This window comes from Tenrec ecaudatus, chromosome X, assembly GCF_050624435.1.
Source record: "Tenrec ecaudatus isolate mTenEca1 chromosome X, mTenEca1.hap1, whole genome shotgun sequence".
NCBI lineage: Eukaryota > Metazoa > Chordata > Mammalia > Afrosoricida > Tenrecidae > Tenrec > Tenrec ecaudatus.
This window is the reverse complement of record NC_134548.1, coordinates 167,359,435-167,428,724: the sequence shown is the minus strand read 5'-3', so window position 1 is coordinate 167,428,724 and position 69,290 is coordinate 167,359,435. Positions and strand designations below refer to the sequence as shown.

Below are 69,290 nucleotides of genomic sequence, written 5' to 3'. Positions count from 1 at the left end.
GGTGGGCTGGCAGGGGAGATCCCGGGCAAACGATCCCCTGACCCGGTCCCCTGCCCATCAGATGTAGAATCGACGTATACTGACTCCGATAAGTATGATATGCCCAAGAAAGAAGACGCGTTACTGTATCAGAGACGGGGTAAGGTGGCCCGAGGGGGCGGGTTGAGCCCCACGGGGGAAGTGGTGGAGAGAGCCCCTGGAGGCTCCTGACTCAGGGAGGGTGCCAGCCCCACCACCGCTGCCCCCTTCCCCAAGGCTATAATACTGAGGAGGACGATGATGAAGACAACGACTACGAGGACGTCGTCCAGGTGGCGGACTACTACGAGGAGAGCTGTGTGAGCAGCAGGACCTGCGAGGAACCGGAGTCAGTGGGCACCACAAGTTTTCTCCAGTCCCCATCCTCGCTCCTGGTGACTGACCGTGAAGGGGACTAGACCTGGGTGGAAGTGGTGGCTGCCAGACAGGGGTGCCCAGGGGCCCTACTCTGGGGGAACCTTAGAGCTGTTGGACTGGAACTGACTCTTGCCCAGAATGTCGGACACTGCTCTCAGGGTCCCTGGGGAGGAGGGGGTGATGGGACAGTCACAGAGCCCAAAGCGCAGAGTGTAGACTGTGGAGTGACAGGGTCTTACCCTCTCTAGGTGCGAGAAGATTTGATGTTCACTTCTTCTGAAGAGGAAGGAAAAGATGGGTAAGTCATGGGGTGGGCCAGGGCTGGGGGCTGCGGGGAGACGCTCTTGACCTACCTGTCTGCACCCTCTTCTGCTCCAGGAACTGTCCATGTATGCGGGATTGCGCCTACCAGGACGTACTGCACTACCGCCTGGGCTCCAGAGGCTCCCTGAGTCCATCCTATTATCCTACTAGCACTTCTACCTCTTCAACCTCCTCCACCTCATCGTCCTCCTCCTCTGCACCTTTGTGGCTCACCCGCCCAGCCATCCGTCCAGAACAGCAGGCCGCGGGCGCAACCTTCCAGGTCCCGCTCTGGGGCCAGTTCTTTTTTGTTGCCTTAGCCTTTGCTGCCTTTATGGCTTTCCTGTACCGTTCTATGCAGAAGGAGGACTGCAGCCGTTTCCTGGCCAACCCCTGAGGGGTTGGAGGCCAGCCCTCCTTGGAAGGCTGACTGCTTTAGTGGGGGGTGGGATGGGGGACTTAAGTGTTCTAGCTGGCCTGGTGGCCTGGCTCTGGAGGGGGCGGACACTACCGTCCTCACTACGTATGCCTACTGCTAGTCACCTTTGAGGCAGGGGATTAACCAAAAACACTTGGTTTTCATGAACACAATTAAAAGACTTCATTTTCAACGTGTTGGCTCTTTCTGTATAGTAGCAGGCTGGTACAACTTCCAGTCACTCTGGTGCAGGGCTCGAGTGCTGCCCCCAGGGATGTGTATGTTGTCTGGTGGATTCCGTCCCTGGCTCATACCCTCATGTCACCAGGCACCCAACCACCCGGCCTGACAGCACACAGAGCATGCACCTGGCAGCACAAGGTCAGCACCAGGCTGGTTCGGGGTGGTTGTCTCCTCACATGGGTGCCTTGTGGGAGGATTTGCCCAGAAACAGGAAATGGCCTTGGGGAAGTGCTACCTCCTCCCTGGACACCAGGTGTCACTCCTCCAGGGTTTCTCATCTTCTCTACTCTAGGAAACCCTGTCTGGAAGGTTGCTCAGTATGTGAACCCAGGCCAGGTGGTCCATTCCTACATAGGGACTCTGATCCCCTAGGCCAGCAGACAAGACACCTGGTGGTGCCCCCTGCCCAGGCCTTCCCTGAAGAGGTGTGGCCCCAGCATTAGTTCCTCCTAGCCTCGAATTAGTGCCTTGTAAACAGTTGCCCTCGGCTGACCCAGGTTGTCTTACCTGGCACAGCCCCTGTGCAGTGCCCACGGGCACATCCTCGACCTTCGTCATTTCAGGTCTGTGGGGTTGAGCTGTGAGTCTGTGTGTGGTGAGTGGGGGATGAACCAAGGTGGGGTAGGGCTGCACTTAGGAGGCACTGAGAACACAACCCCCACTAGCCCCTAAGCCAGTATCAGGAAAGCAGGGACAAGGAAGCAGCCCCGCCCAGTTCCCCCCTCATGGCCGGCTGGAGCCTGGCAGTGGGAAGTGGCTAGGCCGGGTAGGAGTCTACTGGACCCTGGAGGCATTTGGTGAGGGTGACACTGAACCTCTGCAGCGGTTGTGTGGAGGAGGGGCATGAAAGCGAGAGGAGCAGGGGCCTGTAGTCCTTACAGGGCAGGGGACAGACCCCCTCAGGGGAGCCTGGTCTGGCTCATAACTAGTGTTCATCCCTGTGCACTGTGCCTTTCCCACAGCTGCTGCCCTACCTGAGAGCTCCTGAGTGCTCTGGGCCTCTAGAACATTCCAGCTTTCTTTCCTTGGACGTACAGCAGCTCCAACCTTTTTTTCCAAGGCTCTTCAAGGGCCCGGCCCCATTTCTCCTAGGGGCTCAGGGCTCCCAGGGCCCCACCAGCTTGCTGCTGGTCTCAGCCTCTTGGGCCCCTCAATTCTAGAGGTCAGTGGTTTTCCCCCGCCCTATAGTGCCCTTGAGGCCAGGACACAGGCTCAGGGCCCAGACAAAGCCAGGACTGCAGTTCCCACCTGCCACAAGGGCTGCAGCAGGCTCCCCAGAGGGCTGCCACCAGAGGGCCCCTACAAGTACCGCTTTGCCCTTCCCAGGAAACCTGCTCCCCTCCGCTGGAGCACAGGGCAACTGGGCCAGTGCCCGGAGGGCCACCACTGGCCGGCAGCCTGCCTGGGTCCCATGGCAAAGCTGAGTACAGCAGCTGAGGACGAGCACCAACAGGAGTTCCCCTTAGCTCCCAGTACAGGACGACTGGCAGATGCCATACCATCTCCACAGACACAGTGTCCCCCCTTGCCACCAGTGGGGCAGGGGCAAAGGGCAAATGGAAAAATCCCAGTCCTGCTGGACCTCCAGCCCTCATCCCCAGGGATGGACACTGTCAGGTGTGGTTTGAGTTGGTGGTGCCAGCCCCCACCACTAATCACAGGTTCAGTAAGCACAATTGTACAGTTGAGATATATAAATATTATATATCTAGCACTGAGACAGCAGTCTCTGGCATTGCTACGGGGTTGGGCAGAGGGGCTGTGAGGCTGCAGCGAAGTGGTGGCAGGTGTGCATCATAGGGTTGGGTCACTGGTGTAGTGGGAGGCTGGGGGGCTGAGGATGGTGGTGCCTGGGCCCTGGAAGAGCACACTTGTCCACAGGGGGTGTTGTCACCACATCACCATATCACACCACCTAGCTGAGTGAGGAGGGCAGTGACAAGATGTGACCTGTACCCAGGACCCATCTCCCCCTTTGTGCCCAGCCCAGAGGTCAGAAGCAACACTGCTATGGGGAGATTGGGTTCACTCCTGAAGCAGACCCCAGGGAAGCAGCCTTTGCCCAGCCAACGTCTTCACCCAAATTGGGGTCCATCAAAGTAGCTTGGAAGACAGTGTCTCTGCTGAGTGCCAGCCAAAGTGTCAGGACGGGCGGGCCCTGAGCCCTCGTGGCTCCATCCGTCCCCACCACCAAGGCCAAGGAGGTGCTGGAGGGAGTCTCATACTGCAAAAACACCCTGCCTCTGTGGCCTCTCATCTAGCCTTGTTGCCCAAGGGTGCCCTGGGAAGATGGGGGGCCCAGAGTGGAAGATTGCAGCAGAAGCTACGGGGCACTGTTTTGGGCACACAGCTGTCTGTTGTGGGGAAGAAGTGGCCAGGCTCTGGGGCAGCATGGGATTCTGGGTGACTATCTATCTATCTATTTATTTATTTAAAGTTCCAACTTTGAAACCCTCCAGGTTTTATTTTTTTTTAAAAAAACATTCTATTGAGGGCTCTTACAGCTCTTGTAACAAATGTAACCATCCATACATCAGCTCTTATAACAATCTGTACATCAATTGTATCAAGCATGTTTGTACATATGTTGCCATCATTGTTTGCTAAATATTTACATTTTGTTTGAGCCCTTGGTATCCGCTCTTTTTACCTCCCTCTCCCTCCCACCCTCATGACTCCTTGATACATTATAAATTATTATTGTCATATCTTACACCTACTGTCTTCCTTCCACCATGGTTTCTTCCACCCTCCTCTCCCCACCTTCCCCCTACCCTCCTGGTTCTGTTCCTGAGAAGTTTATCTGACCTGTATTCCATGCATCGAGCTCTTATCTGTACCTGTGTCTAGCCTGAAGTGGAAGGCAGGACTGCGGTCATCATAGTGGTGGGTGAGGAAACCTCAAGGAACCAGAGGAATATGGTGTGTTTCATCTGTGCTATTGACACATCTCTTCCAACCCTTCTGTGAGAGGATGTCCCATTGTCTACAGATGGGTTTGGGGGCTCTGCTTCACCCACTGTCCCTCGTTCTCAACATATGCTTTGTGTTTGCTTTGGGTCTTCTGATGCCTGTTAACCTGATCCCGTGGACACCTCATAATCACACTTGTGATGTGATTCTTCCATGTGGGCTTGGTTGCTTCTCTGCTAGGTGGCCGATTGTTTAACTTCAAGCCTTTAAGACCCCAGACGCTATATCTTTTGATAGCCAGGCACCATCAACTTTCTTCACCACATTTGCTGGTGCACCCATTTTGTCTTCAGCAATCTTGTCTGGAGGGTGAGCATCACAGAATGAATGCCAGGTTGTTAGAACAAAGTGCTCTTGCATTGAGGGAGGGCTTGAGCAGAGGCCCAAAGTCCGTCCACTTCCTCAATGCATTGCCATATAAATATATGTACGTATGCCAATACTTCTATCTTTATGAATTAATATATTTACATAAGTGCAAACCTATGTTTACACCTCTATCCATAGCTTTGCTTCCTAGACTATTCCTCTGTTTCCTTTGACCTTCCTCCTTTCTGGTGGGTGATTTTTAGATGGCTTTTCTTGCTATGGTCTTGTATCCCCCTCCCAGTGATTAGGTGGGGCCATGCAAATAAGGTGCCTGTGGACAGATTGCTAATAAGGCATATAAGGTGCCTGGCACAATTGTGTGGGTGGGACCATGCAAATAAGGTATGTTACAACTTAAAATATTGTCCAGTTTTGCTAGGATATTTGGTTGGGCTTATCTTGCAGTGATAGGAAAGGAGCCCTACCTCAGCCCCAGACCTCATGTCTATGGGCACTGGCTAGGTGGCCTGGCACTGTTGCCTGCTGGCCCTGCTCAGGGCAAGAATTGCACATTTGCATCCTCAAGGGCTAGCGTGTGGTCCAGTCAGACCTCAGAAGGTGGCAGCCATGTGGGAGACCCTGAGCCCAGAGATCCCCAGACCACCTGAGACAAGTAGCGTGTGCATGCGTGTTAGTCATCAGGTATGTGGGAATGAGTCATGTAGCTCCCAATAGCCAATGCATGGTGTGAAATGGGACTGGAAACCCACTGATGAGAAAGCGCAGGAGCCAAGCCTAACCAGTCTGCCTGACCAAGCAGGAACTCTACAGTCAGGAGCTAATGCCAAAGTGGGGAGGGTACAGCAAAGTGCCCCGACTCTTGAGCATGAAGCAGCCACCACCACCCCAGAGAAAGCCCAGGGCCAAGGAGCAGGGGCCCCCCGAGGAAGGAAGGCAGTGGTCTCCTTCCACCAGGAAGGGGGTTCTCCTAGAGACCATGTTCCCATAGCCACAACATGGGCAGGGGGGGGGGCTCGATGTCTCCAGAGGCGCTGCTGGTTCTGGTGACAAATGTCTGGAGGCTGGCATTTCAGCCTCGATGGCACCACCCAAGACTGGCCAAAGCCATAACGCCATCTGCGCAGGGAGGGGACCACCAGCCACCAGCCAGCCAAGGAAGTGTGGTGGGAAAGGGCCTTCTTCCAGCCACCTTGGGGACAGCCACGCCCACAGCCCAGCAGGCTGTGGGCAGGGCTGCTTCAGTGCAGGCATGCCCTTCCAGGCTGCTGGTTCAGCCCAAGCCCCGGGTCAGCGACCCTGTGTCCTCCTCCTCCCGTCCACACACCCCCGCCCCTTCCTATGGTCGCTGCGGAGTGCTTCCAATGCCTGGCTCGCTGCCTCCCTCCTGGCAGCCCTACAGGCAGTTGGTAGGGGGTTGCTGAGCCCTGGCCACCCCATCCCCACCTGGCCTGCAGTTGGCACCCCTCAGCTGCGACCCCAGGCAGGGAAGTGAGGCTCAGTCCCGTCCCTGTCTTTCTCAGCCCCCATACTGGGGGCAGGGACACCTCCCCCAGCAGCAGTTCTGCCCCAGCGCCCCCATCCCCACTTGGCCAAGCCTTGGCTCCTGGGTGGGGGGGGGAGAAAGATGGCTGGCTCATTGCTGCTGCCCGGGCCCAGAAGCGTGTATGGACCCCTCGGGTCACCAGCTGCACCAGGGCTCTCCTGGGGTACCCCTCTGGCGCGCGCGCGTGTGTAGTGGGGGCGTGGAGCCCCGGGCCCTCGCCGTCAGCCCTGCCGGAACCCCGCTCGGGAGCCTGGGCCTCGGCTGCAGGGGCCGGAGGGTGGGGGGCGCCCGCGCGGGCCTGCAAGGTCAGAGCTCGCAGCCAGGCGGCGCAAGGGAGCGGTCACTGCCGGCCGGGCTGCCACCCTCTTCCCGCCGTGCGTGCGCGGTTCCCTCCCCGGCCGGTCCCACGGGAGGAAGGCCACGGTGGGGACAGGGGTCCCGGCTGCCCGCGACGCGGGAACTGTCCGGTGGGCAGGACCCGCCAGCTCTAGGCTGTGTCCACAGGCTGCCCTGGCTGAGCTTGAACTACTGGCGTGACGCCTCTTCCCGGGAAATCCGCCAATCAGCACGCGCGTCTCATGGGCAAACCCCGCCCCAAGCCAGCCTGGAAACTCCGCCCTTCGGCCTTGAGTGACACTCTTTTTGTCCAATCGGGACAATCTTCTCGTAGGGGCCTGGCCGCGCATTACTAGTCTCTTCTGATCCTTATACTCATAAAATTCTTATTTTGAAATGTTTACAAATTCCAGGGTGTTGTAATAAGTATATAGGGAGGGGCGGGACACCCTTCCCTGAGGGCATACCAAGGGTCACCTCTGGCATCACCTGGCCAGTAGTTGGATAAGGGGGACGATTGGTGCATGTGCGTGTACGCTTGCAGGAGCTCTGAGCATGTGGCAGGGCCAAGTTGCATCCACGCTTTTTACACTACCCCCCACCCACACCACCTCAGCAGTTGGCAACCAGGAATATGCCCTCTATAGCTACAGTTTTATCATTTCAAGAATGGCAATACCTGAATACCAGGGGCTCAAATAGAAAGTAAACTTCTAGAAAATAATGATGGCAACATATGTACAAATATGCTTGATACAATTGATGTATGGAGTGTTATAAGAGCCCCCAATAAAATGATCTTTTAATATTGATTTAAAAAGAAGGCATACAAAATGTGTAACCTTTTTGCGTTGGCTTTATTTCACTCAGTTACCTGGAAATCCATTCCAGTTGGGTATCTGTCAGTGACTCTTCCTTTTCACACCTTAAGAGTACTCCATGGCGGTGGGCCTAGATGGCAGTTTGTTTCTAGGTCTACTCACTAGAGGACACTCCAATGTGAGTCGATTACAAATAGTACAGCAATGAGCACTTGTGTGCCAGATTTTGTGTGATAGTAATCTTTCATTTGCTGTAACATTATACATGATCACTTTGCATGTTTTAAAGCTAACAGTTGAATTAAAAAGAAAAACAAAATATTAATTTAAGCAAAATCATTACCTACTTTGTTCCTTTTCTCTATATTTTCCTGTGCACATACCAACATACTCGCTGACACCGTTTTAAAAAATATAAAGTACATAGGAGGGGGTATCGCCCACCCACCACAAAAACCCTGAAAAAAGCTCCACTGAGCAAAGCTTTCCTAGTGCACATCTTCACCCCCCCCACCTCCCAGGCAAGCATTGAGTAATTTGCTGCGTTAGTGCACCCATTGGCATCACCTGGGGAGGTTCTCTCTGATCACAGTGAATTTTTTCATAAAAGCCATTTCGTTTGAACTTCATTTGTGTGTGTGTGTGTGTGTGTGTGTGTGATGGCTAATTTAAGAGAACAACATACTGCTGTGAAATTTTGCTGCCTGCTCAGGAAAAATGCCACAGAAACGGTTGTGATGTTGAACACAGCTTACAAGAACAGCTCTGTGGGAAAAACTCAAGTACCAATGGTTTTCGGTTTTCTTGTTTCAAAAATGGTGAAATGTCCATAGATAACAAACCCTGTTCTGGACATCCATCAACTTCCTGAAAGGACAAAAATGTCAACTCAGTGTATGTGGAGTTTGTTCCACTAGGTCAGACTATCGATCAACTTTTCTATCTAGGGTTTCTCAAAAGGTTGCATAATAGTGTGTGACAAAAAGACCTCATCTGTGGCCAAAGGGGGACTGGTTTGGCCACCATGACAATGCACCTGCTTCACGCAGCCATCTCAGTGTTCCCGTTTTTGACAAAAAAATAGTATGCCTCTCTTGTTCCACGTACCTGACCTTGCTCTATGTGACTTCTTTTTGTTTCCTTGAATACAGAGGGACATGAAAGGACAGCAATTTAACAGAGTAAAAGAGTTGAAGAAAAAAAAGGGATGTGCTGTCAACCATCCAAAGAGATGAGTTTGAAAAATGTTTCCAAAAATGGAATCTCTGATTTGACAAATACAGCGAGTGTAATGGAGAATACATTGAAGGTGATAGAGTTGTTTTGTAAAAAAAATTAAATACATAGCTTGGGGGGAATGTCCATTTTTTTGGGGGGGTACCCCCTTGTATACCTCAGGGTGGTGATTGGCAATGCTGTACTTCTTTGTTTTAATGGGGTTTTGCTTTCCTGCTTGTATCTATTTCTTTTATTCCTTTTTGGATGTGTGTTTCTGTTTGTTTGGTAGCTGATTGGGTTATGGCTGCTATTTAGGCAGTTGATCTTCCAGTAGCAGTTCTCAACCTGTGGGTCATGACCCCTTTGGGGATGACCCTTTCACAGGGGTCGCCTGATTCATTACAGTAGTAAAATTACAGTGATGAAGTAGCAACGAAAATAATTTTATGATTGGGTGGTCACCACAACATGAGAACTGTATTAAAGGGTGGCAGCAATGAGGAAGGTTGAGAACCACTAACTTGTAGGGTTCTGATTTCATCAAATTACAACTTCCAAAGTAAACCTGAGATGTACAAAACCCATGGACAAGCAGCTGGAGTCTGGGCTCCTACTTAACTCTTGCCCCAAATCAAGAACAGTTAGTTCTGATAACATGGCCCTGCTCTATACTCATCTTCATAAAAGGACCACTGAAGATAAGGGTGCCCGGCTATCAATCAGAACAGTGTCCGTGGTCTGAAAGACGGGGGGGGGGGTGTTCCAGGGGACATGGAGAGGGGGAGGTGGGGAGTAAGGAAGTGGTGTTAACAAACCCAGGGACAGGGGAACAACAGATGATCCAAATCGGTGGAGGAGGATATAGGAAGCCTAGTATGGCGTGATCAAGGGTAATGTAATCGAGAGGAATTACTGAAACCCAAATGAAGACTGAGCATGATAGTGGGACAAGAGGAAAGTCAAAGCAAATAGAGGAAAGAGCTAGGAGGCAAAGGGCATTTATAGAGGTCTAAATAAGATGGGGAAACAGATTTATGTGCCTATATTTATAGGTTTAGTATTAAGGTGGCAAAAGGACATTGGGCCTCCACTCAAGCACTCCCTCAATGCAAGAATACTTTCTTCTATTAAATTGGCATTCTATGATGCTCACCTTCCCAACACAACCGCTAAAGACAAAGTGGGTGAATAAGCAAATGTGGTGAACAAAGCTGATGGTGCCCGGCTATCAAAAGAGATAGCGTCTGGGGTCTTAAAGGCTTGAAGGTAAACAAGCAGCCATCTAGCTGAGAAACCACAAAGTCCACATGGAAGAAGCACATCAGCCTGTGTGACCACGAGATGTAGAAGGAATCAGGTATCAGGCATCACAGACCAAAAAAAACCATAGTATTGTGAATGAGGGGGAATGGGGAGTGGGGACCTAGGGCCCATCTGCGCAATTGGACATTCCTTTGCAGAAGGGCTGGGGGGAGGAGATGAGCCAGTCAGGGTGCAGTGTAGCAACCATGAAACATACAAATTTCCTCTAGCTCTTGAATACTTACCCCCCCCCCCAACTATCATGATTTCAATTCTACCTTACAAATCCAGCTGGACTGGAGGATGTACACTGGTACAGATAGGAGCTGGAAACACGGGGAAACTAGAACAGATGAACCCCTCAGGACCAGTGGTGAGAGTGGCAATACCAGGAGGGTGGAGGTAAGGTGAAGGAGAAAGGGGGAAAAGATTACAAGGATCTACATATAGTAAGGTGACCAGACGTCCTGCTTTTGGCGCGACAGTCCCGATTTTTAACAATTTTTCCTGCATCCCGCGGCATTTTTAAAAAGTCCCAATTTTTGGAAAGAATGCTCAACAAGCTAGGGTATACGGGTTTTGGCTGCCATGTGGCTATTTCATCAGGATGTGAGTTTTATCAATGGTGTCTTGCTTTATCAATGTTAATATGGTCACCTTAACATATAACCTCCTCCCTGGGGGATGGACAACAGAAAAGAGGGTGAAGGGAGACATCAATGTAAGACATGACAAAACAATAATAGTTTATAAATTATCAAGGGTTCATGAGGAAGGGGGAACCAGGGAGGGGCGGGGAAAGGAGGAGCTGCTACCAAGGGCTCAAGTAGAAAGCAAATGGTTTGAGAATTATAAGGGAAACAAAGGTACAAAAATGCTCGACACAATGGATGTATGTGTGGATTGTGATAAGAGTTGTACAAGGCCCCAATAATATGAGAAAAAGAACAGGCAATGAAAAAAATTCAAATATGATGAGGGGAAAACTATCAGAGCTAAAATGATGAACAGCCAATCTGCAGGAGGCTATGGAGGACAGTGGGAGCCCCAAACCCACCTGCAGAGCATCTAGTCAGATGAAACCACTGGCAGCTCTGCTCCAGCCACAGGCAAGAGCCTCAAGCAGCTTTACCATCAAGCAGAGACCCTCGCGATCCTGATTATGCTGGATCAAAGTCAGTACCTGGCCTGTGGACCTTCCAGTAGACATGATTGAATGTGTTCTGGGTGCGAATATCTCTTACTGGATCCATGACAGAAATTTCTTCCCTGGTTTTTGAATATTGTTGGGGTCTTTTCCTTCTTACGCATCATTAGTATTCTTGTCTGTATACTATTATGTCATCACCACCTCAGAGCGATTTTGTTTTTATTGATTTCTGTTGGGTCTCCCAGCTGGGAAGCACAGGAGGAGTGGATGGCAGTGGCTATAAGGAGTACAAGGGTGGAGGGTGGGTGATAAGGAGGGAAGGGGATTGGGGAGTAAGTAATGAAGGTGGGAGTGAAGGAGCACTAGAGGTGCTTGTGATTTTGCACAACTCATTTTAAAGGCAATGTAACCATGGGGGTGGGTAGAATGCTCTAAACTTTGATGTGGTGATGATTGTACAATTGTCCTTGATATGATTGAACAATTGAACTGTTGAATTGTATTTTATGTAAATTATGTGCCAATAAAACTGTTTGGGGGAATGAGGACAGCTACTCCCTCCCCCAGAAGAATTCACTTCAGAGGACGGCACTGAAGCTGCAGCTCAGGGAGAGGGACATATCTGATCAGAGCACACGGGAGCCAATGAAGGGGGAGGAAGAGAGAGTGGAGCATATCCTGGCCCACCAAGCCCTGAGGACAATATCCCTGCTCAGAGCAGCCAATGCACAGAGAGGACCATATGGCAGACCCCACTATGAGACACAACATCCCTCACTGACCCATAGATCTACTGGGGACAACACCGGAGACACCATGTGGGAATTGCACCTGATGTGACCCCACCACATTGTGGCAAAACACCAAGGGCATCCAACAGAACAGCAAGGGGAGCAGAGCAAGGAAGAGGAGTACCAAAAATATAGACTATGGAGGCAGGGCGTGGCACCCCATCAGACTCCACTGGAAAACACTCCTAAAGGTCAACAAACAGACCTTGAACTATTTGTAGGCTTATCTTTTTCTGTTGTTTTGCTCTGTCTTGTTTTTCCACTTATTAATTATTGTCTCTGCCTGTCTCTCTAGATAAGATAGGCAGGATAAACAATCCAGAGGAGAAAACAATGAGGCTGGCAGTTTTTTGGGGGGTGGGGCACAGGAGAGGGTGAGGTGGGGCAAAGGAAGTGGGTGTTAACAAATCCAGGGACAAGGGAACAACAAATGATGTAAAATCGGTGGTGAGGAGGGTATAGCATGCCTGGTAGGGCTTGAGCAAGGGTAATGTAACCAAGAGGGCTTACTGAAACCCAAATGAAGGCGGAACATGATAGTGGTACAAGAGGAAAGTAAAAGGAAATAGAGGAAAGAACTAGGAGGCAAAGGGCATTTATAGAGGTCTAAATACAGGCATGTACATATGCAAAAATATTTATATATAATGATAGGGAAATAGATCTATGTACATATATTTATAGGTTTAGTATTAGGTAGCAGATGGACATTGGACCTCTACTCGAGTACTCCTTTAACACGAGGACACTTTGTTCTAATAACCTGGCATTCCGTGATGCTCACTTTACTGACACGATCGCTGAAGACAAAATGGGTACATAAGCAAATGTGGTGAAGAAAGCTGATGGTGCCAAGCTATAAAAAAATGTAGCACCTGGGGTCTTAAAGACTTGAAGATAAACAAAGGACCATGAAGCTGAGAAGCAACCAAGCCCACATGGAAGAAGCACACCAGCCTGTGTGATCATGAGGTGTCGATGGGATCAGGTGTCAGGCATTAAAGACACAGAATAAAAAATCATATCAATGTGAATGAGGGGGAATGCAGAGTGGAGTCTGTAAACAATTGGACATTCCTTTACAAAAGGGTCACAAGGAAAATATGAGCCAGTCAGGGTGCAGTATAGCAATGATGAAACATACACCTTTCCTCTAGTTCTTTAATGCTCCCCACTCCACTATCATGACCCCAATTCTACCTCGTAAATCCAGCTAGACCAGAGAATGTACACGGATACAACTAAGAGCTGGAAACACAGGGAACCCAGGACCGATAAACCCCTCAGGACCCACATTGAGAGCAACAATACCAGGGGAGTCAGGGGAAGGTGGAAGGAGAAAGGGGGAATGGATCACAGTGATCTATATATAACCCTCTCCCAGGGGAATGGGCAACAGAAAAGTGGGTGAAGGGAGACATCGAACAGTGTAAGACATGAAAGAGTAGTAATTTATAAATTATCAAGGGTTCATGAGGGAGGGAGGTTGGGGTAGGAGAGGAAGAGGATAAAATGAGGAGCTGATACCAAGGGCTCAAGTAGAAAGAAAATGTTTTGAAAAGGATGATGGCAACAAATGTACAAATGTGCTTGACACAATGTGCATGGATTGTGATGCGTTGAATGAGCCCCCAATAAAATGATTTTTAAAAGAATGGAATAATAAAAAATAAATGATTGCCTATATTTATAATTTAAAAAACTGCGGGGGGGGGGGGAACAGAAGAAAAAAATATTTAAATTCTAAGGTATCCAAAGAGACAGTTGTGCTCTGCCCTAGAGCATCACACTGATGCCAGTGGGTTTAGTTTGTATTTGGTTTTGGATTGTGTTCTGCGAGTAATATAGACTCAAAGCAGACAGAACAAGTCATTGGTTGGAGAGAGCGTTGTCATACTGGAGCCAGCAAGAAGCAGCGGAAGGGAAAAAAGGACAAGAGCTGGTGCCTGGAGCACAAGAGTGGAGGGCATCTGGTTAGGCTTGCTGGTGGCGCAGGGCGTCTCCAGGCACTTGTGGGCAGAGCAAAAGATCTGTGTGGCAATTGCTCGAGCAGGATAGAGGTCAGGCCGAGCCAGTCAGTTGAAGAGGCCAAGGGTTTTAGGGGGTAGGAAGAAGGCAGCCTGTGTGGGCCAAGCAGCCGGAAGAACTCTCTGTACTCATTTCAGATCCCGAGCTGTACCCTGTTCTTCTCTCATCAACTCCATAGCTGTCATTAGATCATGTGACTCTGCGCATGACGACTGCTGTATGATCAGGCACAGGGCCGGGCCACCGAGGCCTGGCTTTCCTCATCTTTTGTCGAGGAACGGCCCAAGGTGGTGTGCTCCCAGGCTCACCTGTAACTTCTCCCAGAGCACACAGCCCAGGGCACCTCAGAGGGCAGGGGCAGAGGAGTATTGCAGGTAAGGAGGGCGCACTCTGGCAGAGATGTCAAAGGAGGCTTGGTAGACTTTGACCACCATTTATACGTGGTTTGTAGCAACTCAAAGCCTTACAATGACTCACTTCCTTGTTTTTCTTCTCCACCTGACTTGGGACTCCAGAGAGCAGGCACTCGGTGTCTGGGGTCTGCCTTATCAGAGAGTTGCTCCCATCGCTCTCTGCATGTGCCCTTGACACTGTCCCCCTTTCCAGGCCACAGCTGATGGAGCCCACAGGGCAGCCCAACCCCAGCCTGGCTCAGTCCGGAGTTGGCACGGGTACATAGAATTTTGGACTCTAGTCTCACTGGTCACTTGCAGACTTGATCTAGCCAACTGCAGTTTCAATAAGACAGCAGGGCTACCACCGACACCCAACAGCCAAACTAAAACCAAGCCTCCTGCTGCCATCACCTCGTTCCAACTCCTCGTGACCCTATAGGTCAGGCTAGGAATGCTCTTGTGAGTTTTGCAGACGGTAGCTCTTTCATGGTGTAGAAAACCTCATCTTTCTCCCAAGGAGCACCTGGTGGTTTCAAACTACTAACCTTGTGGTTAGCAGCCCAACATGTCACCCATTACGCCACCACAACACAGAAACCATCAATGAATCTACGCAATCAGACAACATGTATGATAAACACGTCTGGGTGGTTTCACAGCACAGAACACACCATGACTGCACCTGTGAATGGCTTGGGATGGGATGGGTTGTATTATGTCAGCTTCAGACCTTTTTTTAAATGTGTAACTTCTTCCCCACCAAAGCCGAGGGGTTTCAGATCCACGAGTGTAACAGAGCACACAAAGCTGCAGGGTGCATGTGGGCAGTCCTCCACGGTCCCCCCTCCAGAAGCAGAGGTGAGGAGCACGATGATCACGCTCACTGTTCACACCAAACCAAAGTCGCTGCCATCACACCTAATAGCCTTATAGAGCAGTCACCATGGTGGGCTTCTGAGGCTGCCGCTCTTTACGGAATCAGAAAGCCAGGCATTTTCCTGAGGAACACTATTAAGCAGAAAAATATGATTTTGAACAGAATACCCTCGGACCTAACCATTCCACCTCTCGGTGTACCACCAAGAGAAACAATCACATGTGGTATAGGGGACAAATGCTGTGAGGGCCAGCAAGTGTTCGCGGCCCACAGGGAGCAGAAAAGCCACCCCGGGGTGCACAACTCAATTTAGGAATGGTGGTGTGTTGGATTCTGCAGCCCGGAGTCATGGCAGTGCTTGAAAATCAACCACAAGTCTTCTAAGGTGAAAGGGGTAGCTCTCCGAGGTAACACTGCGTGAGAAGAGCAGTCAGCAAAATGAGATGCTAGATGATAGCACCGGTGCAGGCCAAGTGCAAGCCCATTTAACATGTAAAACTAACAAATACCCCAAGCCCCACGAGGTATTTAACATGGATACATGTCCTCTGGGAAGCAGGAGAATGGGAGATAAGGCACTCGTGTTCTCCCACTGGACTTCTCAATCCTCTGACTGGCTTGGCAAGAGGGGGTGAGTAAGCACTAGAGGGAGGAGGCTTTGCGGGGCGACAATTCCATACCCAAACTCACTGCTTTTGAATCAATTTTGATTCACAGAGACCCGATAGGCTAGGGTAAGGGCTGCTTCTGTGGGTTTCTACTACTGGAAGTCCTTACGGGAGTAGAAAGCCTCGCCTTCCTCCCACATTGTGGTTGATGGATTCTAACTGCTTACCTGAAGGTTTGCAGCCTACACCTAGCCAAATATACATGTATTTTGAGTCACGGTTCCACTTAGAAATAATTACCCTATAAAAAGAGCCCATGTGCAAGGCTGTTCATTGCAGCATTACCATTAACCGTCTCAAATTGGGGACTTGCCCATTTCAGCCCATGTCTCCTGCCAAATACCCTGAAGTCAGAGGAAAAAGGAACTGTATGTTTTCATACTGATGTGGAAGAGGAAAAGCACAGTAAAAATATACACATGTTCCCACTTATTTTTTAATTAAATTGTACATTAGGCAGGGCTTTACATTTCTGATCGTCCACTTTATATTCAACTGTTTAAACTGCTAATCCAGCCCCCATTTGGCAAACTCCAAAGTCTATACCCTTTGGTATGAAAGTCTTTATCTTGGTGTTTTGTCTTTTAACAGTGGTCTCATAATATTTCACTCAACAGCATGCTATATATGTAATTTTTAACACAAGATCACCTTATCTCCTTCAAAGGTCTCTCCACCATACTTAATACATTTGTCACATCTGAGATTCCATTCTTGGAAACATTTTTGCAAACTCATCCGTTTGGATGGCTGACAGCACGTCCTTCGTTTTTTCTTCACCCCTTCTACGTCGTCAAAGCACCATCCTTTCATGTCCCTCTGCATTCTCTCAAACAAAGAAGAAGTTGCATGGAGCGATGTCAGATGAGTCAGGTGCATAGGACAAGAGAGGCATGCTGTTTTTGCCAAAAACTGGCGCACTAAGGTGGCTGCGTGAAGCAGGAGCGTTGTCATTGTGACAAAACCAATCCCCCTTCTGCCGCAAATGAGGCCTTTTGGGTCGCACACTGTTAAGCAATCTTTTCAGAACCTCTAAACAGAAAGTTTGATTGACAGTCTGACCTGGTGGAATGAACTCCAAATGCACTAAGAATCGACCTTTTTGTCCTTTCGGGAAGTTGATGGATGTCCAGAATGAGGTTTGTCATCAATTGACATTTCACCTTTTTTGAAATGAGAAAAACACTCATGCACTTGAGTTTTTCCCACAGCGCCATCCTTGAAAGTTGTGTTCAACATCATAACAGTTTCAGAAATATTTTTCCCGAGCAGGAAACAAATTTTCACAGCTACACACTGTTCTCTTAAATCAGCCATCACAAAAACGAGGTTTGAGCTAACTGCTTTTACGATAAAATTCACTATGACCAGAGGGAACCTTCCCAGGCAATGCTACCAGGTGCACTAACTCTGAGCAAATTGCTCGATGCTTGCTGTGTTAGTCAGGGTTGACTACAGAAACAAAACCGGGGAGACTCACATGTGTATAAGAAAGAGCTTTATATATTAAGAGGGATCGAATATTCTGAAAACATCCCAGCCTAGTCCAGATCGAGTTCATAAGTCTGATACTAGCCCATATGTCCGATAACAATCTATAAATTCCTCTTCAAACTCACGAAACACATGCAATGATGCAGAACGCAGGAAGATCACAGACTAGTGGGTGGAAAGTCTTGTGGATCCAGCAGTGGGGGAAGCATCTCAGCACTGGTGTGGGTCTCCATGTCTCCCAGGCAGTGAGCATGTGTCCCGCCTCCAACAAGCTATTTATCGCCTTAGCACCTCCAAATGAGGTCATCAGGCTGGGACGTGATTAACAAGCTAAACTCCACCCCTTCACTTTTCAGTCTCAAACTGACAACAGATTATGTATGTAACTACCACACTCACCTAGCAGGGAAAATGCGTACTAGGAAAGCTTTGCCCAGTGGAACTTTTTTTGGGGGTGGGGGGGAGTGGTAACCCCTCATAAGTTGATTGCACTATTATCATCATCACTTTTCCCAGTGACCTTGCACTCCATCCAGATACTGGTACAGCTCCCCCTTGAGCAGGAACCCATAAGTTTTTGTCCTACAGTTTAATCATCCAATTGGGCTCTGTTGACCTTAAGTATGGGGATTAATGCCAGAAGTGATAGAGTTTAAATCTAGCCTCATCTTTCTCCTGTGGGATGAACTGGTGGGTTGGAACCCCTTACCTTGTGGTTGGTAGTTCAGCGAACAAACACCCACACTCAAACTGAACTCATCACTATCGGGTAGACTCTGACTCCTAGCAACCGTATAGGACAGAGTGGCGTTGCCACTGTGGTTTTCTGGGGCTGTGAAAGTCTCATCTTTCTCCTTTGAAGCTGCTGGGGGTTTCCAACTGCTGACGTTGCCACCAGGCTTCCTTACTGCACTCGTAGGATAGTAATATTAAGACTATTACTAATGCTCTGGGTACTGACAACATTTGGGTTTGGGCAGTTCTTTCTCTGAGGAGGAAGAAAGAACTTGAAGGCTGATCCTTTCTAGGTAGCCGGATCACCGACCAACACCACCCGGAGTCCCTGGCGGCTCCTTTCTCTAGGTGGCACCTCCTCTCACCCTCTCCACCTTTTCTGGCCCTGCCAGCCTCAGCCCCAAAGCTCAGGCCGCCTTCCCTTTTGGGGACCCCAACCCGGCCGCCTCTCGTTTCTTCCTCGCCACAGGTTTCTGGATTCTCGGGGCACTGGGTCGGCGGGGAACTATCAGGGCAGGTGGCCAAAGGTGGAGAGCTCTAGGGAGGTCCCTGTCCACTGGAGAGGAGTCAGCTGGCCCCCAGGAGTCGAGGAACAACGACTCCTTCCGGAGGCGGCGGCGGGAGCGACCACCAGCTGCCCGCCTGACCAACGCCGCCCCACCCCGTCCCGCCTTCCCGCCCGGCCAGGCGTCTCCCTTGGCACCCAGAGGCGCACGGGCGGCGTTGATTGGACGTGGCTGAGTGAGTGACGGGACAAAAACCAATGACGTCCCCTGAATGCACCGGAGGAGCAGGATTGGCCGGGGCCGCGGGCCAGGCGGGTGGGCGCGCGACGGCGCGCGGGAGAGGCCAATGGTGGGTATAGGCATGGGGGGCGGGGAGAATGAAGGGGCGGAGCGAGATATGGCAGCCAGTGGGCAGGCATAGTCAGGTCGCTGGGGCAGGAACCCGCTTTTTGGGGGAGGAGCCATGAGGCGGGCAGAATGGGCGGGGTGAGAGAGGGTGCGGACCCGGAGCTGGATAACCGGCAGTGAGACGGTCGAATTCCGCCCAGTACACCGAGCGCCAGATGGCACCCTTTATCTATCCCACCCACTTTTCAGACCCCAAGGAGACAAAGATGGTGCAGACTCAGGGTCCCATGGCTAATGGAAGCCAGTCACCCAGGGCCTGGCAGGACCCTGTTGGTCACGGTCTGGACCTGCCAATGACTGAGGGGAACTGAGCCCTTCTCGTGGTCCCAGCGAGCTGGTCAAGGATAGGATAGAGTAAGAGAGCGGCTCTGCAACGTGGCATCAGTCGGGTGACTCCATGATAGGCTTCCCTGCCGTTCTCTCCTGTCACTTCTCACAGCAACCCCTCCGCCAGGTGTCACCCGCGAGCAGAGCAGGATGTGTTCTGCTCAGACTTGTCCCTGCAAGCCCCTCACCACTCCTGTTCGCTAGTGTCCATCCAGACTGAAGGACGCCAGCTATGCGGCCCACACACGGGTGTGCTCTCCAGCCTGGAGGGCCAGCCGCAAGCCTGATGGTCCCATTCCACCTGCAGGAAGCATCCAGAAGAGGCCCCCTCACAGAGTAACTGAACAAGGGACAAATGGGCACTTAGGGCTCCTTTGATGGAGTTCCACGTGGATGACAGTTGCACATCTCTCGCTGTTATTCTAGGATAACCACTCAATGACACTCTGAATGGGTACGCGATGTCAAAGTCGAGACCTGACATTACAAGGAAACCCCATCATTGTGAGATGGGGGGGGGGAGTCTGCTCATTTGAACCTTCTAAAATGTAGACAATGGGCATAGCTCAACTGTCTCATTTTCACAAAGAAATTCTAACTCCTTTTGTTTCACGAAGAAAACCAGCTCAGAAAACGAGGCCGTCTGCTGCCCAAGCAGGCTTCTTGATCTCTAGTAGCTCATCTAAGGAGCCCTTGGGGTGTTGAGTCATATACAAGGCTGCTTAAAGCGAGATCAGCAGTTAGTGAGTTTAGCAGGCTTTCTAGACAGTGAATGAGCAGCTGGTTTTGACAACCACTTGATGAGGGCCTTGTGTACACACACAGAACCCAAGATGTTCACTTTCTGGGGTCCCAGTGGTCAGCTGCTAGCTTCTGTGTAGGCTTTCCAAAGCCACCCTTTGCAGGGCAGCAGGGCAGGCTAGCTGCCCGCCCCCTTCTAAACTCCCCCCCTTGTCTACTGTTGGAGAGGATCAAGGGGCTGCAAGCTTAGAAGAAACCTTTCTTCCATAGGGTTAAATGAGAAAGAAACTGACACCAGACAACTGCCTTTGTGAAGCTTTATAAATGAATGCCAAGGGCTGGGGTTTGGCACATGGGGACTGAGATTAGCTGAGTTATCATCTCTTACAGAGGAGTCACCACAAGCAGCACAGGGTGTCCTAACAGGGGAGATGACAACAAACAACAGAAGACACTCTAAAGCAACCTCCCCTGGAAACTGCAGGTACAGGGTTGTGAGATAAAGGCTGCAGCTGGGACAGGGGTGGTCTTAATTACTATTCTCTGACTTTAACATGGTCCCCAGTCGTGGATGAGCACAGAGGCAGCTCCCTTGAATTTCTGGGTTAGGAATGTTATTAGGGTATCATCCATCAGATTTGCTTTAAACTGTATGATTAAGCTAGATTTCTTTTTTTTAAGCTAGATTTCTAACAACAAACTTGAATGTAGTATAAAGATGCCAGCACCCAAGGGCCCTGGCAGCTGAGCCACTCGTGGCCTGACTCAGAAGCTCTGGTTCATGATGATGCTGTGCACGGTTGCTACGATGCAGCGGGCATTGATCCCGAACTTGTCCAGTAGCTTGCTGGGTGACCCGCTGCAAGGGATTCCTGACACTGCCAGCTGGTAGACCAGAATGCCAGGCTCCATAGAGACAGCAGCACAGATGGCTTCCCCAATGCCACCTGGGAAAGTAGGAGAGCCATCAGGACTGCTCTGGGGGTGCCCATTGACCTTAATGCCAGATACAGAGCACTGTGCCCTTGCTGTTCAAGATTGTTCACACAGACTGTCACTCTCAGACTGGCCGGGGGACTGAGGAGACTGCGGCTCCCTATCCTCCCCACTCTCACCTACAGCTGTCAGGGATCCCAGAGTGGTAAATGCCACTCACAGCCGACGAGGTTACACAGCACACTCTGCACAGACAACATGCTCCCCGACTTATACTTAGGGACCCTGTGCTGATGGCTTTCCTTCTGGTTGCCTGGGCTGGGGTGGTGGTAGGCAGAGCGAGTACCCATGAGCAACATGCTGGGCACCGAGTCCCTCCAGACCTCCCTTGGGCACATTCTGCCTCAGGTGACTCCATCTCCCGCTGTGGGAGAGGACAGCCTGGGGATGGGGGTGGAAACTGTGGGTGTGAGCGTGTCCATCCTTCCCAGGTACATTGTGGGGGTTCTCTTGCCTGCAGGGCACTAGCTCCAAAGATTCAAAATAAACTGCTGACCAGGGGACCTGTTCTAGGGGCTGTGAGATCCCCCAGTCAATAACTATGCAGATCACTTTTCCAGAGGTGTTCCAGCAGGGTGGGGGGACAGAAGGCAATGGCATATCTGCAACCCAGGGAAAGCCACCCTGAGCCTGTACTCACCTTCTTTGTAGTGGTCCTCCACGGTGATTATGTGGCCACCAGTCTCATGCGCGCTGGAGATGATGGTGGCTACATCCAGGGGTTTGATGGTGAACAGGTCGATGACACGGATGGCAATTCCTGGGGAGCAAGAGCCTAGGGTTCCTAAGCCACCGCGGGTAACAAGAACCCAGGGGAAGGGAACCCTGAAACTGGGGAGGCCCAGCCCCCTCCCTCCCCGATTTGGGAGCCACAGTCATCAACCGACCTTCCTTGGAAAGCTCATCAGCAGCCTCTAAGGCCTCGTGCAGTGTCACCCCGGCTCCAATGACTGTGACCTTGTCGTCAGCGCTCTGGCGAACAACCTGTGAGAGCAACCAAGAAGAAAAGTCAAGTATGAGAACACATCCAAGTGGCTTCTGGCACCACGCTGGCCCCAGTGCCCACCCCAGAAGTCTTACAAGCCCATCCTTTGCAGGGCCCATGGACGCCTCCAACTGGTCAAATGTCCCCAGGCCCCTTGGATTTCCAAGCAAGGATCAAAGAGCAGGCTCCGGCTGTTGCCCCTGGCTGACTTGTGTGCTCACAGGGAAGGCTCTGTTTCTGACCTGGCACCCACAGGGACCCTCCCTGAAGAAACATGCACCCTCGGGCCCACTTCGGAGCGAGGCCACGGGGTGGAAAAGCTAGCTCAGGAGAGGGCCAAGGGCACCTGCCAGCCTGGTGGTCTGTGCCTCTTCTGAGAGCCACTTGGAAGCCCCATTGCTGAGAACACACTGGGTCGTCAGTGAGCTCGCCAAAGAAGAGGCCGTCAAGAGTTCCAGTGTGGGAAAGCCACAGGGGCAGGACTACCCTCCACCTAGGTTCTCTGGGAGGCAGTCAACTCAAAGGCAGGGCTAACTGAGCAACTCGCCAGCCTTTTGCTTATTACTAGCAGAGTTTAATAAGTTCCCCGCAAGGAGTTTGTGGCAAAGAGAAGTGTTTGGTTCCTGTTTTCTGGGGGTGACCTGTGGGTGGTGGCCGGTCCCTACCTTGGCCTGGCCGACCTCAAAGCGCTCTTCAGAGGAATAAATCACTGCGGTCTCTGGGTAGCTGGTGCGGATGTAGCACATGCCCTGGGGGAGCAATAGCAAGCAGAAAAATTCATTTCTAATCCCTAACCGCCAACCAAGGGCTCAGGACTGCTCAATCTTCGATTAAAAAGGTCAAAGAGAATGTCCCTAAGGCCCCCATTCCAGCTCACCGGCACTTACGAGGTTGATCTGTGTGTGTTCCATTGAGAATGTGAGGAAAAGCTTAGACAGTAAACTGGCCTGATACATCCTGTGTCTATGGTCAGTCACTTGTGTGGGGACGTGGACACAGTACAGGGGTGGGGTGGTAGTGGTGGCCTTTGTTTGGAAGCCCCCGGGAAAGGTGCAGATAGGCTCCAGTCAGGATGCACCTCCACGACAGCAGGCAGCCAGTGGGTTCGTGGCAGTTTCTAGCTCCCAGCCCCCCACCCCTCTGCTTCTTGTTCAGGGCTCAGCCCCCCCGACCTGTTACATGATGACCGTGCTCAGGCTATTCTGTCTGTACGACTAGCTGTGCGGGTTCTATTGTCAAACGCACCTTGATGTTGGCGGCCAGATAAACAGCATGTTCTGTGGAGATGGCGTCACTTGGATAGAAAATTGTGCAGTTGGGAATGACTCGGAACATGGCGAGGTCCTCCAGGGCCATCTTCAAGGGCACATCCTCCCCTGAGCAAACACCACACAAAACCGGAAAGCCTAAGACAGTGGACCCTCCCCCACTGCCACCCACCCAGGACACAGACCCCCAACACCTGGGCCCTGGGGGGAGGGGAGAAGCCCCACCTGGGAGTAACATGTGTGTGTCTAGTGCGACTTAATTTGAAACAAATGCCCAGCACCTCTCCTCATTCACTTTCCACCTAGAGGTGAACACTCCACACTGTCCCACCCGGAGGCCCATCTGCTGCAGCCCCGGACTCCCCCCGAGCCAGCCCGCCTCAGCCTGCAGATGATCAGATATGCTGAGGAAGCCTGAATGGCTGCTGTCACAGGGTGGAGAGTGCGTGAGAACATCATTCCTGGTGTACCCCGAGGTGACGTAGCTTTCCTCAGGGGCAGGGGAACTGTCACAGTACACAGCGGCTGGCCGAGGACACCTGTCCCATCTCTGCACCCTGGCAAGTGTCCAGGAGGAACCTAGAGCCAGGTCTCTTCATGTGCTGGCTCCTCCTCAGCCCCTCTGAAACGCTGCCACACCACAAAGTGAGGAGTCCGCACCTCCTTTCACCCAGGACTTCCCCAATCCCCATCTGGCCCTGACCTCCCTCTCATGGAGACAGGCAGGCACTTGTGGGGTGGAGCTAGTCTGCCTCAGCATCATCATCCTGGCTCCTGGCTCCCTGAGGACCCCTTTTCTCCAGCAAACCACCCACCCCATCCCCGTCTTCCCGGCTCCACAGGGGCTGCTTTAAGCAGACTCTTCTGTCCAGCCAGCATTCTTGCTTCCCTTAGGCCAACAGGACTTTCTGATCTAAGTCTTCAAGGCCCACGGCAGCCTTTCCCCGCTTGCATGCGTACCCACAGACACGCCGCAGTGGGAGCCCACAAGGGTGACATTGGTTTCTGAGATGGCACCCATCCGGATCTGATCAAAGGCTCGGGTCCAAAAGGCGGCAAAGGTGCTGGCAAAGGTGATGGCTCGCCCACGTATGGCACAGCCCAGGGCCACGCCGACCTACAACACAAAGAACATGGAGTAAAAGATATCTTAATGCCCTCACTACCGCTCCTTCCTGTTGGGTTATTCTAACACCATTCCAATAGGTTCTCATAGCCTCCATCTGAACCCTCCCACCCCTGCTTTGTCAGCACACTGGCATCCTCCAGAGATCACCCCCATCTATGTTCCCCTTCCCAGAAACCTGAGGAAAGAGCTGTGTGCAGTTGGTGTCCTATCCTCCATTGCTGGCTCAGCCTCCTCCTCCTGCACTCCCATGCCTACCTCTGAGCCCCCAAGTGCAAGCAGCTGCCTCACCCCCCCCCCCTTCCACCTCATCCGGCCTCTCAGCACCACACCCTCTCCAGGACACCATGTCCAGTACCACAGGAGTACCACTCTATCAGCCACTCTTCAGAGCTAAGAAGAGGCTGCGAGTCTGCTCCCATGAACACTCAACGGATTCAGAAACCCTACACTGGGACGCCATGAGTTGGCATCAGGAGCCCTGGTGGCACAGTGGGTGATGGCTCAGGCTGCTAGCCACAAGGTCAGCAATTCGAATCTACCAGTCGTCCCACAGGAGAAAGATGCAGCTCTTGACTCCAGTCAAGTTCTACCGTCCTGTGAGTCAGACTGGACTCGATGGCAGGGTGTTTGGTTGTCTGCTGTTATATATTGGCCTCACAGTTCCATCATTGGTCCTCACTAGCCCCTGGAATGCCACACTCAAAGATGCCAGCAGGCCAAGGCCATGGTCCCTGGCTCCATAGGGCCTGGGGTCTGCAACCATCTGGCAGAGAAAGGCACTGTGGTCAGCCTTCCTGCCAGGCCCCTGAACACCTTTCTGTAACCTAGCCCCTGAAAGGCCCACTCACGGGCCCCCGGCTGGTCTGGTCCCTGACACACTGCCTGGAATACAAAGCCTCCTGAGGCCACACCGAGGGCGTTTGCAATGGCCCCCGCAGTGCTAAGAAAGTCTTCTGCTCCAATGACTGGAGTACCAGGTGGTCGCCAATGATTTCCTTCAACAATTGAAAGAGAATCTAGTGGACCATTCGGCAGCTCTGTGCAACTAACTTTTTTTCAAGCAATTTTTCACGAAACACCATTCTGTGACTTGTATCTTTTAACTGGGAATTGCACGACATGCCCATAACCTGAGTACTTCCTAGGAGAATGGCTCTCCACGAGCGCTTCCCCAGAACCTAGAAGTACTGTCTAGCCCTTAAGACACAGCCCCATCCAGAGGAAAGGGCGATGCTCGGAAGCGGTTTGGAAAGAACAGAACAGGAGCCTCAGTGAAACGAGCTCTTCTCGGCCAGCGCCGAGGGACTGCTCCCACGCCCGCTCCGGACAGGGATGAGCCTCAAAAGTGGCCCTGGCCAACTCCCTTTCTTCTGTCTCTGCTCACCTGCCTCCCAGCTGTGTGACCCCAGCTCTCAGGGGTAGGTGGAAGGTGAAAAACTTACTGCCACTGGGCCCACTCTGACTCACAGCAACCTGAAAGGGCGGGGCTAAGCTGCCCATGTTTCCAAGGTTGGGAGTCTTCACGGCAGCAGACAGCCTCACCTTTTTCCCGAGGAGTACCCGGTGTATTTGAACTGCTGACCTGGGGGTTAGCAGTCCAATGAATAAGCCACTGAGATACCAAGCTCTTAAAGTGAAGAGGAATGGAGCAAATCAGGACATTACAAGGTACATGTTCTTCCACAAAGAACGCAAACTGCTTAATGAGACCAGCAGAAAAACTGGTTATGACCAACCTCACGGATTACAGGGCGGCCCCGTCAGGGCCAGGCCGGCCAGACCGTTCTGTTTTTCATGAGGCAGCAAAAAAAAAAAAATGTGGATTGTTAGCACAATCTCCTTATTTTAAATACCTCTGAAGAAATACCCATTTCAAATAAAATGTCTCTGGTGGTCAGAGCAGCCTGCTGGCCCATGCCTCCTGGAAGCTATCTCACTGGGGTGATGGGAAGGGGAGGGGGCAAAGCATGTTGTGTGTGAACAGGTGTGTGCTGACATTTGTGGGTCTACGGCCATGATGTAACCACAGGACTGACCGACCATAAAGAAGCATATGCCCTTTGAGTGGGTAAGATCAACTGGATTGGAAGCATTTTCGTGGCTAACCTACCACATTTCCTATATAAAAACATTCTTTACAAAATGCTACCTAGAATTCACTGCAGTTGCCTTACTGGAATCCCCTTTTGCACTTCGCCTGGGGCTGGGCTCCCACTGGTCACTGGGCATGCAAGAGCACACTCTCGCACTTGCATCTGGGCCAAGAGCACTGGGGGGGGGGGCTGGCTGGCTGGAGCTGCTGGGGCAGAGGACGAGGACGGACACATCAGATCCATCACAACCAAACAGGGTATTGTCTGGGCATCGACGCCCTCCTTGCCCATTCACCTCCCAAGCTGGACCCAGGTGTACACTGGATGAGGGTACAGACTGGATGGCACCCCATCCCCGTCCCTTGCTGATGAGGGAGAAACAGTTCACTCCGCAGAGACTTGGCGGAGTAAGGGCTTTCAATAAGGAGGGAAGGACCTCGTAGGAGAGAGGTGTCCGTCCATGGGGGTGTGCAAGGAGTAAGGGTTTCTAGTGCTCACAACAAGGCCTGTGGGTGCCCTTGTGAACCTACCCCACTGTGAGCCATTTCCCGCCTGCTCAGGAGCCAGCTCAGTCCCTGGCCTCTCGATTCTCCACAGTGCCTGTCTGCTTGACATCTGTGTGGGTCTTTTTTAGACAGACACCTGAGGCTGTTATCTGATTGATGCTTCCCGCGAGTGCTTATCTTGGAAGGTAGGTGTATGTGTGCGTGAGTGTGCGCGCGCGCGTGTGTACACTCCTGAGTGGGCATGAGTATAAGGGAAAGGGCAGAAAGGAGGGGAGAAAGCGAGAGAGAAATCGAGAGAGAGATTCCCACATTAACTTTACTCCTGGGGCAACTAAGGCTCTGGGAAGGGCCAGATTTATCCCAGGCCACAGCTCTAGTGACTGCCATCTGCTCATCTGTTCAGTGGTAGGCCCTGAGACTGGACTGGGCCTGGCTGGAGCAGGGCCACCTGGAGGTACTGAGTGATGCAGGAGGCCTGGGCTCACACACTTTTAGACACCTCCAGGCTGAGGCCCACAACAGTCTAGATGAAGTGCCACAGCTTTGAGGTGGCCTGTGCAATTCTTAGCAAACCTCTCCCTGCCCTGGCTCCCTGGACAGGCAAGTACTCCTGGCCCCAGAAGTGACTATTTCCCACACAGGCTGGTCTCAGCGCACTGCTTCATTCACTAGGCCACTATCCAGGCTCAAACTCTGCCCTGTCCCCTTCTTCCCTGGAGACTTGTCTTCTGCTTTCCCAGGTGGGATGGAAACTGGGAATGCTGGGAGGTGGGTGTCCAGCTCACTCACCATGTTCTGTTCCGCAACAAAGCACTCAACGAAACGCTCCGGGTGCTCTTTCTGGAAGATCACCGAGCAGGTGGAGTTCTTGGCATCGCCGTCGAGTGCAACCACTCTGTTGTTCACGTGGCCCAGTTTGGCCAGAGCCAGGCCGTAGGCTTTCCTAGTGGTCACCTGGAAAAGAGAAGAGCCCATTGGAGTTTCCTGCCATGGCTGTGCTTTACAAAGTGCCAGCTGCCTTGGGGAAGAAAGTGCATTAGTAAATTACTGCTAACCTCCACTGGGGCACCAAGGACTGCTAAGTGATCTGACCCCCGACAAACTATCTGCCAGGCGGCAGCGCATCCAGTCTCTTAAGGACTTCGGGGGGGGGGTGTAATCTGACCAGATCTCAGGGAGTTCTCAGTTGCTGCATTGAATTTGTATGGGAGCCCCAAAAGGGAGCAACTCTCCGGGTCATGTGCTAAGTAGCTGCGGCTCGTTATCTTTGTGTCACTTTTGGTATAAGCGGTCTTACTGTACTGTTTCATTCCGAACCATGTCCAGCTGGTTCCTGAGTATTACCTATAAACGCTACCTATTGGCTTTGCCTCCCTTACCAACAGGGAGTCTCCCCTCCAGTTGAACCGTGTTGGCTAGCACTTCTACAGCTTTCACTGAGAAGGCCCTGACCTTTTGGCACGAAGCAGGTTGCAGCTAGCTAGACCTCGAGTGAGCATTGAGATGAGGGAGACCTCACCAGCCTTTTGACAAACTAGGAATGAAGACTGGCTTTTGTGATTAATCCTGCTTCCTTCATGACCAGATGGTGGGTCACATGACCCAGTGTCCTCCAGTTGAAGGGTCTTCTGGTCACTCATGGGGACTGTGCTGAGTCAGCTAATCCCTGACTTGCATGCCGGCGGCACTGAGATAAACTGCGGTTTTATTAGGCTTCTGAGCAGTCCTGTTTCAAAGTGAGGCTGCTCTCTAGCTCTCTCCCTTTGTCAGGCTCAGACGCCCCAGATGATTTCTAAGGCTTTGGGTTTTCTCCTTATTTGGGAAAGTTTGAAACGGTTTAGGAATCACTAGTCCCTTGAAAGTTAAAAATAAGCTGCTCTTGTCACCGAGTAAGCCTGGAACTTGGGAGACAGAGCTCTTTAACAGCATCCTCACGTAACAGACCGACTTTGGTTTTCTGACCTCTGGGAGCTGAGCACAGACAACACTTCTTCCCTGCTAGGCCTCCCACACCATTGAGCAGAGTTGTGTTCGCCTTTCTCCTTTGTGGGGTTTCCTCGACATCTGGGGCAGTGTCCCCTTTCTAATGGCTCACTCAATATAGCTGTGGTTTCGAACACCTGGAGCAGCCGAGCTAGCACTTCCGAGAACTAGCACATAGGGTGTTTTGTAAGCAGATGCAGCCTTTTGGTTTTAATGAGCATTGGATGGACTTCTTTTGTTTTCCTATTCATAAAGGGCACATGCTTTAATAGTAACAGAAATCAACCCGCAGTCCTCATAATTCCTCCGCCTTTTATAAATATGGTTTGTAATAATTTCTCAAAATACACTACCTGATACTGTACACCAATATATAATAGTACCTTTTAAAAGTTTGCATGCGAAAATAGATTTATACTCTTATGTGGCTTTGTAATGTTTAAAAAGATAGCATTCAGTACTCTCCCCCTTCCCTGGCCCCAATGTGACCACAGTGACAGCAGCCTGCCTTTCTTGCACACCCACTGCCTACCATACCTCAGAACCCAGGAACAGATGAGGAAGTCCAGGCCCCTGGACACACCAGGGGAACAGCGGGGACAGGGGGGGGGGGTGGTGGTGTCACCACAGCCTTCTAGTTCCAGAGAGCCAGTGCTGTCTCTCCAGGACTGTTCCCCACTTTAACAGTCAGAGAAAAGTCTGCAGAAAGTCCTGGGTGTTGCCCTGTTAGTTCCAAGGTCATGAACATGTACGGTGGTCACAAGTTATCATTAAAGTGCCCTTTGAAAAGGGGCCCAATGTGGGATTAATTTCTGGAGTGCCAAATTCCTTTATTTCTAGTGTTTCTTTTTTGTCGAGTAAAGCTAAGGAATTTCCTTTGGAAGGCTTGCTGTAACTTTGCCCACCTTACGAGGCTAAGGAAAAAGCAGCCACACTCAAAACGCCACTCCACCCCCACCCGCAAGAAGGGTCAGAACGTTTCCCTCCATCACAGGGCTGTGATCGATTAGGAGGCAGGCTAGCAACATGAGCGTGGGAGCCTCAAAGGCTGTAGGCAGGGGTCGTGTCTCACTGGATTCATGTTCAGAACTGATAGATCATAAAAGAGACGCCAAGTCACTCATTACTACTTATTAACCATATACTCCTTTTTCCTCACCTGCGGCCACCAGTAGGAAGGAAAGCCAGGAACAAAGCTGTAGATTGCGGGCAGAGTTTATGCCATCACCCATTTCTCAGGGCCTACCTTGTCGCCAACTTTGTAAGCGGGAGGTATAGTCACGATCACCTCCTCGATGTTGAAGCGAGGCGAGTCTGCCACTGGGGGCTTGGGCACCAGGTCCTGGTTGGTCTCTATCTGGCTCTCAATCAGCTCGATAATTGCCTCCACTCGCTCTTTTGGCATTGGCTTCCCGTGCCAGTTTTCCAAACTCTCAATGTCTGCAACAGAAGGAACCTCGGTCAGCTTCGTGCTACCTGGGCCTCAGGGGTGGCTGATGCTGCTGCAGCGGGACTGGGGTACTGCTGTACATGTAGCAGATGGGAAGAGAGAGCAGGAAGGCAAGGGGAAACGTCTGTGGGCTTGATAAAAGGGTTCTGTTGTATCCAAAGCAAGATGGGAAACTTCTGGAGACTGTGGGCAGTCAGGCTGCAGGGGGCCAGGCCAGGGCTTGAGGGGGCAGAGATGTGATGGAGTGAGCAGTTCTGACCTACAGTTCAGAGGCAGAATCTATCCGCTCTGATGACACTCAGGTTGTGTGTGGATTGGGGGCGGGAGGGGCAAGGGAAAGGCTGAAAGCAGTGATATCCAGGTGCACGCCCCAAGCAAACGCCTACTGCTATCAAGTCGATGCCGAGGACAGCAACCCTACAGGGCATGGTAACTGGCCCCTGTGGGTTTCTGAGACTGGGACTCTTTATTGGAGTAGAAAGCCCAGCCCCACCTTTCTCCTCTGAAGCAGCTGGTGGTTTTGAACTGCTGACCTTACAGATTACAGCTTGACATGTGACACGATACCACCAGGGCCCCGAGTTTACTGAACGGGGCATACTAGAGCAAGACCATTTTCTCAGGGGCGTCAGGTGAACAGAGGTTGGCTACGAGCCAGCTGGGAGCCATTTAAGGTATGGTGTCAAATACATACAGCTGGTGCCAAGGGGCAGGCAATCTTAAGCCTGGACAATGACTCCGGGGTTAGGCTCGAGAGCAGGGGTCCCAGCTGCAGCCTGAGGAGCATGGCCAAGACCATCCCGGCCACCATGGCATGAGATGCAATTCCAGCATGAGCTCTCTCAGCTCAGAATGATCTGGCAAAACGGCAATGATCCATTGAGTACCGTTCTGCTGAACTGTCAACTCAGCATGGCAGCATTTGCAAACCCGTTGCCACTGGTCCCAGGGAAGCCTTTGTTCTAACTGCAATTTTGACCAAGAGATATGCCCGGCTGTCTCTTCAGAAGACGTTGGGCAGAAACACTTGAATGCATCAGGGGGAGGCTTGGGGAAATGAAGTCAGAGTTCCAGCTCTTGACCTGGTTCCCAGGATGACAGGAGCGAGTCCTGACAGCCTGGGTCTGCACTGAACCACAGAAGGACTTTAGGAAGTGGAAGCATTGGCTTAGTGTAAAACACTGACATTGAAAAGATTTGCAGTCGAGGCCTCCAAGTGGCTCTTCCACAGCCATCTCAAACTTACTGCTGTGTCCACTTCATACCAACTGGGCCTACTAACAGCTCCTGCCCTCCCTGACTGGCACATACGACATCATGGAGGTATTATCTCCACAAGCAACTCTTTTCTTGCTTCAAGTCTTGCAAACACCCGCCCTCCCCAAGCCCTCCGTTATCTGACTGCTAGGAAACAGTCTCAGATTGCCCTCTGCCCAGCAGTGTGGGACCATGGGCCCTCTCTGCACCATCAGTCTAAGTGCTCTGAGTGACTTGGACAGGCTGAGATCTGGTGCATGGACAGGCATGGCTACTGTTCACTCAGTAAGCAGAGTGCTGTGTCCCCCAACCCCTGTGCACATGGCCAGACAGAAACTCTGGTTTACTTGGAATCCCTCGACTCTTGAAGGTCTTGGCCACCACAGCCGTGGGCTTGTTCTTCACTTGAGTTGCTTGCCAAAACGCCTGGCACAGCGCCTCCACGTCATGTCCATCCACCATGTAAGTGTTCCACCTGTTGACCAGGGGAGACAGAGTTACAGGAGCTGAAGGGGTGGGCCATAGAAGGAGGGAGGGAGGGAGGGAGAGAGAGAGAGAGAGAGAGAGAGAGAGAGAGAGAGAGAGAGAGAGAGATGCTTACCCAAAGGCCTCACAACGCATTTTGTAGACAGCTGTGCATTGCTCCAATGGCAGGGCGCTGCTCGGCCCCAAGCGGTTGACATCAAAGATGACCACAAGGTTATCCAAGTTGTAGTGGGAGGCAAAGGCCAAGGCCTCCCAGACATAACCTTCTGAGGCCTCGCTGATTCCCATCAGGCAGTAGACCCGGTAGCTGGAGTAAGCCAAGAGAGGTGAGGACCTGACTCGGGGCGCACTGGCCCATGGGAACAGAAATCTCAGAGGGAAGCAGAGACAGGCTGAGGGAGGTATGGCTGATGTCACCTCGGGGAGGTTTTTCTACCTGACAGCCCACAACTGTGTCAAGTTGGGCATTTAAGGAATTCCTAGTTCTTTCTGTTGCTACTCTGGGATCTGATAACACAAATGGCATGGGAAGAAAGTTTATATAGCAGGCTCTGCAGTCACGCACACACAGTTGTGGGCAAGACCACCAGCGCTCACGGCTTACCCCTCTGGGTTTTGAACTGCCCTGCACACTACCTACCCGATCCCACGGTCCACCCACAGAACAGTTCTGCCTTTAGGGAGCCTAGAGGCTTTCATGGGGTGGGACTGAGAATCGACACCTTTCCCAGTGAAGGACTCATTTAATCCAAAGCTTCAGTGGATTGCAATCACATAAGGGGCCATGTAACTGAAAAATTTGGCAATAGTGTCAGGTTTCTGAAAAGCACACAACCACCCAAAGCTCATTCTAGATCCAGTGTATGTGTCATGAACCCAAGGTGCTGCCGGCAGCAAAGGTCGAAACTAGCTAAGCAGCCCTCGCGCAGTAGAAGCGGACTATTCCTAGTGTCACAGCTGCATGGGTGTGTTTGCTTTTTTGATGGGCCATTTCTCAAGGATTTTCCTGTGGTCTCCAGGGGGTGGGGCCAAGGCTCTCCTCTAGTCCCTGCAGACACCCAATAAGAAGGGCTGGAGAAAAACGCCAGCAGCCTTGGAGATGCGGAAGCCACAGCACTGAGGACTGGGCAGCAGTCTTCCCAAATGGAATGAAACTTCCTTGGGGGCAGTCAGTGACTTCTAGGCGAGCACTTACCTGGCCTTGTCAAAGTACTTGCCCATATAAGCCATGCCACATGCAGCGCTGAGTCCTTGCTCCAGCCAGCCAGGCACCATATCCATGAACGGCAGTCTCTGCAGGAGAGAGAAACCCAAAAGGCTGCCCTCGACTATGCTGCCGGCCAGACCCCTGCCCACCCCGTGCTCTTAGCTCCAGAGACTATGCAGAGCGGCAGTTATTGACAAAGCCAGGGCAGTGCTAGACCCCATGCAGCCTACCCAGGGCCTGTGTATGTGTGCCTCTGACCCCACATGTGTACCTGGTCCCCTCTCAACTGGAGGCAGTCTTCACCAACTAGTGCCCTAGGGATTTGTCCCTTGCACTGATCCTAACTACTGAGCCCCTCAAGTGGCCTGCCTGTCCACTAGTACTTCTGTGTCTCCATGTCTGTCCACACCATGGAGATGTCAAACCCACCTAAGCAAAGATCTGGCCATGTTTGCAACCATCACCGGTACTGGGCCAGGCCTCATTACCCTTGGGGCTCTCTCCCTCCGGCTTCCTCCTCTCAACTCCTCCCAGGTCGGCTAGCCCCTTGGCGCCTGCCCTAGAGCTGAGTGGCTCCTCACTCCCCCTTCCTTTAGAAGCTTCCTGCTTCACTAGCTCTGTCTCTGACCACCTCCCTCCCCCTGGGGTGTCCCCTCAGGACAGTGGGGCAGGAGCCTGGCCTCTGACCAACCTGTTTGCCTCTAGTGGAGAGGTACAGGGGGGCTGTCTGCAGATTGCTGCCTGGAGGCTGGCCTGCAACAAGCTGACAGGTGCTCACAATTAAGGGGGGAGGCTCAGTGCTAGAACAGCCCTCCCCCAACCCATAGTCCCCTGGTTTGTGTCAACTCCAGGCTCTCCTGGCCAGGCCTGCCAACTGGGCCTGTACCCACCAATCCTGCCACCCAAGACCACTGACTGATGCCACCAGGTGACCTAGACACAGTTGGGGTCTTTCTGCTTTCAAGCACCTTGGGGACTTCTATTTGAAAGCCCAGGCTCCTGCTCCAGTGCCCAGAGGGGACATCTAGAGTCGTACTCGCTGATCAGCAGTGGGGTTGGCTTTCGGGGTCATGGCAATGAGTGAATCCAGGTGACAGCGATATGGAAGCTTATTGTGCTGCTCTTACACCTTTTCTGACTCCAAAAACCAACCCCACTGTTTGCCAGTGAGTCCAGCTCAACATCCTGATAGGACAGAGCAGAAGTGCCCACTGGGTTTCCAAGGTTGGCAGCCTGTAAAACAGACTTTGTGAATTAGGTGAGGGATCTACAGAACACATAATCCTTTTTACATCCAACTTAAACCACTTAGCAAACCCCTCCATACACACACACACACACACACACACACGCACACACACACACACACACACAAGGTAACACCATTCATTCCTCTAGGCCAGTGTTGTCCAAAGTGGGAGATGATACCTTTCCCCTGAGGGACACTGGAAGGATCCAGGAACCTGCAGAAGCAGAGTCCTACACTGTACCGAAGATCATGGGATAGCGTTCACATTTTTAATTGATGGGCTATTTTTTCTGAAAAGGGGCACACACTCCCACCTCAACACAACCCCATACTCACAATTCACCCATATACTCTCCCCCACACACAACACAATCCCCCACTATTACACAAATTACTACAGTAAGTCCCCACACATTCAAACTCCCCCCACTATTACACACTCAGTGAGTCTCCACACGTTAACCCCCCCCACCCCATTATATACTCTCCCACAATAAGTCCCCACACATCCAAACACCCCCCATACAACCCACTATTATACATACTCCCACAGTAAGTCCCCACCCATGCACACTCCCCCCTAGCCCCCCACTATTATACACCCTCCCACAGTAAGTCCCCATAGGCCCAACCCCCACACAACCCCCCACTATTATACCCACAGTAAGTTCCCACATGTTAGAAACCCCCCAATCCCCCCACTATTACATACCCTCCCATAATAAGTCCACACATGTCCAAATACCCCCCCCACTATTATACACCCTCCCACAGTAAGTCCCCACAGGTTCAAACACCCCCCCCATGATGCAGTACACACTGCCACGCACACAATATGCCCAACTGCACAATGGTTGCATGTATGGATTGTGATGAGCTGTACGAGCCCTAATAAAATGAGGGCGTCGATGCTGACTCCTACCCCTTTCTGAGACTTGGCTGAGCACAAAGTTTTCTCCTCAGAGATGCTGGCGGTTTTGAACTCCCAACATGGTGGACTGCAGCCCCAAGTGCGTAACTACAGGTCCCACCAGGGTTCCTCTTTCACAAGACATGTACACACACACACATTATACTTTTTTGCACACGCCAAAGGTGTTGGGAGAGGCCGTGACTGAGATTCCGCCCTGCCCCTCCCCCACTCTCTGCCCCTCCCCCACTCCCCCCTGAGGTTCAAGGAACCATTTTGAGATCCGGGTCTGCTTTCCCCAGAAAGCCCGCTTTCTGCCTGGCCCCGACCTGCCACCACCCCCCTCCGCCACCCCTCCGCCGTCCCAAGGGCTTGGGATGGCCTAGTGCCCGACCTTGGAGAGGATGAGGCGGTCGTTGTCGGGGTTCTCCGGGTCATCCTGCAGGTAGCGCATGGTGTGGAATAACAGCACCGACGTGATCTCGGCTGCGCTGCTGCTCGAAGTGGGGTGGCTGCGGGCGGGCGGTAGGTCAGTCAATGCTCCCCCCCCCGCCCCCCCGCCCCAATCTCCTGGAGGGGGTACTGCGACACCCCCCTCTGGCCACGATAAGAGCAGTGTTTTGAGTCCTGGACGTGCGGACCAGGTACTGGCACCCCCTCACCCAAAGGCGAGGCGCGCGGGACCTGCCGGAGCCCGGCCTCCCCACCCCCACCTCAGAGTCCCAGCCCGAAGCTAGGGGCCAGGTGGGCCTCCCCGCGGTGCTCCCGCGTGCCCACTCACCCCGCGCAGGTGGCGCGGATGGCGCGGATGCGCAGGCGGTTGGCCATATCGCGCAGGACCTGCAGCGTCTCAGCGTCAGGGACGGGGTTCTCGGCCCTCGAGGAGCTGCCCTCAGCCATGCTGCCGCTCGTCACGCTGCCTCACGGAAAATGCCGCCTAGCCGGATGTAGCTGCACGTAAGCCCAGGGCGCGGGCCCGGGCGCAGGCGCAGTCCACGTGCGCCCCGAGGTTACCCGGATTTATCTACGCTCGACGTGCGCGCCCCCGCTTGGGATTTCCTCTCAAGGAAGGTTCTGGAGTGGGGCGTGGCCTGACCCATGTTGGGAGCCGCTGGGAGGGGCCCCAAGGCCTCGAAAATGGCGACTTGCATCCTAGGAGTTGCACCTCCGTGATCGTTGGCAGAGAGATGCCAATGGTCTGAAGTGGCCAGACGAGGCCGCTCGGGGTGGGGGCTATGTGAACACGGGAGCCCCCTCCACTTCCTGTATGCTTCTTTCCCCCTGCCCCCCAACAGTGATGGAGTGAGTTGGATTCCTCTTAAAAGTGTTGCTTGTTATTGCCTTTTCTAGCATCATTCTGTCGCCTTATCTTTGGGGGTTGGAACCACAACCTATAAGCATTTAGCTATATTTTAACGTTGCATGTGGTGCATACTACTGATGTGAGATGTTTTTTAATAAAACGACACCCCACCCCCAGTGTCGCAAGTGGCTCTTAGCCTGACTCCGCAGTAGGGGGGGGGGCGCGGGAGGGCAACCCAGAGTGCACAGCTGGATCGAACTGATGACCACCCGACTTGGTGACCGTCCCAAATGCCATTGTACTGCACCTTCTAAAGTGGATGGAAGAATGAATTGGTGCTCTGTGTACTGAATCACACCTAAAGTCACTGCTAACTACAGTGGCTTTAGAATAGGTTTCTCTCTCTGGAGGGCCCAGGCACCAGCCTTTCTGTGTTTCTCCTGGTACCAAAGGAAAGAAATCAGCCACAGGGGGCACATGTGGAATCATCCAATGATCTGAAAAAGTTACATTAGACTAACGGACAGAGATCACAGTTATGGTTGTCATCAGGAGCCCCCTGAAAAGGGGCAGAGGCGCATTCTGGCGTGTTTGGACAATAAAACAGTTTTGGAGCTAGATAGTAATGGTTGCACAATGTGGTGAATATTATTAATGCCACTGAGTTGGACACTTACAACTGGTTAAAATGGAAATTGTATTGGAGTTGGGCAACTAAGTCGTAAGTTGGCAGTTCAAAGCCACCAGCTGCTCCGTGGGTAAAAGGATGAGGCTGTCTCTTTCTGTAAAGACTGACAGCCTCAGAAACCTTAGATAGGGGCACTACGAGTCAGGTTTTCAATCTTTCTGCAACAAAATTTATTTTAAATAAGGAAAAAACAAGACACCCCCCCCCCAAAAAAATCCCACTTGTCCGAGCCTCCTATGCATGCATTCCCAAAGCCAGGTCTTCCATTCAGTGCACTCAGAGTTACCCCCTCCCTCCGAGCCTGGGTGACCCTGCCTGCCCATCCTCTGGGAGTACTTGGTGTTTGTCTGTCTGGAGATCCCATCATTCCCTTTCAAATTACTTCCTTGGGGTGGAGGCTACTTTCTCAAGGAGCCTGGTGGGGCGGGGGGGGGGGAGGGGGCATAAGAGGTTAACTCCTTGAATTCTTCCATGGCTGCAAATGTCTTTGCTCTAAACTTACAGTGGACAGTCTAGGCATAGAAGTGAAGCTTGGAAAATTACTTTCCCCTAGGGAATTTGACTATCTTCCAGTTCCAATGCTGTTGAATTTTTTTTTAAAAAGCCACCACCACCACCTGAAGACATTCTGTTATCTGATTCTTCATACGTGACCTGTGTACGTGCTTTTGGTTTTTTTTTTCCCTTCCCTCTCAGCATATTGAAGATACCCATCTGTCTTCTGGAGTTCACCGATGCTGTTGAGAAGACAGTACATTTAAAAAGTCATGGTTTTACAGGTAATTGGTTTCCCCTTTTCCCTTGGCTTTTCAGATCTTGTCGTTGTCTCTGGTGTTTGGCACCTGGGCGTCACCGGGAGGTACAAACGGTAAAGGGCCCCGCTAGTGACCAAGAGGTGGACACTTGGAACCCACCTCGAGACTTCTCGCGAGACGAATCGGGTGACTTGCTTGCAAAGGGTCCCATCTTGAACACCTTGTGGCGCAGTTCCACTCCACACACCCGGAGCCACCAGAAGGCAGAGCTGACCCAATGGCGAATGGCGTGAACAACAACAAACAGGTTCCAACTGCACTGGGATGGGTCTCGCTGCAGACTGACTGACTTCTATTTTCCCTCTGGGCTTTCTGGAGCTGCTTGATTTTAGGGATTGGTGCCTTTCATCAATTCTCGAAAGTTCGTAGTCTCTGCGAGATCAGTCCTGACCCAGTCTCTCTGCATTCTCTCCTCAGGATGACAGATTTTTCTGTGACCAACTTCCTCTATCTTGCATCTCTTCTAATTTTTCAAACCTTCCAATTCTTTCTTTCTTTGGGCAGCTAAGCTGCGCTCAGGGCACTTTCTTAGGTTCAATTTTGCAGTTGATTCTCTCGCTGAGGAACCCTGATAGCATAGCAGGTTCCGGGGTGGGCTGCTAACCTCAAGGTCAGTAGATTTAAGCCGCCAACTGCTCCATGGGAGAAAGACCCGTCTTGCTGCTCCCGTACAGATTGGTTCTTCTTGTTAGGGACTGTTGAGTTTGTTCTCACTCAGTAGTGATCCTGTGCACAAGGGAGTGAACACCACCCGGTCCTTTGCCACCCCGACAATTGATGTTATGCTTCACTCCATTGTTGTCGCCTCTGTGTTTGTCCATCTTGTCAAAGATCTTCCTTTTTGCTGTCACCACCTGCTTTCTCAAGCGTGATGTTCTCTTCCAGAGATTGGTCTCTCCTGATAACATGTCCAAAGTATGTGAGACCAAGTCTCACTATCCTCACTTTTAAGGAGCATTTTTGTTGTAAATCTTCTAAGACAGATCTGTTTAAGACAGTCGACCTACAGATTGATGGCCTTGGGAACCAATGGACAGGGGGAGATGTACTCTGTCCATAAGGGTCACCATGAGTCAGAAGTGACTTGTTGGCAGTGAGCTTGATTTCTGGAATAATCTCTCCAGTCATATCTAAGATGAAGGCCATATCATACACGAGGACTTCAGAAAATTGCTGGAAAAAATGGAATTTTAAAAAGGAAAAAAATGGAATTAGAGGTAAATGGAATTTCCCCACAAGCATTTGGAAGCCCCCCTCATACATCAAATATTGTGCCATCTAACGTAGGGACAGAAAGACGTATCTGGCATCGCTATGGGCCCCGCCCCATCGGCGCCTCCTGCTTTCACCTAAGTGGGAGCTGCTGATGTAATGGTTATGCTACCAATGTCTCTTGCTTTTCTTTTTAAAAGTTATTTTCATTTACCTGTTTTATTGACACATCATTCCTGTCCTGCTTTTCTTTATATTGGTACTGCCTGTGAGTACATCCCTAAACAGTAGCAGGCATGCGTTTGGAGCCTGTAGTTAGTTTCCCTAACGTTGGGCTGCTAACTGCAAGGTCAGCAGTTAGGAATCATCGGCCACTCGAGGGGAGAAAGACGAGGCGCTCTACTCCTGTCAAGAGTGACAGTCTGGGGAACCCCCGGGGGCAGCGCTCCCATCCTACAGGGTTGCTAGGAGTCCACATGGACCCGATGGCAGTGGGTGTGGAGTTTCTTTGGGGAGCATAAGGATACGTTCTGTCGCTGTTTCAGGCTACTGGCGGTTGAGAACCTTAGTACCAGAAAGAGCCCGCATGGGCACCGTTAACACACACGCTGGCTTGCTCAGAGCTCAGGAGACTAGCCGTCTACTTCAGGGCGCTGGCTCTGTCTGTGAGTCAGCTCTGGAAGAAGGTATTTGAGTGAGCTTCATGAGCCCTGACATCGCTCCCCCTTCTCTGCTGCTTTTGCTGCCTCCATCAACTCGCCTTCTGGCCTCAGGATACAGCCTACAGGAAGCCCGCCTTGATAGCCTGATATCCATGGCTCATCCCCAGTAGAATTAGAACTGCAGGGAGAGGGCTTAACATGTACAGCCCCGACTACAAGTTAATCCATGACCAGGCACCTGCCTCACTGTTACTCCACATCCCTGTCAACACTTATTTCTGTCTTGGCTGTGCTAACCTGTCTCCTTGTGGTGTGCCCCTGGAGCTATAAGTGGCCTGTCATGGAAGACACAGACCCTTGCAATCAGTGCTACAAAGCAAAACGTGTATGGATTGGTAAATGGGAGCTTAACATATTTAAAAGTTGTGATACCTGACACGTGTATGTAAAGATGCATGACTTCCACATGTGGGCTAAAGTGGACACTCCTATCACAGGCGCTTGGGTCAGGTCCCCCAGTCTCTGTGTGTCCCATAGCCACTTTGGGAATTTAACAGAATACACTTGGCCTTGTAAACTTCCACCTACATCCCAGTGGGAACTTAGAAAACAAAGGAAGGACAGAGAAAGTAGAAGAAGAAGACGGACTGAGGTGGTGCTCCTTGCAGTTTCCAAGAGGAAGAAGAAGGTGGCAGTGCCTGATCGGGCCCCTAGGGTTCCTAGCTCCTCACTCTCCTGTGCTGGTGACAGGGAAACTCAGGTGGCTCAAGGCCACCAGGATTTGAGCTGGCTGAGAGTAGCATGTAGCCCCTGCCCCCCCCCCCCCAGCTCTATGAGAGCAGAGCCTGTGTCTGCGTGTACCCATGGTAGTCCCCCAGTAGGCTCGTGTGGAGTGAATGAGCTGGTTCGAATGAAAATCTCCCTGCCCACCCTGGCAAGGGGACAGTTCCGCAAACTTTTTGCAGCCCCTTGGTATTGCTGTTCTTGGGGAGATCAGCGGGCTGGGCAGGGAGATTTACATTCTAACCCCATTGGCAAAGTGTTTGTTCTGTGCTTTGCAACGGCAGCCCTTTATGAAATGAGACCCACAATTGGGAAATCTTAATTGCGAAAACCAGAGAGATCCACGCTCCAAGGGGGCCGATCTGCAGGGGATGGAGGGTTCTCGAGGTTCTCCGAGAGCCAGAGTAGGGTACAGGGTGTTGTAGTGTCTGGGGTGAGTGCTGTGTGGAGGGGGACTGCCTCTGTGAGCAGATGCATGTCCCATGTGCCTGTGTCCAAACCTAATCCATTTGCTGATGGTTTGTTCCCACTGCAGGCAGAATGTTCACCCCCAAGTTCAGCGCTCTCCCACAGCGTCCCCTCCACCAGGGCCCTGTCACTCTACGAAGACAACCCGAAGGAGACCATCCGCCACCGCATCTTCCACCTCTTGGAGCAGCTGCGAGTGGAGAAGGGCAAACGGGACGCCAACACCATGGATTACCTCAAACTGGTGGCCAAAGCTGACCGGCACCAGGCGCAACACATCCGGCAGGTCTTTGAGAAAGTGAACCAGCGCACCTGTGCCACCATCGCCCAGATAGAGCGAAAGCTCGGCCGCTACCACCGACAGCTGCAGGAGCTGGAGGAGGGCAGCCAGCCCAAGAGCGCCCAGCGGAAGGCCCCCTGCAGCCAGGCCCAGTGCCAGACACCACTGTCCCACAACAAGGCCCACAACCCAGCCAGGAAAGAGCGCCTGGCCACCAGACGGCCCAAGGTCACTCGCCCCAGCAATCAGGGCACCCTGCAGAAGTATGAGCAGGTTGTGCAGAAGATGAAGGAGGAGCTGGCGGAGATCAAGAAGGAGCACCTCTGCCTCCAAGTGTCCTGTGAGTGCCTCAAGGAGCAGTGCCAGGTCAACCTGCAGCAGTCACTGAAGACCCTGCAGGAGACCAGCTACAGGTGAGGTGGCTGCGGGCACAGGCCAGGGCGGCAGCCTTACACCGCTCATGGGCCCAGGGCAGGTTGGCTGGGATGTGGAGGCGATCCTCTCTGACTTCGTCATGCATGGCATGAGGCAGTGGCCATGCGGGGCTGGAGGAGGGGGGCAGACACTGAGGAGTCCCTCTACCTCTGGCTCCTGTCACCTAGCTCAAAACACAGACTGGGCATGATATCCTCTCTCTGTGTGTCTCTGTCTCTGCCTATCTCTCTCTTTCTCTCTCCCTTGTGCAGGGACTCCAGTTGGCTTTCGGTGGCATCAGTCTAGGCCGCCAACAGGGAAAGGGCTCCCGGACGGTTTCAGAAAGCCTCTGTGCATCCTTGGGGTCCTTCTCTGGGCGCCCTCCTTCGGTGAGGCTGCTTGTTTCTGCCCCATGTGCACCGATGCAAGGAGCTCTCGGCAGCACCTCGGAACCACAGGGCGGTGGCAGCTCATCAGCAGGCCACGGGCTGTCTTAGTTGGTCTGGACTGCTCTGACACTGGCCCCGAGGAAGCAGATGAGATGCTGGGTGAGGGATACCTGGGCATGGCGGCACTTTTTTGTTCTCCTCTTAACACTTCTTCCAACCTGCCTGTGGGCTGCTCCCCTTCCGCCCCCCCCCCCACATTTCCCCTCACTTGGCACCTTGCTCCTCCTGCTTGAGCCCCCTGTCCATGCACGACCTGGTCACACTCACATCAGTTTCTCTGTCTTAGATGACTCCTCCACACTACAGACCAGAAGTGCTAACTCACTTGTCCCAAAGGCCCTTCTCCGGAGGCGCATGGCGGCATATGCTCTGGGAGAAACCCCGCCTGTTGGGCAAGTTTGTACTGGAGACGTGCTTTCCCCAGTGCTGCTGCAGGCTGGGCAGAGAGGGGCTTTGATAGAGGAAGAGATGGGGAGAAGAGCCAGCCCCCACCACAACAGTGGCAAGTCTGTAAGGAAATAGAGCCGATCTCTTCGCTTCTGGCAGCTTATGTGTTAGTCCTCGCCTCGGAAAATTGAAGAGATCAAGGACTCTGCTCACAGCTTGGCACAAGGACGCCGAGTCTGTCAAGATCAAGCAGAACAAGGATAACGTGAAGTTCCCGGTTCACTGTGGCGGCAAGGGGCTGAAATGAATTCAGCTGGCTGATGGGAGCGCTAATAAAATTGGGATTAAACTAGAAAAGAAAGCTGAGTCGTGAGCAACAAGAGTTGGGGTGCTGACCTCCTACGCAGTGGAAGATCCACGTCTCACTTTTGACCCCTGTAGACCCTGACGACTGTTGGGCGAGGCCTTACTGGCGATGTCAACGGTTGGCGGGCACCACTGGGAGGTTGTGTTCAGCACACACAATGCTGCCTTCGCAATACAAGAGAGAAAAAAGTCCTTTACAAAAAGAGCCAAGCATGCCCACCTACAGGAGAAGCCGCAACCATGACGCGACACCTGTCCTTCCCAACGCAATCTACACCCACCAAGCAGTTCACCTGTTTCAGCAAGTTTTCAGCCAAGTCAAACCTGTGGTGGTCAAGGGCCAGCTGTCCCGTGTCCGTTGACGTTCTCTTCCAAAGCCCATCCCACTGTGTTCTTTCCTAGCAGTCCACAACCAGGAATGTGCTCATTGACTGCTGTGATTCACGAGGACTGGAGTCGGAAAATACTTGTCCCCGTGAACACCTGGAGTATTCTTGTGTCTCATTCCTCCGTGTGAATAAGAAGACAGGAACGAGGAGTCTGCTTACAGTGGAACCCCAGTCAGCTCCCTCTCAGTGGGTAGTAGTAGCCTCAGCCGGATGTCAGCTGACTCTCTTCCCAGAGAATGCTATTCCCCAAGGGACCTCTCAGCTCCTTTATGACCCTGTGAGGGTCCCTCACGGCCTCCTGGAACCACCCAATCAAGCTTGCCCCGCTCCATGCAACACCTCTGGGTGTGTGGCTGGTGGTCTGGACCGGGAGTCCACAGCCATCACCACGCCTGCTTTGACCTCGCTCCCCGACGCCAGAGGGCAGCGCTCTAGTGGATTCCCCTCCTCTCCTCTTCTCAGCAGCCCGGCCCCAAGGCTACGTGGGCTCTTCACGGAGGTTGCTGCCGACCCCTCCCAGCTGCCTGGGGACACCAGGTGTTTGAATTTTGAGGTATTTCCCTCTCAGGCCTGCGTTCCTTCTCCCGCTTACTCAGACCTTCAATCCGCCCCAGATCTCCTTCCCCCCTCTTGCTGTGCCGTGAGGGAATGTTTGCTGAGCAGGTCCTTCTGGTCCTGCTTGCTGCCTCCCTCACTGTAGCCACACTCCTCCCGCCCCACCCTGCATCTCTGCTGAAGCTTGCTGGGGGAAAATGCTGTGGCAGATGGTGGATTGTTCTGGGAGCATGATCCTCACCAGTATTATCACTCATTTCATAGGTCTGTTGTGGCTGAAGGGCCCTGGGGGTGTGGTGGTCGGTAGTTCTAGCCTACCCTTCACTCCACAGGTCAATAATGAATCAGGCTGCTTCCATAAAGGTGTGCAGTCTTGGAAAGCCTAGGGAGCAGTTCTGATCTGTCCTGCATGGTCACTCTTAGTTGGAATCCATTTGATGGCAGTGTCCAGGGGAGAGAGGTCAGGGCCAGGCGGACTTGATGGGTGTTGGAAGGACACAGCCTCGGGGCTTCTGTCAGGGTCTTTTTGACCAGGCAGTCTGGACCTTTTTTTCTTTTCTTTCCTTGCTTCGGAGTGGCGGTAGCTTGGCACCATCTATGGTAGTTGCTCTAGTCTCAGGCTAGTGGGTGCAGTGATTTCTGGGGTACATTAGTCCTTTGGACACATTGTTTCTTTGAGTCTTTCTTCTTTGCCCTGGCTGAGGAGAGGTCATTAGTTGCATCTCAGATGGTCACTCAAAAACTTTCAGGACCAAAGTAAGCTGTCAAACTCTGCATTTGTGGACTGTGTGATGTCAAGTGACCCCCATGTCCCCTGAGGCTATGAACCTAAGCCCTCAAGTCCAGTGACTCAATTCCTTAAGGTATTTGCTTATGGCTAAGAAACTGGCCTAACTTTGTCCCCAAGGGCTAGATGCATTAAGGAGCTAGCTCTGCAAAGCCTGACTCCCAAAGGGCCTGGCCTTTGTCAAACCAAGAGCTGCTCGTTGTGCTCCCCTGAGCCTCTCCTCCCCATGGCTGTTGAGCTGTCCCTGCCACTACAGGCAAGGTATATAACAGGGCTCACAGCACGGAGTGGTGGTTGGCGTGTGTATCCATAATTTACATTCCATAAAGTGTACCATTTAAAATGTCCATTTCAGTGACTGTAAGAAAGTCAACTCAATGGCCCAGCCACGGCCACTGTCTGTTTGTATAGCAGCTTTATTGGGAGAGAATTCACATACCATCAATGTCACCCTTTCCACGTGTACAATTCAGGCACAGCTCTGCACAGTGATCCCCATGACCTACTTCAGAACATTTCCATCACTCCCAAAAGGAGACCCCCACACCCATGAGCAGTCATCCCACCCCACACCCCGCTGCTCCCAACCCCCGGCACCCCCTTACTTTGCTTTCTGTGGCCTTTCCCCGTGACAAGCGGTGTTCATGGAATTAGACCGACACGGCAGCTGGGGAATGTGTGTGAAATTGAACAAGTCTTTCAGAGGGGATTCTCGATGATCTCAAGTCGAGAATGCTGTTTGTAAGCTGTTACCAAAAAGTGTGTATAAAATACATATATGCATAGTGGGGTGGTGAGTAAATGGCATGCAGCTGGGGGTGGGCCTCCCAAGAACCCTGGGGAAGGAGGTAGGGCTTTGCTGGGTACAGAAAGGTCACCATTAGCCCAAACTCAGGGCAAAGGGCTGAAGGTTGTTCTTTTGTCTTTATCTCCCAAGGCAACAGCTGCTGGTGGAACAGGCGGACAACCACCTGCAGGGCTACCTGGATGAGGTTTACTACCTCAAACAGACTCTAGCCTCCACTGAGGAGAAAATGGCCTACCTGTCCTATGAGAGAGCCAAGGAGATTTGGGTGAGAACCCCCAGGGGGCCTGGCACACAGGCTAGGGAGAAGAATGTGGGCCTGTCTGGTGAGACAGGGAAGTCTGATAGTCTAAGAAGCAAAACCAGGGAACTCTCAACTTGTGGGGCCCATCCTTTAAGGCCACACACTATTCCTTACTACCTAGTTTGGGCATCTGCGGTCATTCAGGAAGGCAGCTCTTGTAATCAAGGTGGCTTCAGTTCAATGGGGGGGGGGGGAGATTCTTTTGAAAACTGTGCCTTCCAGCCCTTAACTGGCCGGCTGACAGCAGGCTCTTGGCGCTGGGAGATGCTGGGTGCGAGAGTAGTCCCTCAAGCTTGGCAGGGCATGTTGGAGGAACGCTCATGATTCTGACGGGGGAAGTAAGTATACTTGTGGGTCTGTCACCTGCAGGAGGTCATGGAGACATTCCAGAGTCGGGTCACTAAGCTGGAGGGCCTCCAGCAGGTGGCCCAGCAAGAACTAGCGAAGCAGATCTGGAACCGGCCAAGGGAGTTCCTGCTCAAGTTCATCAGCCTGCTCCTCACTCTGGCCACCATCCTCTTGGTCTGCATTTCCACCATGTGTGCTTTCCCCTGGCCCTTCTTCAAGACGCGCCTGCGCATGTGCACCTCCCTCGTGCTCATAGGGCTCGGGGTGCTGATTTGGCAGAAGCGGCATGCCATCGCCACCGCTGACTGGCAGGCTTGGGTTGCCTCTAAGTGGAGACTCTATACCAGGGACCCCAAGCCTCTCGCAGAAGAGACGTAGGGTCTGGAAAGACCACAGGCAGGATTTGTCTTTTGCTGGGTGTTGAGGGTCTCCCTCCCTACGCCTCCAAGAGTCCAGCTGCAGCCCCTTCCTGAGTCCATAGCCCTGGCCCACTGAGAGCCTCCCAACTGCTCTGGCTCCCCAACATTCAGGCTCCCCTCAAATGACTGCGGATGATTAAAGCCCGTGGAGTGCAGAGTCTTGGTCCTTTCCTTCCCGCGCTTCAAACCAGTGACTGGCAAGGTGTCCCAAACTGCCCAGCCACTTGGAGGACCTGTTTGCAGGTGGGGGAGGCCAAGAGAAACTATGCTTATTTCTCAGGGGAGGGGTGGGAGACCGAACCCCTGGGGAGACTTAGGCAGGCGACACAGAAGAGACAGATGAGGCCTCTGTTCTGGAAGTGCTAGAGAGTTCGGAGCTGTCGTCCACCTTCTTGCCGAAAAGCTGCAAGATGCAGTTCCGGAACTGCGAGGACAGAGAGCTGTAGTTAGGGGACGGGGAGCCAGCCTGGAGGGTCATCAAGACGGAACAGACACAGTAGCCACAACTGAGATCAAAGCAACCCAACCCAGCTCAGTGATGCTCGATAAGGTGTCTGAGATTGCCTGTCTGTCTGGACAGAGCAGACAGCCTCATCTTCCTTTCACATGGTGGCTTGTGGAATTGAACCACTCCAATCTCGAAGGTAGTAGCCCAGCCCCCAAAGAATGGCCTTGCAGACGACACATGTTGTTGCCGTGAATCACAGCCACATTAGGTGCTCAGGCTGGTGGTGTGCTTAGTTAAGTGCTCCCTAGTGACCTCAGACCTTCGGTGCCCTCAGAAGCCCAGGTAGAGACAGGACCAGGGCATAGGTGATTCCTTGCATTCCCAGATGACCAGGCACCTGCCGGGAGGGTGGAGGGTGGGCAGTGTCACACTGCGGGACCATTCCCCAAAGATTGGAAAGAGCCTCTGGCTTTGCTAGTCTGGTTCATTCATCTAGGGGACTAGATGCAGGCCATCGAGCCAAGGACCAAGCACCCCGTGTGTGCCCAGTCACATGCTTAACTCTTTCAAGGCCATGTCCTGCAAGATCTGATCAGCCTCCCCCTTTCCTTGTCAAAGACATGATCCAGTGGGGCAGTCCATGGCAGTACTTACCTGCCGGTTCATAAAGACATAGATGACGGGGTTATAGATAGTGGCACTTTTGGCAAAGTAAGCTGGCAAGGCTGCCATCAGAGGGTGGAATGAGTAGTCAGGGTGGGCAGCGGCAAAGCACGCGAAGATTGTGTAGGGCCCCCAACAGAGGCAGTAGGCAAAGATCATCACCATCACCATGCGTGTCACCTCCTTCTCAGCCTTCTGGGTGGACTCGGATTCTTTCTGCTGCTTTGCCACCTGCAAGGGAGAGGCAGCCATGCCCAGCCACAAGCAGCTGTGAGGCAGGGAGAGGTGGCCCATTCTTATCCCCTGTCCACCTCTTCTTGGGGGTGTCCCAGGCTTTGCTGCTGAAGTTGGCCAGTGTAGCCTTCTACCAAGCTCTCTGGCATTGCAGGAAGGGGCCCACAGCCCTGCTGGTGGGACACAGCAGGGGAGTCCTGAGTGGAGAGTAGCCAGCAGCCCCCAGGAGTCTGTTCAGAGGAGGGCTGGCTGCTGCAAGGTCACAGCCACTCCTTTCCCTGGAGTGAGCCGAGCCGTGCCTGCCCAACTCCTGTGCTTTGAGAGAGGGGTGCTGGGCAGAGGGGCCGGCCAGCAGGAAGGCACAGGCACCTGTAGCTTGGGAGTGCACGGACAGGCCAGGATTGGGCTCCAGGGAACAAGGGTGTGAGAGCACAAGCTGATCTGACTGGGTGCCCACAGCAGCATGGGCAGTGTGCCCCCACCCCAGAGGGAGGAGAGTGGTAAAGGGACAGTAGAGTAGGTAGCATCCCAGGGCCCAGCCTCAGTGCTGGCCTTTCTCTGGGGGCAGCCTGCCGGAGCACGAGCAAGTCTGGCTGAGCTGTGCCATGGGTCCATTAGATTTGTAGGTGTCATTTGCCTGATCTGGACAGCACCTCAAAGTCTCTGGGAAATGGGCTTGGCTACCGAGGGTGGTGGCAAGGGAGCCAGTGGGGCCCCTGGCGATGTGAGTAGTCCAGAGTCTTGTGGGACTCGGGGTGGTGCACTTACTGCTCGGATGGCCAGCCACACGTGGAGGTAGCACAGCACGATGATGCTGAGGGGGATGATGCAGCATGTGATCATGAGGACGATCATGTAGGACCGCACCCCGGGGTACGAGCTGCCACTGAACACATCGGGGCCGCACGAGGTCTTCAGGCCGTGGGGCCAGTACCTGCAGGCAGGGGCCTGACTGAGGCAGGCACAGTACGGGGCTCTGTGCTAAGTCTGTGCCCCTTTGTAGGTCTCACATCCACTTTTCGATTGCAAATGCCAGGGACATTTGGGACAGCCACGTCCCCTCTCCACAAAGATCTCTAGCTTCTGGTGCTCATTCCTGGGGGCTACTAGAGACACTTCCACGTGGCCATGAAGCCCTCCTCTCGGTGGCCAGAGGGGACATGGGTATTAGGTTCTACCTGGAATGTCTCATTCAGTCTATGACATCTAACCAGTAACTTCATGGCTGAGGGGTGCTCTCCTTCCCGATGTCCCTGGCACACCTCAATAATGATTAGCTAAAGTGGGTCTCAAGCCTCTCCAGCAACCGCCTGGCTCCTGTTCTTGCCAGCTTCCTGGACATCACACCCTGGTGGGCTCTCAGGCAGAGCCGGACCCATCCCCTCACAGCATGCAGAGGCTCAGAGACAGGCCATGATGCTCTCCAAAGTCACAGAGTCCCAAATTTACCCTTGCCTCAATTCCCCACTGGGGCTCCTACACCCTTACCTGCTCCAACCAAAGATTGGCGGGGCCGTCCAGATGGCAGACCAGACCCAGGAGAATGCGATCCCCATGATGGCCAGCTTGGCGTCAAATCTCACATTGCCGAAGGGTTTGCAGACTACCAGCCATCGCTCCCAAGAAATAATGGCCAGTGACCAGAGGCCTGTGATCCCTGTGGGGGGAGCAGGCTGTGTTCAAAGATCACCCCAAGCCTCTAAGATTATCCCATCCCTTTGAGCAACCGTCCTGAGAAACTCACCATGGAAAAGATGTTTGCCATGGCATTGGGCTGGGGACTGACTGATGGCCCCTGGGCACTCAGTGGCTGTGGGACTCATTTCCTTTTTATCGAGTTCTTTCCTGTGCCTGGGCCCCACCCCTTTCCTCCCCTACTGACCCCTGCTCACTCTTTCCCCTTCATCCAGGTGGGTTTTTCTGGAACAGGAGTCCGACCGCCACACACAGACTACAAGAATGGAGAGAAGAGGGAGGAAAGCAGGAGGGAGGGAGAGAAGCCATCAGGTAGCCTGCTGCCTCTGCACCTTCTCACCCCTTGGCCACCAACCAAGGACATCTTGGTTCCCACTGGCCTGTAATCAAAGTGAAACATGTGCTTCCCTAGTGAAAGTATGTGACAGAGCACAGCACCTGATGGACATCTCAGATAGGATATTTGAAATGTCAGTAGGTGGTACACCTACTGCCCCTAACTCAGAACTAAACTCACAGCCACGGGTGGATTTGACTCCTAGTGCCCCTAGAGGACTGAGAAGAAGTGCCCCTATAGTCTCTTTTTTCAATCCATACATACATCAGTTGTGTAAAGCACATTTGTACATTCTTTGCCCTCATCACTCTCAAAACATTTGCTCCTCACTTAAGCCCTTGGCATCAGCTCTTCATTTCCGCCCCCCTCCTTCCCCGATCCCGCCTCCCTCATGAACCCTTGATAATTTATAAATTATTATGTTGTCATAGCTTACACTGTCTGATGTCACCCTTCACCCACTTTTCTGTTGTCCATCCCCCAGGGAGGAGGTTATATGTAGATCCTTGTAATTGGTTCCCCCTTTCCACCCCATCCTCCCGGTATCACCACTCTCAGCACTGGCCCTGAAGGGATCATCTGTCCTGGATTCCCTGTGATCCCAGTTTCTATCTGTACCAGTGTACACCCTCTGGTCTAGCCAGATTTGTAAGGTAGAATTGGGATCATGATAGTGGGGGGGTGGCATTTAGGAACTAGAGGAAAGTTGTATGTTTCATCAGTGCTGCACTGCACCCTGACTGGCTCATCTCCACCCCGCAACCCTTCTGTAAGGGATGTCCAGTTGCCTACAGATGGCTCTTGGGTCCTCAATCTGCGCACCCCTTCATTCACAGTGATATGATTTTTTGTTCTTTGATGCCTGATCCCTGATCCCTTCGACACCTCAAGATCACACAGCCTGGTGTGCTTATTTCATGTGGGCTTTGTTACTTCTGAGCTAGATGGCCCCTTGTTAACTATCAAGCCTTTAAGACCCAAGAAGCTATATCTTTTGATAGCTGAACACCATCAGCGTTCTTCGCCAAATTTGCTTATGCACCCGTTTTGTCTTCAGCGATCATGTAGGGAAGGTGAGCATCATGGAATACCAGTTTAAAAAAACAACATTTTCTTGCATTGTGGGAGTACTTGAGTAGAGTCCCAATGTCCATCTGCTACCTTAATACTAAACCTATCAATATATGCACATAGATCTATTTCCCTATCCTCTGATATAAATATATTTACATATGTACATGCCTTTATTTAGATCTCCTTAAATACCCTTTGCCTCCCAGCTCTTTCCTCTATTTCCTTTGACTTTCCTCTTGTCCCACTATCATGCTCAGCCTCATTTGGGTTTCAATAATTCCTCTCGGTTACATTACCCCTGATCACGCCCTATCAGTCCTCCTATACCCTCCTCACTACCTATTTGGCTCACTTGTTCCCCTGTCCCTTGATTTGTTAACACCACTTCCTTTCCCCTCCTCCCCCTCTCCCATGTCCCCTGGAGCCATCAGTCCCCTTGTTTTCTCCTCCAGATTGTTCATCCAGCCTGTCTTATTTAGACAGACCTGCACACTGTAACTCTTTATGGGAGCAGCAAGTATCGTCTTCCTCCCTTGAAGAGCCTGCTCCTTTTAAACTGCTGACTTTGATGTCAGAAGCCCAATGTGTCATTCACTAGGCCACCATTAGCTCAATCACTGCCATCCAACCAATTCCGACTCCCCCCAGTTCCCCCCCCCCCGTTATTGAACACTTTGGCAAAAAACTGAATTACCATTATTTTTACTGTGGGAAAAAGATATATGACAAAATAGAAATTTTTCTGAACACTTCTTTTTTTTCTGATTAATTCTTGATAAAAATTTTGCATGAGCGCTCTTGGTGAGGAGTCCTGGTGATGTAATAGGTTAGGTGCTGCACTGTACAGCACAAAGGTAGTAGTTCGAAGCCATCAGCTGCTTCCTGGGTGAAAGGTACAGCCTCGGAAACAGTTCTCCTCTGTCCTGTGGGGCTGCTAGGAGTCGACAGCTAGTTGGTTCAGTGTGCTGCTTGGTGCATCTGCCAGGCATTTGCTGCCACCCAGGGACACGCTGGCCCACAGACAGGTAGGAGCAGGAGACGTGGGGACTCTCAGGAAAGGACATGTGACGGCTGAGGCCACCTTGAGGCTGGACTTGCTGGCCCCACCTTCCTTGGGTGCTCCCACTCTGTACTTTGAAGGGAGTGCAGGACTTTAAGCAAGTGCAGGCCAGCAACGGGAGTTAGAGCCCTGCCTCCTTCGCAGGGTTGTGGAAGTAAGGTTCAAATAACTACAGCATGCCCCCCACCCCACCCCCACTGCAAGGAGTTGGAATTGGAGGTCAGTGTGGGCAGCAGTGAGGTGGGGGCTGACCACCCAGGCAGCCACATGAAGTATGTACACTCAGCTTGCTTCCTAATGGCCACAGAGCCCAGGGACTGGCAGGACATCTAAACGTTCACTGTCGAGAAGCTTCTCCGAGGTCCTGCCTGCCTTCCTCTCCCTATTTGGGTTTAAGTTGCTCAGCCTCGCCTTCCACTTCTAGCCAATTCCAGGGTCTCCCACCAAATAAAGTCCCAGCTTCTTAGCGTGGACACCCCAGGCCTCTGAGGCTGGACCAGACCACCCAGTGCTCTCTTACCACAGAGGGAGACGGTATAGCCCTCCAGGACACACAGAGGGTGGCCAAACACGAAGTAGCCGTAGATCTGGTTCACCACGCTGATGGTGCTGGCGATGATGGTCTCTGCCAGGTCAGCCACTGCCAGGTTCACCAGGATCCAGTTCAGAGGGTGGCGCAGCTTCTTGAACCTCATGGTGGCCAACAACACGAGCCCGTTGGTGAAGACGGAGGCAAAGACCACGAAGATCATCCAGGTGCTGGTGAGGTGGTACACCCACCGTGGGGCAATGTGGTAGTTGGGGCCTTCAAAGGGGCCTAGAGCCGAGAGGGCAGGGCCGTCAGGATGGGGCTGGGGGGGGGCATTTGTGGACGGACTCATCCACTCACCAGCCCGGCTCTCTGCAAGCTTTCCCACCCGCAGGCCATGTCTCTCTGGGGCTGCATCTCTGCTCCCAAAGGACGCTGCCCTTCCGTGGGCTGGCCAAGTGCCCCATCTACAGGCCACGGCACCTCCATCATGTACTCCCGTGTGGAGGAGGTACCCTTTTCCCCACTGCCACTTCTTGTTTGGCAATCACCACCAAACTTGGTCACTACCTTAAACAGAAACTCTGTGGTCCATCTCCCTCTCCTCAGCTGCTGCAAACCCAACCCAATTCAACCCAACCCACTGCCATCAAGTCGATGCCAACTCATAGCACCCCTATAGGACCAGGCAGAACTGCCCCTGTGGGTTTCAGAGAATAATTCTTGGCAGGAGTAGAAAGGTCCGTCTTTTTCCCATGGAGCAAGTGGTGGTTTCGAACTGCTAACTTTGTGGAGTGCAGCCCAACATGCGTCAGTCTGCCTATGTATTCGCCTGTTCTATAGCTTTCTTAGAAGTGGTATCATAAAACACACTGGCAAGATTCATTCAGGTTGCAGCCTGTGCTAGGACTTCTGTTCTCTGAGAACTGAGCAACATGCCCTCGTGTGGCCCGATCAAGTCTCCTGCTGCGGGCCTTGGTGGAAACAAGTCTTAGGAGTGGCATTGTTGGGCCATGTGTTCATTTTATGGTTAACTTTGTAAGCAACTGCCAACCTTTTTGCCCCCACAAACCACTGTGCACATAGCCTCACCAACACTTGTCGTTTCCTTTCTGGCCCAGAGTACCCAGCTGTTTGGGATTAGATGGTGTCCCCCAGCCCACACCTGTGGGTGTAATCCTGTTGGGACATCGGGTTTTCTTTGTCACCTTAATCAGATCACAGCTGAATACGGAGGGGTCAAAAGCTAAGCGCTTCTGAGTTATAAAAAGGGCAGATTAGACTTTGAGGCACATGCACGGGCCCTGTGGGAATTGCGAAGGAAGCAGAGAACACCCAGGACTCCAGACAAGGTGTGACATTAGTTTGCACTTGGATCCCTAGTCTAGATCTGTGAGAAAGCAAGTCTGCTCTCCAATGCCTCCCCCTGGTGGCCTTTCTGTGAAGACTCAGATGCCATCCCACGGTCACCACCGACAATGAAGGGATCTTGTGACTCCCAGTCACACCAGGGAAGGTGGAGCAATTTACAGCCATCACGCCACAACCCTAGCTGCCAGTTGCCAGTCCCCACCTAGCCCCTGACATCCCCCTGGCTAGTGGGATGTTTTCAGATGCCCTAAGATGGCTGACAATCTAAGGGCCCCAGTTGGCTCTATATAGGGAACTAGTTTCCGTGCCCCTGATCACAGCAGCACTGCTTACAGCAGTGATACCCACTCAAGTGCCCATCCACAGATGATGGGCAAACATCAAGGGGTCTATCGGGAGCTCAAAATGTCATGCTTTGTGAAATCAGTGTGTAATCTCACTTCGGTGGCCAATTACAGTAGAGACCAGGAGCGGGGAGGACGATGAAGACAATGGGAACTGGGGAGTAGTGGTACCCGCACAGGGGTGACTGCAATTCACTTGTGTGCATGAACAAGGAAGGACAGAGAGAGGAAGGCCCTCAATGACATGCACGGACATAGGCTGCAGCACTAGGCTCCAACATAAGGATTGTGAGGATGGCGCAGGACCTGGCGGTGTTTCCAAGGGGGCTTAGGCTTGAGGAGAGGCTGGCAGGGGATCCTTGGCTGCACCCTGGAGGGCTGGCAACCCCTAGGGCAGAGGTCAGGCCCTCCCTCCAGGAGCTTCCCCTCAGTGTGCGTTCTGGGGTGGGGACGACCATGTGGTTTGATATTTGGAAATTGCCTCATCTGATCCATGCAACTGGGGTAGGGGTGGATGGGGAGAACCCAGAGGCCCTCAGGTCCTGGGTTGGCCATCGCTGCTGACTCACCTCTGGTGCTGTTGCTGTTGGTGTACACAAAAATGCTAGTGCGGGTGCTGTCCTCATTGGCGTCCTGCAGTTGCCCACCTGTGAGCCTGTGTGCGCCCCACCGCTGGGCCATGGCTCTGACAGCCCTGTCCCTGGTGCCCGCAGCCCTGGTGCGCTGTCTGGGGGGGGGTGTCATGGTGCTTTATACCAGCTGACGGGATCAACCAGGGCCTCCTCACCTTAAAAGCTCCCCAAACCCTTCACTCTCTGATCTCTTAATAGGGGCTGGTTTCTAAGGCGAGCGGACAAGGACAGCTCAGGGAGATTGGGCTTCCTTGGCTTCCCGCCATGTCCTGGGTGCTCTTAGGTTTGTGAAGCCAAAGAGTAGGATATTCAGGCCAACCCCAACTTGGCCTTTCCCATCTGGTTCTCCTTGGGAAGGTCTCCCCAGGCTCAGCCTGTCAGGATTCCTCCTCAACTCAACCATTGAGTGGGCCCCGAGCCCAGGCCCTGCAGCACGTAGGACCACTCCCAGGAGGGGTGGGGGGTCAGGCTTTGATGGGTGGGTCAGGAGGGGACTCAGTGGTGAGTCCAGTTGGTGTGGTCACCAGGTTACTTGTCCAGGCTCGGGTGCCAGCCCCCAGGGTGGCCACAGTATCTGGAGTCCCTCCAACAGAGTTTATAGGCGCCTCAGACCAGAACCCAAAAATTACACTTCACAAAGTAGGCCATACTGAATGTTCTGGACATGTCGCCTCTCTGCCTGCCCTCTTCTCCTATGGCAGTCTGGCTTCTGCTGGCGCTGTTCTTGGCAGGGGTGCCCGGGACCTGTCGACTGCCTGAGTCCACAATCTGGCACCTGTTGCCTCTCGTGGCTACCAGCTGCCTTCAGAAACATCTCTTGGTTGGCCCTAAAGCTCACTAAACAGCAAATCAAAGACTGTGGTCTTGGTGTCACCATTCTCCCAGCTAGCCGTCCTCAGGGCCCTGCTGCCCAGCCAGGGGCTCCCCTGTGATAGGACAGAGAAGCCCCGTGCCTAGTGAGCGTTCTGTGGACTCACTGCCAGGTGAGGGAACTCTGTTGGCATAGTGGGTGATGCATTAAGCTGCTAACAGCTCAGTCAGCAGTTTGAAACCACCAGCCACTCCATGGGAGAGAGATAAGGCTTTCTACTCCCATAAAAAGTTCATCTCGGAAACCCCCAGGGACAGTTCTCCCCAGTCCTAGAGGGTCACTAGGAGTCGGCATGGACTCGATGGCAGTGTGCAGAGTGGGTTGTGTGTAGGCTGCTAGCTATAAGGCCAGCAGTTTGAACCCATGGAAGACAGACAAACCCGCTCTCCTTCTGTAAAGAAGGCCAGCCTATCAGGAAGCTGGGAGTCAGAATGGACTCAATGACAGGGGTTGGCGCACCTGGACGATGAATCAAAGGTCCTATGACGTCCAAGGAGAGACTTGGAGAAGGACATTCTCAAAAGTCAAGCTGAAAATCACTGCCATTGAGTGGATTGTGACTTCTAGTGACTCTTGAGGACAGGGTTAACTTGCCCCTGGGGGCTGCCAGCACCCTAACACTACAGGAATAGAATGCTTGGTCAAGTAGGGGGGTGGCAAAAAAGAGGATGGTCCTCCAGGAGATGGATGGACACGGAGGCTGCGACCATGGGCTCAACCAGCATCATTGTGAGGCCAAAGTGGGACTGGGCTGTGCTGAGGTTGGAACTGATGGGCGACTCTTCACAACAGCAGCACAGAAGTCCCAACACTTGTTCCTGTGAATGTGACCTTGGTTGGTAATCAATTTCCCCCCACCTGTTAACAAGGTCACACCAGAGCATAGTGGATCCCCTGTGAGTGGCATCTCAAAATGGAGAGAACAGACCCAGAACTGCTGCACATGGGAGGTCAGCAATCAGACACAGAGAGACACCCCCACCTCCCCTTGGAAGGCAGACACCAGGAGACGGCAGGGGCAGGACATCTACAAGGCCATGGTCAAAAAGGACAAATACTGTGCGATTCTATTTCTAGGAAATATCCAGAATAGGCAATCATGGTGACCAGGGTCTGAGGGTGGTGGGTGGGGGGGTGCAGTGAGATGGTGGCACCGGTGGCCACAATGTGGGGTTTATGGGCTATTACATTACGTGCCATGAACATCTTGCCTTTTTAAAAAAATCATTGTATTGGGGGCTCATACAACTCTTATCACAATCCATCCATCAATCAATTATGTCAAGTACATTTGTACCTTCTTTGCCCTCATCATTCTCAAAACATTTGCTCTCCACTTAAGCCCTTGGCATCAGCTCCTCATTCCCCCCCTTCCTCCCCGCTCCCCCCCTCATGAACCCTTGATAATTTATAAATTATTATTATATCATTATGTCTTATACTGTCCGACATCTCCCTTCACCCACTTTTCGGTTGTCTGTCCCCCAGGGAGGAGATTATATGTAGATTCTTGTAATCGGTTCCCCCTTTCCACCCCACCCTCCCTCCACCCTCCCGGTATTGCCACTCTCAGCACTGGCCCTGAAGGGATCATCCGCCGTGGATGCCCTGTGTTTCCAGTTCCCATCTTGCCTTTTTTTTTTTTTTTTTTTTTTGCTATTCAACTGAGTGCTCTTTTGGGCCCAAGTTTGTCACTCCTTCAGGAGGACATCTCTGGGGTAGGGGGTGGGGATGGGGACCCTGGACCTCAAAGCCCCTGCCCTTGAGCCCCTCTCCAGTTTTGTAGATCTGGCCCCCTGACTCTTAATAGACTATCTGCACATGCTGTCTCCCCATTAGCTGTTCCCCAGCATAAGGCATGGTGATAATGGCATCACTTACCACGATGGAGTACTTGCCTGTCACCACAGGGCCAAGCACACACACAGGGGGTCTTACAAAGTACATGCGTTCACTGCCCGTGCCTCATAGCCAAGGCCTGCCCAGGGCACCAAGGCTCAACCCATAGCCCCATGTAACAAGGTTTGACCCCGAAACTCAACCTCAGTCTTTCAGATGTGCACCTCCAAGCCACTTTGTCTGCCTGTCTTTCCTGAGATCCCTAACTGAGACCACCTGTGAATACAAGATGGTGAGTCAGCCATGACCTTACACTGTCCCAGGCGGGACAGACCGACTCTTCCCTATGGCCCAGGTGCACCATCTGTTCAAGCAAGAGACTCAATCATTCTTGGCCTTATTGGGCTGCCCCAGTTCCCAATGCCACAACATGGAAAAAACTGGAGCCCTTGACCTTGGCCAGCATTATGCTAATAACCATGCTCAGCATTGCTCCCTGGGTGCCCTTGGGTTGGGGAAGGGCCTAGCTCAAGAGCCTGGGTCAGGGAAGAGGCGGAGAAGGCCAGGTGTCTTGGCACTTGGTCTCTTCCAGGGGGTATGGGGAAGGCAAGGGATAATCAATGATTAGGGCTAACAGAAGATCAAGTCCCAGTTTAGCTAAAAGCAGATTACTGCCCTAGACATTACCCCACACCTCTGAGGGCGTGGATGCTGGTAGCTGCCCTCCCCCTCCCCACCAGCTCATGGGCGGGGGACAAATTGGCCCCACAGTTTCCCCAAATGTGGAGGCAGGAGAATGTGGGGGGGGGGCATGAAAAGCAGGTGGGTGGAGACTGGACAAGACCTGCAGGTTTGAGAGAAGAGGTGGGGAAGTGAAAAATAGCTCCAGCCTAGTGTCCCCACCTGTGTTCAGAGAAATAGGATACTCAAGCCCCCCCACCCCCACCCCTTTGCCAGCATACGCTTCAGCACCCCATCCTCTGGACCCAGAACTTCTGGCCAGGATAGGAGATTAGGCACCAGATTTGCCTCTAATCCGACTACTACAAAGTGCCCCAGAGCATACGGTCGATCAGATCAGGAGTCACAGGGCAGACAGGGCCCCATCCATCTGGCAGCTTCGGACACTTTCCTACCTTTTGTCTTGGTCTCTGGACCCTTTCTCTGTATATTGAATCAAATTTGCCCAGGGTCCAATATGACTACATTCCCACCAACCCTGAAGTGCCTCAGTCATTGTGACCATGCCACACCAGGCAGGAATCGGCCATTTCCCCAGGTCACTGGCCTCAGGACCTTGACACCAATTGGATTTGCCTTGGGCTCCCAATGACCAAGGCCCCTAACTGGTCACTGTGTCTTCATTTCCTCCCTCTCTCCCACAAGGTGGCTGTCCTTCTAAACTCTCTGACTCTTGAGGTCAGTGCCCTTGTCTGCTGCTGCTGACACGGCTTTAGGGAAGGCCCGGCACAGTGTCTGGCCATTGTAAAGTGAACAATTCCAAATGTTCACAAGAACATGCCCATCCCCCAAAAGGGAGTCTGTCCCCACCCCTCTCCCCCAGCCACTGCTGTCTGCGTCTGTGGACAACCCAGAGACATGGAGTCAGATGTTATGTGGCCATGTCTTCCAGGTTCATCTAGCTTTTGTACTTCATGGCTCTCCATGGCAGACGGAGAACCAGCCCTTGTCTGGAAGGGCCCCATGGTGCTTCTCCCTCTACCTGCTGCTTCTTCCTTTCAGACATGTGACTAGTGCAGTGGTGAACATTGACAGACAAGTCACTTTTTGAGTCCCTGCCTCCAATTCTCTTGGTCAGATTATGAAGAGTGAAATTGCTGGGTCCAATGGTAACGCCATTGGAGCCTTGATGACAGAGGTAGGGCAGGGGTGTCAAACTCAATTAAAACGCGGGTCACTTGGTGCAATAGGCAAGATTCATGCAGGCCACATCACAGTTACACATTTTGTTAAATTTGTATTTTGAAGTGAGGAAATTTGGATAGGACAAGTAAAATACTATATAATTGCTTTTACATAAACATTCATTTTATTTAGTGCATTTATAAAACTTAAATTTTTCTGTTTTACCCGAAACTTGCCAGCGCTTTCCTCCTACTAGTTTTCTCTTACCTTTTGTTAAATTTACTTATTTTATTGGGGGCTCATACAATTCTTATCACAAGCCATCCATACATCCATTGTGTCAGGAACATATGTACATTTGTTGCCATCATCATTCTCAACATATTTGCCTTCCACTTGAGCCCTTAATATCTGCTGCTCATTTTCCCCCTCCCTCCCCACTGCCCCCTACCTTATGAACCCTTCATAATTCATAAATTATTATTATTTTGTCATATATTACACTGTCCGATGTCTCCTCCCACCTTTTTCTCTGCTGTGCCTCCCCCAGGGAGGAGGGTATATGTAGATTCTTGTAATCAGTTCCCTCACTTACCTTTTTTGTTGTGACTGGAAAATATAACAAAGTAACTAATAAAAAAACACAAAATGTTGGACCGCTGACAAACATGATGCACAATCATAATGGCTTCCCTCTAAAAATGTGAATTAGTGCTGCCGCTAGGTATGACGCATAACAGCACAACCCAGAGTGCATTTTCTAACCTTCTCGCAACTGGGATCTGTTTACATTACGTGACACTGAGAGTGACAGACATACCGCTTCCGAACGTCGCCGGAACTGAGTCAGCGCCTTTATACACGTCCACAGGCCTCCAGCAAAGGCACTGGACCACGTGTATACTCGTCTTCAGTAGTTAAAGGTTAACGAAGGAATTGTGTGTACGGTATTGCCTCCATCTCCCTTAAGTGCTATTTCCTTTATAACATTTTCCCCCCTCCTAATAATTTTATTAACCATAACATTTTTTTCTATCTTCATTTTATTTCAGAGCATCTTGGGCCACAAAAAAATTACCTCGGGGACTGCATGTGGCCCGTGGGCCACCAGTTTGACACCCGTGATGTAGTGGGTTATGCACTAAGCTGAAAACGTCAAGGTCAGCAGTTCGAACGCCGAGGCTATCCCCAGGAAGATTTACAGCCTCACCAAGCCCACTGGTCTATGGGGTTGCTGGCTTCTGTGTTTAATGGATGTCTTTACAGGCAGACTAAGCAGGGTTTGTACAAAGAGCTACAGCCTCCGAACTCCACAGGGGAGGTTGTGTAGGGTCACAAAGATTTGGCGTCCACCCGATGGCAGTGACTTTGGTTTCGAGTGCCAGAGAGAGTACCTGGTGTCTCTGAGTGTTAGTGTCTGAGCACCTATGGTGCAGATGTCCTTGACTGAGAAGTTGAGGGTATTCGGAGTTCACGTATCATAAAAAACAAAACCAATTTCCTGCCATCGAGTGGATGCTGACGTATAGAGACCTGATAGGATGGAGAAGAACACTGGCCCAGTGGGTTTCTGAGACTAACTCTGTACGGAATAGAACGCCTCATCTTTGGCCCGAGGAGTAGCTAGGGGTTTCAAATGGCTGGTCTTGCGGTTTGTGTCCCGATGCATCACCTACTGCACCGCTAGGGTTCCATGGATCCAATTTGCGTCACTGAAACCCCCACTGGAGAGTGAGGGTCAGAGAAAAGGAGGCCAGCACGGCAGGCCTGTAGACAAGCTCGAGACCCTATCACAGGCAACTGTAGGCCAGGTCATTTGAAAATGTAGTCTGTCTGCGGGACGGACTCCGGAAGGAGCTCTCAGGCTATGGAGTAGAGAACTTGAACCCATCCTTCTGAATTTTCCCTTGCGTCCCCATCTCACTGTGTCTCTGGACTTTGAGCGTGGCTGGGTCTTTTCTGTAGCGTCTGCTCTGGTGGTGCTCAGACATTATTCCCGGACAAATCACCAAACTAGCGCTCCAGCGTGTTGGTGCAAATGCCAGACATTTTGATTGAATTCAAACTCGTCAACCAGCCACTGCTCCATGTTATTTGCTGTAGTAACTACATGAAGCCTCTAGGTGGCACCAGCCAAGCTGAACTAGATTTCTAACTTCTGTTATGGTGGGAGGATGTCTGGGGATCTGTTTACAAAAGGTCAGGAGACCCCAAAGGAACCGTGGCTGCTCTGTTAAATTGGGCGACACCCTGAGTCAAAAGCTCCTCCTTGATGGGGGATTGTCCGAGGGAAGAAACACTGAGTCCGTTGCTCACTAGCTCTTAACTGGCCAACGTGGATGTGGCTTGGTGCTGCCTTGAGTCGGGGTCAGTTGGAGTTTCCTCACTTGAGTCCCTGATGCTTAGAGCCAAGAGTGGGAGGGAATCTTGGACTGTCCTCCTTCCCGTAAATCTGATTTCTGCCCTCCTCCATCAAATACAGACTTCTTTTGCACATTAAGTAGGAGGCCTTGTGGTATAGTTACACACACGCTGGGCTATTAACTGCAAATTCAGCAGTTCAAAACCACCAGCAACTCCTAAGTTGGGGCTTTCGCCTCTCCGAAAAAGTTACATTCTCAGAAACCCACAGGGGCAGTGCGACCTTGCCCTATAGGTCAGAATATACCCAACCCTGTAGGCCAGAGTCAACTCCATGGCAGTGAAAGAAGGGAGCCCCGGAGGCACAGCAGTTTCCGAGGTGGACTGCTAACCGAAAGGTCAGGGGTTTGAAACCAACAGAGAAAGATGAAGCTTTCTGCTCCCGTAAAGACTTAGTCTCACAACTTAAATTGTGAAACTCGGGTTTGCAGAAGGCCATGGATGACAGTGCAAGCCCAAAAAACGTTTGCAGGCTCTCCACGGGGACTAAGCCTCTGGCCATAAGTGAGGCATGGGAATAGCCTAGTTAGCAGACAGAGAGTACTGGAGGGACAATGACAGTCTATTAAAATGTTCTGGTTTCTAATATATGTATATTAATATTTAGGGTTTTTTTTTCAAAATAGGGTTAATCTCTGCTGTATTTTGTTGTTGCTGGTAGCATTCTTGACTCTGTTATGTATCATTCTAAGGTTTTCAGTGCATGAGACCCAGGTTGGGTGAATTTATGGAGACGGTAGCTGGAACAAGAGTTCTTGGGGGGTCTGGCAGGAGAGGGAGGGGATAATGGAGAGGCAATATCAGAGTACAAGAAGGGAAAAAATGTTTTCAAATGATTGTGGTAGCAATTGTACAACACTATTTGATATGACTGAACTATTGAATTGTTATGATGTCTAGATTATGTGCTAATAAAATAGTTTAAAAAAGAGTTTCAGAAACAGGGCAGTTTTACTCTGTCCTACAGGGCCACTCTGAGTCAGCTTCCACACGATGGTAGTGAGCTATGATGTAGGCAGAGGTGACGAGTTCACAGAATCCTGATCTTCAGTGTCGGAACCGGAGGAAGGAGAGGGGAGAAGTCCTGCGCGTCCCATTAAGGTTGAGGATGAGCTCATGGGTTTCGTGCTAGGGTTGCTAAGAGTTGAAATTGAGTGGGCTGCAGTGCGTGTAGAGGTTCAGCTTCCTTGGCTGGGAGACTGGTGAGGGAGTGGCAAAAGACTTCCCGTGAACCAACCGATGACAAACTGAGCAGCTAAAGGAAGCAATGTGCCAATTTTCGGAAGACGCTGGACGACTGTGGGAGCCCCAAATGTATCTGCAGGCTCCATACATGGATTACGCCTCCAGAGAATTCCCTCTGACCAAAGTGGAAGGTTCGGAATCACCCTGCTATCAGACAGAGACTACTGTCACCTGTAATGGCAAATGTAATTCCGTTACAATGTAATACCTGATCATTTGCTCTTCCTTTTGACCCACTTTCAATTTGTTCTAGTTCTGAATATTCCCCGTTTTTTGTCAATTGAAGCTTTATTTTAATAGTGTTGGTCTTTTTCTTCCTTAACAGACATATTTGCTATTGTTGGGTTTTTTGTTTCTGTTGTTCTTGTAGTATGAAATTCAGGATTGGCAAATACGTTGCTGTTAGGTGCCAGCAAGTTTTTCTGGCCTACAGCGACCTCATAGACAAGGGAACTGAACACTGCCCAGTTCTGCTTACAATTGTTCCGATGCCCAAGTCCATGGGGGCAGTCAGTGTGTCCATCCATCTCCTTGAGGGCCTTCCTCTCCGACGCTGCCCCTCTACTTTGCCAAGTAGGATGTCCGTCTCCAGGGACTGCTCTTTCCTGACTAAAGGTCCAAAATATGTAAGAAACACAAAATCCTTGCCTGGAGGACTGTGGCCCGTAAGCATCCGGCAAATGTAAGGGCTTTTAGGGATGCCGGTGGGGGGAGGGGCAATGGGGAGAAAATAATGACTAGAAGGGAAAAATGTTCTAAAGGCGATTATAGGTGCGGTTTACACAACTCCTGCTACGACTGAACCAGAGAAGTGTATGCTATATGAATGACCTCTCAATTACACTATTTTTAAAGAAGAAATGAAAGAAGCTTGCGCCGGCCGGGCACACAAAGGGGAGCCGCCCCTCCCCCCTGGCCCGGCTCGGCGCAGCCATGGCAGCAGGCGCAAGGATCCCGGCAGATCGTGGCTTCCTGCTTTCCCGGCTCCCGAGCTCCCTCTCCTGGTGCTTCGGCTGGCCCTCGCACCGGCCCTGCGTGGCGCTTCCGCCGCGCGCCTCTCCGCCCGCCCTCTCCCAGCAGCCCCCCCCCCCCACGTCTGGGCCGGCCCCCTCCCGCGGGGAGGGGGCAGGACGGGCGGCCCTGGCCCGGCGGGGCTCCTTTGTCCCGCGCAGCCACACTTTTCTTCTCCGCCACACCCTGGGGGCCCGCTGCTGCAGAACGTGCGTATGGGCTTCCTGGTTTCAACAAAGGTGCTTGCTTACAACAAAGGTGCTTCCGGGGAGCCTCCGGAAGGAGCCCTGGTGGCACAGCGAAGAAGCGTGGGTCTGCTAGCTAGAAGGAGGGCGGTTCGAAACCGCCAGCCGGTCCGAGCAAGAACGATGTGGCAGTGTGTGGCCCTAAAGAGCGCCTGCTCGGGCTCCCGCTTTCCCCAGCTATTCATGCAACACGCAGTGCGGTCAACTGCTGAAAATCCACAACAAACGGTGTGAGTGGAAAGCGGCCAGGATTAGCCCCGCCCTGACGGAGCTCTGGTGGCGCTCTCTGGTGAGCAGCAGGCTGCTTTTCACAAGGTCTGTGTTTCAACCCCACCAGACAAACGGCGCACTTCAGGAGACAGCTGAGGCTTGTTACAGCTTTGGAAACCCTATCCGAGCTTGCGAGAAGCTTGCTAGGAGCCCTGGTGGTGTAGTGTTTACATGTTGGGTTGCTAACCTCCAGGTCTGCAGTTAAACAGCACCAGCCACTCCATGCCAGAAACAAAGATGAGGCTTGCTGTGAGCTGGAATCAGCATTGCCCCTGTGACTTCTTTGTCAGAAGTGGACTTTCAAGAGAGGGGGGAGCCAACAATCCCAGGGACAAGAGATCTAACATCAATGGGGAGGAGGGTCTAGAACACCTGGTTGTAGCAATATAGCTGAGAGACTTTACATTACGTGCAATGTAGCTGAGATAAATTACTGAGAGCTACATGAAGGTTGAACATGATAGTGAGACAGGAGGAAAGTGAAAGGAAATAGAGGAAACAACTAGAAGGCAAAAGACATTTACACAGGAACAAATACAGGCAAGTCCATATGTAAGTAAATATACTATTATGTAATGATAGAGACAGAGATCTATGTACATACAGTTATCTATTAAATTTTAACATAGCAAACAGACATCCAGCCTCCACTCAAGTCCTCCCTCAACGCAATGCTCACCTTCCGTGCTACAATCGCTGAAGACAAAATGGGTACATAAACAAATATGGTGAAGACAGCTGATTGTGCCTGGCTAACAAAAGATATAGTGTCTGGGGTCTTAAAGGCTTAAAGTTAAACAAGTGGCCAACTAGCAGGGAAGCAACAAAGCCCGCATGGAAGAAGCACACCAGCCTGTGTGATCATAAGGTGTCAACAATCATCAAAGACACAGAAAATTCATACTGATGTAAAGGAGGTGGGTCAGAGTGGAGACCCAAAACCCATCTGTAAACAATTGGACATCCCCTCACAGGAGGGTCACAAGGAAGGTACGAGCCAAACAGGGTGCAGTGTAGCACCGATGAAACACAACATTCCTTTAGTTCATTAGTGCCCCCCCAATACCACTACCCCAGTTCTACCATACAAATCCTGCTAGACAGAAGCATGTATTCCAGTACAGATAAGAGCTCTTGACCCACAGAATCCAGGACAGATAACCCCTCAGGAACAATAATGGCAGTAGCAATACCAGGAGGGTAGGGGGCAGTTGAGGGGAGAAGGGGAAACCAACTGCAATGACTTACATATTAACCTCCCCTCCCCTGGGGATGAACAACAAACGTGAGTGAAGGGAGATAGCACATGGTGTAATATATGAAAATGATAATTTATATTTTCTCAAGGGCTCACAAGGGTAGGAGAGTGGGGGAGGGAGGAAAAAAAGAGGAGCTGATACCAAGGGCTCAAGTAGAAAGAAAGTGTTTTGACAATGATGATGGCAACATATATACAAATGTGCTTGACACGATGGTTGTTCTAAAAGCTGTAAGAGCCCCCAATCAAATAATTTATTTTAAAAAGTGGGGTTTCTTTGTACTCAGGTAGCCTTGGTGGCACTGTGGGATAATCACATGGTTGGCAGTTCAAATCTATCAGCTCCTCTGTGTGAGAATGCTGAATCTGTCTGCTTCCGAGACAGCTACTAGGAGTTGGCGCAAGTATAGGACATGTGCAATGACTCCGTCTCTAAGGGTTATACATGTGATGGTATTTGGAGGCTTCAACCAGTTCGTGGGAGAATTCCACTTCTTTTGACTCCATTTTCCCATGGATTGGTTGGAGCCCCCTCCTATCTTTGCTTTTAGCCATTTCCCATGGAAGCCCATTAGCCATGTTAGAAAGGAAGTTCCAAACAGAAGCCGCCTCGCCTCGGTGAAGCCTTTTGGTCAAGATCTCCCATGGCTCTGGGCCCTAAGCTGTCTGATTGTATGTTCCTTTGATCTGTCAGGCCTTCTTCACAATGTTGTCACCATGTCCCTACTACCTTTGAGATGGGGAAACAAGGACAGCTGCCAAGGCCCCTTGTCCCCTGCAGTCACACAATGGTTCTCTCTGAGGTCATGACCCTCCAGGCCATTTTCCTTGGAAGGAGGGTGGGTGGGCTGAAGGTAACTAGTAGAGCCTTACCTTTGGAGGGGGGGAAAGAGACAGCATTGGGGGGCTGTTGTGTGACCACCTTGCTGATAATCCCAGTATTGTCTGGGAGGCCAGAGGACAGATTCTGACCGGGCAGAGGGGCTTTGGCACCTTCACCCTGACGCTCTGCACAATGGACCAGCTGTCAGGTCAAGTTCTCATACTCCACCCCCCCGCCCCTTGCAGCTACTCACTGCCACGAGTCCACTTTGACCCCAAGCGACCCTGTAAGACAGGTTAGAACAGCGCCTGGGGGGTCTGTGCGGCTGTAGCTCTTTCTGGGAGCAGACAGCCCAGTCTTCTTCTCGTAGAACAGCTCCAGCTCCAGCTCGTGACCCACTATGACAGCTGGGATTCTCTCAGCAGCTAGGGCTCGGCTCTTTGGAATAAACAGAAGGGGAAGCACCAATGCACTGGGCCCAAATCTCTCCATCCAAAGACCCTTCGAGGTGTCCATGAGAAAGGAAGGCCAGCGAACTCGCTGACATCAGCAGCAGGGGTGGCACCACTATGAACGAGCGAGATTCCTGGGGGCCAGGGGCCAGGGCCCCAGGTGGGAGTGACTGCTGCTAGGCCCAGGTTTTTTGTTTTGTTTTGTTTTGTTTTGTTTTTGCGAAGTGAGAATGCACTGGAACTAGCAAGAGGTGGTGCTTGGGCAAACTTGGGAATGTCTTAGACACCACTGAAATGGTCACTTTCCAATGGCTCATTTTTGTTATGTGACTGTCACCTCACCTTTGTAGAGACACATGTGCTGTCTGTAAGGTTTCTACAGGCACTCGGCTAGGTGCTCATGTTAGAAACAGTCTGGATTAGGATTGCAACCCAGGAGTCTTTGAGGTCAAGCCAATAGGAGCTCCACTGACAGTGAGTGCCAGGATGCCCTGCCTTCTTGATTTCCTCCAGAAATGAACAAAGATACCTTTCTAAGAAACCACTCCCTTTTAATAGTACATCCAGCCGCAGAGTCTTATCAAGTGCCCTAGCAAGCCAGTGACTGTCCAGAAGGCCTCTTCTAAGAACTGAAGTCCCTCTCTGGCTCCTTGACCTCTACTGAGGCAGAAACTCAGTGTCTTCCTTGTACACAAAGTGGACACACATGAGCAATTCCAGGGTGAAGGTTTGACAAGGCAAGGAGGCTGCTCTTGTTTCGTGTTGTCCTACAGGAAACATAAGACTTTGTTCAGGGGGTTTGGGGTGCTCAGGTCCTCCCTCAGTGCTGGCTCCCATACCTTTCCTGCTACCGGGATGTAGCTCATGGGGATGTTTTTGTGATAGTTTTATTATTGGCATATACCTCACATATCAGATGATTTAATCATTCAATCACATTAAGAAGATTTGCACACTCATCCCCACAATCCATTTAAGAACACTTTCTTCTCATATTCGTTGTTAGCTTCCCATTTCTCTATATCCTCCCCTGCTGTGCCTCTAGGCAATTATCATTAATCCAGTTACTGTCTCTATAGATCTACCTATCTTGGATTTTATTTATAGAAAATCATACAAACCAAAACACAGCATTCAAACACATGCAGAACAAATAAATAAACAAACCAACAACAATGACTGGACAAAACAGAAAATTTTCAACAACAAAAAAATAAGAAAACCTCAAAAAGAAAGTAGAACATATTAAAAATTGAGACGGTTTTCAAATGAGGCAAAGGAGAGATCAAATGATAAGGTATTACATTTCATCCCAACTACATCTGCCATATTGTGAAGATTGCTTAGGACCATGCAGTGTTTCCATTGTTGTGCATAGGGCCACTATGGGTCAGAACTGACTCAATGGCACCTAATAACAACAACAACAATAGCACATTGGTCATAATCAGTATGATAGCGAGGCTACTCACATCCCTGGACTGTGGTCAGAGGAGAGTCACCAGAGGCTTAATCCATGTCGGGACCCTGCAAATGGATTCTGGGTTTCCACTGTCATCCACAGCCTTTGGAAAATCAGGTGACCAGAATTTAAGCTCTAATACACTTCCTTCCTCTGATGTTGGATTTTGTTATTTACAATCCTT

The 69,290-nt window shown here is 51.9% G+C and overlaps 4 protein-coding genes across 4 annotated transcripts in view; 2 read left to right on the top strand and 2 right to left on the bottom strand.

Moving 5' to 3' along the window:
- The window catches only part of EMD (emerin), a 1,862-nt gene extending 552 nt beyond the window's left edge, over positions 1-1,310 (top strand). Inside the window, exons 3-6 of the mRNA XM_075539174.1 lie at positions 62-139; positions 256-413; positions 645-694; positions 775-1,310. Coding sequence (XP_075395289.1) covers positions 62-139; positions 256-413; positions 645-694; positions 775-1,096 — 608 coding nt within the window. The 3' untranslated portion in view covers positions 1,097-1,310. The remainder of the gene's footprint in view (positions 1-61; positions 140-255; positions 414-644; positions 695-774) is intronic.
- Positions 1,311-20,335: 19,025 nt separating this feature from the next.
- Positions 20,336-36,422, bottom strand: TKTL1 (transketolase like 1). Its single transcript, XM_075538720.1, has 13 exons — positions 36,304-36,422; positions 35,917-36,034; positions 33,352-33,449; positions 32,272-32,463; positions 32,018-32,145; positions 30,210-30,403; positions 27,770-27,934; positions 24,213-24,369; positions 23,230-23,360; positions 22,650-22,733; positions 21,887-21,983; positions 21,640-21,759; positions 20,336-20,950 (listed from the first exon to the last, which is right to left on the bottom strand). The coding sequence occupies exons 1-13, from the start codon at positions 36,420-36,422 to the stop codon at positions 20,769-20,771; spliced, it is 1,785 nt and encodes a 594-aa protein (XP_075394835.1). The 3' UTR covers positions 20,336-20,768.
- Positions 36,423-40,400: 3,978 nt separating this feature from the next.
- On the top strand, positions 40,401-46,915 carry TEX28 (testis expressed 28). The gene is made up of 4 exons (XM_075538510.1): positions 40,401-40,436; positions 41,521-42,146; positions 46,018-46,153; positions 46,559-46,915. Exons 1-4 carry the CDS (start codon positions 40,401-40,403, stop codon positions 46,913-46,915), a joined length of 1,155 nt encoding a protein of 384 aa, XP_075394625.1.
- Positions 46,916-47,269: 354 nt separating this feature from the next.
- LOC142434304 (long-wave-sensitive opsin 1) lies at positions 47,270-55,392 on the bottom strand. The gene is made up of 6 exons (XM_075539023.1): positions 55,281-55,392; positions 52,988-53,284; positions 49,790-49,958; positions 49,070-49,235; positions 48,059-48,298; positions 47,270-47,380 (listed from the first exon to the last, which is right to left on the bottom strand). The coding sequence occupies exons 1-6, from the start codon at positions 55,390-55,392 to the stop codon at positions 47,270-47,272; spliced, it is 1,095 nt and encodes a 364-aa protein (XP_075395138.1).
- Positions 55,393-69,290: the final 13,898 nt, after the last annotated feature.

Coding starts and splice junctions, on each gene's coding strand:
- TKTL1 (XM_075538720.1), bottom strand. CDS start 36,422: ATGGCTGAGGGCAGCTCCTCGAGGGCCGAGAACCCCGTCCCTGACGCT. Junction 36,035..36,303: donor ATCCGCGCCACCTGCGCGGG/GTGAGTGGGCAC, acceptor GCCCGCCCGCAG/CCACCCCACTTCGAGCAGCA. Junction 32,464..33,351: donor AAGTACTTTGACAAGGCCAG/GTAAGTGCTCGC, acceptor GGCTTACTCCAG/CTACCGGGTCTACTGCCTGA.
- LOC142434304 (XM_075539023.1), bottom strand. CDS start 55,392: ATGGCCCAGCGGTGGGGCGCACACAGGCTCACAGGTGGGCAACTGCAG. Junction 53,285..55,280: donor CAACAGCAACAGCACCAGAG/GTGAGTCAGCAG, acceptor TCTCGGCTCTAG/GCCCCTTTGAAGGCCCCAAC. Junction 48,299..49,069: donor TGTGGCTGGCCATCCGAGCA/GTAAGTGCACCA, acceptor TCTCCCTTGCAG/GTGGCAAAGCAGCAGAAAGA.
- TEX28 (XM_075538510.1), top strand. CDS start 40,401: ATGTACAGCCCCGACTACAAGTTAATCCATGACCAG. Junction 40,437..41,520: donor ACAAGTTAATCCATGACCAG/GCACCTGCCTCA, acceptor TTCCCACTGCAG/GCAGAATGTTCACCCCCAAG. Junction 46,154..46,558: donor AGAGAGCCAAGGAGATTTGG/GTGAGAACCCCC, acceptor TGTCACCTGCAG/GAGGTCATGGAGACATTCCA.